The sequence below is a fragment of the Schistocerca nitens genome, chromosome 7, assembly GCF_023898315.1.
Source record: "Schistocerca nitens isolate TAMUIC-IGC-003100 chromosome 7, iqSchNite1.1, whole genome shotgun sequence".
NCBI classification, from domain to species: Eukaryota; Metazoa; Arthropoda; class Insecta; order Orthoptera; family Acrididae; genus Schistocerca; species Schistocerca nitens.
Window position 1 is genome coordinate 357,421,280 of NC_064620.1, and position 72,089 is coordinate 357,493,368.

At 39.1% G+C, this 72,089-nt stretch overlaps 1 protein-coding gene across 1 annotated transcript; it reads right to left on the reverse strand.

Annotated features, from left to right (window-relative positions):
* Positions 1 to 7,454: 7,454 nt before the first annotated feature.
* Positions 7,455 to 53,537, reverse strand: LOC126195137 (dolichyl-diphosphooligosaccharide--protein glycosyltransferase 48 kDa subunit). Its single transcript, XM_049933635.1, has 8 exons — positions 53,334 to 53,537; positions 48,375 to 48,539; positions 47,688 to 47,824; positions 29,341 to 29,532; positions 18,205 to 18,339; positions 17,871 to 18,029; positions 15,158 to 15,388; positions 7,455 to 7,981 (listed from the first exon to the last, which is right to left on the reverse strand). The coding sequence occupies exons 1-8, from the start codon at positions 53,503 to 53,505 to the stop codon at positions 7,826 to 7,828; spliced, it is 1,347 nt and encodes a 448-aa protein (XP_049789592.1). The 5' UTR covers positions 53,506 to 53,537; the 3' UTR covers positions 7,455 to 7,825.
* Between the last annotated feature and the right edge of the window lie 18,552 nt (positions 53,538 to 72,089).

Below are 72,089 nucleotides of genomic sequence, written 5' to 3' on the forward strand. Positions count from 1 at the left end.
TAGAGACCTACAGGACCTGACGGCACGGGTTCACAATGTCACTGTAGAGATTTTGAACCATACATGGAGAGAAATGGAATTTTAACTAGACATTATCCATGTCACTAAGGGTGCACATAGTGATGTGTAGGAATGAGGAAACAGAACTTAATGAGTTATCACATTTTGAAAACCACTAGTTAATTTCTCATATAGTCTTAAAGGTATTACAGTGTTAAGTTGTAAAAATAATTTATTGACACCTTGTATGTTAATAGGTCAAACGCCACCATGCCAACAGGCATGGTCATGTGAAACCCAACTCACACTTCTCACATACATCATCCTGAAAACCATGTATCAAGACAAATTGCTTGCAGTATTTCTCGACTTCCAAAATGAATCAGACTCTGGTTTCTTGAAAGTTTATAATGAGGCCTTCAGAGGATAGTACTGCTCAACATGTCAGATTTATGGAAGAAACCGAAGTAGTTAAGAAGCATTTTGCTCGATTTGTAACTGGCAGGTTTGATCAGCACACGAGTATTATGGAGATGCTTCATGAACTCATATGGGAATCCCTGCGGTAAAGAAACATTCTTTCCCTTACACACAGTTGAAAAAAATTTAGAGAATCAGAATTTGCAACTGACCACAGAGTAATTCTATGGCTACCAACATACATGTAACATAAGGACTATAAAGATAGAGAAAAGAAAAATTAGGGCTTGTACAGAGGCATATAGCCAGTCTTTTTCCCTTGTTCCATTTGTGAGTGGAACAGGAGAGGAAATGACTGGTAGTATGTACAAGGTACTCGCTGCCATACATTATATGGTGGCTTGTGGGGTATATGTGTAGGTGTAGATAATTGTTGCCTATCTTCAAGCATCTGCAAGTTCAGGTTTATAAGCATCTGTATGGTGCCTTCCCCTGCACTAAACAAACCTACAACTATTTGGTCTGTCCACCTTTATATACATTTAATACCCCTGTTAGTTCTATTTTGTATGGGTCCCACAGGTGTTTTGGAATCAGTTTTCTTTGTAGATGACTGCATTGTCCCAGTATACTACCAATGAAACAAAGTCTGCCACCTTGGTATTCATGTAAGTTGACTGATTATAATTGTGACTCATTGATATTGCAGTATAGGAAACTGTGTCTTTTTGTTAAGTGAAGTACACAATCTTAAAATTCTGAACACTGAAAGTAAGCTGCCAGTCTTTGAAACACTTAAATTTTGTTGGAATCTGACTGAACATTTTTGCAGTCTTTTTTAGACAGTGCTAAATTGTTCATAACTGCAGCATCAGCAAACATTTGTTAATATTAATAATGTCTGCAGGGTCATTAATATACAACATGAAGAGTAAGGGTCCCAAACACACTTTCCTGGGGCACATCTGTCAACGAATCTCCATCCAAGGTAACATTCTGTGATCTCCATACCAAGAAATCCTCAATGCAATAATAAATTTTCTTTGGTACACATAGGATTGTACTTTCAATAATAAGTGTCAGTGTGGTGATAAACTAAATGCCTTTTGGAAGTATAGAAATACTGCAGCTACCTGACCGCCATGATTCGTGATTTTCAGAATGTCATGTAAGGAACGTTCAAGTTGGGTTTCACGTGACTGAGGTTCCTGGAATCAATGCTGCTAACTGTCACCACATCTGCAATTCTGTGGATTTTGTAAAACAGCTTGACAACGTCTGGGTGAAAGGCTCATACATCCTGGTGAGTTTTGACGTCGTTTCGTTACTCACCAGAGTGCCTCTACAAGAGTCACTGGAGCTTGTTGGTCACAAATTGATGAGAAGACCAACCTTTACAGGCATGTCCTGACCTCCATGTATTTTCTGTTTAATGGAGAATACTATGAACAAATGGAATGAGTCACAATGAGCAGCCCAATCTCACCTGTGGCCGTGAATTTGCATGTGGTGTTCATCAAGGAGGAAACCCTTGTGTCATCCAAATGCAAACACAGGTTTTTTACGTTATGTGGACGACACGTTTGTCATCTGGCCCCATGGAAGGGGCAAATTTCTTGACTTCCTTACACATTTAAAACCCATACATCCCAACATCAAAATTACTATGAAGATCAAAGCAGAAGGAATATTTCCATTCCTGGATGTCATGGTCAAGAGAAGAGCTGATAGCACCCTGGGCCACAATGTGTATCAGAAGAAAATGCACACTATTTGCTAGCAGACATCTGCCACAATCCTACACAGGGGAATGGGGTACTAAAAACACCGGTACACAGGTTGTGCGCTATCTCAGAGGCAGAGTGTTTGCCCCAGGGTACCCAGAATGGCATTTTGGGCACGCTCTCTGCCCCATGACAACAGTGGAGATGGAAGATGTCATGGAGGAAGAGGCAACCACTACTCTTGTACCATACACTGGCACACTACCATGAAAAACTGGACACATACTGAAGCAGCAGAGAGTAAAAACTGTCTTTTACCCGCCCAATAAAACAAGTCATTATTGGAGAGCATCAAAGATGAAGACGGTTGCGGAAGGCAGGCATACGCCACATTCTGTGTCAATATGGAAATACATATATTGGACAAACAGTGCGCAACATCAATTGTGGCCAAGAAGACCGGAGGCACACTCGGCTGACACAATGGATTACAAATGTACTAGAACCTTGGCATAGACTTAAAAGTACCGAGACAGCATTATTAGAGAGGCCATTGAAATTTTAACCATGTATGATCTCACCAACTGATACTGTGTTGATGATCTAATCAACCAAGATTGCAGTTATAATCTTAGCAAGGTTAGGGAACAAGCACTGAGTTTAATTAAGAAAAGACTCTCAGCAAACAAAACAATCTGGCGGCCATGGAAGACAGTGCAACTACATCAGTACCACCACAGAAGCTAACACTAAAGCCACAGGGACAGCCGACACTCTGAGGGAACAGCTCGCGCGTGTGGGAGGGGGGGATATAAGACAGGCGTGCACCTTCAAGAGCTCAGTATGTCAGTGCATCTGACATGTCTCATCACTGAATATTGTGCCTGTTGGACACTATGAACTGGCAGTACACTCACAGTCTGTTTGCTAGACAAATATACCAGGAGAAACTGAATCACATCTTCTAGTTCATCCAACACACTGACAACCTGCTTACATCTTAACATGTAGTTGACAGGATTCTGCAATTGAAATGCTTTGAGGTTTCTCAGGTATACGAAATGTAAAAAGAAAATCCTTTGTCCACCTTCAGTATCTTTTATTTATTAATAAAAATACACTGAGGTAAAGAATTCTGCCAAAATTCCAACAGAAGTAACAATTTACTTTCCTTCAATTTCTAACTCCTTTTCTTTATTCAAAAGAACATCAGTGATTAGTTTTGAGTAATATATAACTTCTCCTGCTGCCATGTTAAAATCCACTTCTTTTGCCATAACACAGCAGAGTTTATGAATATTCATCTCACCGTTGCTCCTGGTCTCGCGGTAGCGTTCTCACTTCCCGAGCACGGGATCCCGGGTTCGATTCCCAGCGGGGTCGGGGATTTTCTCTGCCTCGTGATGACTGGGTGTTGTGTGTTCTTCATCATAATTTCATCATCACTGATGCACGCAAGTCGCCGAAGTGGCGTCACCTAAAAAGAACTTGCAATTCGGTGGCCGAACTTCCCCGCATGGGGCCTCCCGGCCAACAATGGCATACGATCATTTCACTAACGTTCTCTTGCAGTTGAAATTGCGACAGAATCCTGAAAACACTATATTATTAAACCAGCAACTGAGGGCAAGACAAGTAAATAGTTTATGAAAAAGCCCATTCTTGGCATAATAATAATGTGTAATTTCAGCAGCAATTGATGGCCCTTAAAAATCACATTATTGCACAGAAAAAAATCTGTGGTTGCTTGAATACTGTGGCAGGGATGGAAGTTTTGCATACTAATAATATGGCAAAATACTCTGTTTGTATGCTATCATTTTCCAAAATCTTTCTCCGATATCATAAACTGTTTATGAGATGCAAAGGATGTTACAAATATTCTTTCTGGCTTTTTGCCTGGTATTCGCATTTGGGAATGGAGCACTTAACACTATCCATTTTCTTGAGACTGTAAATAGGAAGCAACATCCTTGCAAGTTTAAAGAACAATTAAATATTTTAGCTACATTTCCTATGCAGTAACATATGACCTAGCACGCACCAAACAAAAATTCATAGTGACTCCTAGTTTTCAATACAAACCTTTCGAATTTCTTGTGGTATTTTACTTAAACTTATCACAAAAACTATTCGTATTAACAAAATGACAGGCAGTTCATCATGAAGTAGCTTCCAACCTGACTCATTCACCGTCTGAGAGTTTGGGTGTGCAAGATAGCCTCTGCAGTCCCTGCAAGCCAACAGTCATGTGCACCATCTAGATAACTTACAATGAAACTTACTACAGAGGGCGAGCAGAGGAATCTGAAGTGTCAACAATTATAACAAAACATTATCAGAGTTCAGTTACATATTCACAATGATTAAAAGCAATCGTTCTTTTGCACCAGCCTCAGCTGTTGCTCATTCCGCTGTGTGCTGGATTCTACCTGATGTCTGTTGAGTCAGCTTAGCGTTTGTACGCCCAGGAGATTTCAGCGAATCTGGCACAACGGTGGAGTGCCGGCGAGCAGTGTGGCCATTTCAGGCTGGCTGCTAGAGAGTACTCGGTCCCATCTGTGATGTAACTGGTGCCACTAGTTGTGTGGTTGCTTGATCTCCTCCCTAATCCTGGTAGGTTTCAGCACTGAGGGCACCTGATTGCTGAACAGGAACATGAACCCCATCAGGCCTTGCTGCTGGCTTCTGTGTTGAAGTCCGCTATTGGCAGCACTCTGCAATGTGGTGTTGTTGCTAGACAGTCTGTTTCTGGATCAGTGATAGTAAGCAGTGGGCAACATGAAGCTCATCAGATGAAGGCCATCATCTTGAGTACATCTTAGGCTGTGGTACTTTACAATGACACACTCTTTTCTTTGGAAAATTGCCACCAAAATTCAGATGTGTGTTATGCTTGAAATTAACATAAAAATGTCCAATGTTTGATTTAAAATTCCCACTAGTCTTAAAAATGGCCATATATTCGATGCCATAGGGAACCTATCTCTGTCTGGCAATTATGGATTCAACTGGCAGTAGCAGTGCACCGATGTGGTGAACGAGTTATGGGCATTCACAAGCTTGCTAACACTGTCTTCTTCGCACTCAGCCATTACAAACCATTCTACAGTGCCAGTGAATTTGAATTGAAAGTGATTTTTGTTATAGGTATCAGTACAATATTCTTGTTAGCAATGGAAAAAAATAAAAGGTATTCACATGATGTAGGTCACAAATTGAAAGTAACGGCATAGGCAAAAGAACATGGAAACAGAGCATCTGAGTGGCATTTAGGCCCTCCACCGACTGAAAAATCCATACTGATATGGATTTAAGGACACTGTCAAAATGGCAATGGAATTAACACAAAAATTATTCAAATACAATCTAGTACATTTGATCTACAGTGGTACTTAACAGACTTTAAAGGTGGAATTGGTTAGGGCTGCACTTTTATGAAGCAACATGGACTTAGCAAGTGAACCAAAACCAAAATATCTCAGAAAATGCCACAAGAGTATGAGGAGAAAACATTATCTTTCCATCGATTTATTATTCAACATTGAAAGAAAACCAGTGCGTAACTAAGCCTAATAGCAAATATGGACGAAACTCTTCTGACATTTGTTGTGCCAAGTAACAGAACTGTTGCCATGAAAGGCGCTAAAACTGTAACTACAAAAACAAGTGGATATAAAAAAAATGTCATATGCCATTGTCCTTTCATGTTGTGCTGATGATACTAAGCTTAATCCAATGATCATTTTGAAGTCCAAAACGATGCCAAAATCTTCTGAAATACATCTTCACATACATGACAAGGATTGGATGGATGAGGCTGGTATGAAATTTTGGATTAACAGAGTGTGGAAGGAAGAAAAAGTGTTTTAATGAAGAGTTCTCTTCTTGTGCTAGATCAGTTTAGTAGTCATATGAAAAATTCTGTGAAAAAGAAACTGAGACAGGGAAATAAAGAGCTTGCTGTTATTCCGGGAGGACTTACTTCACAACCGCAACCTCTTCATGTCTCAATAAATAAACCATTCGAAGTGTAGATGAGATAAGAATGAAACAAATGAATGATGGATGAAACCCAACATGAATTCACGCCAAAGTGAGCTTTAAAACAACCTACAATCAAACAAATGTGTCAGTGAATGAAACAATTGTGGTCTAGAGTGGGAGAAGTTATTATTGTTAAATCTTTCAAGAAGTGTGATATAAGTAATGTTCTCAATGGCAGTGAAAACCATGTTATACATGAAGAGGACAACGATGACGACAATGTGGAGGAGGTGGAGGAGGAGGAGGAAGATGAAGAAAGAAGAATAATGTTCAGATGATGATTCTCAGGAATTTTAAAGGTCAGTTCAAGTTAATTAACTAAGAATTTTTTTTAGTCTGGCTTTGTAATCTAAAAACAAAAATGGTAAAAATGTTATTTTTTTTTAAAGCACTGCTTAAAAATTAAGGTGCATCTAACAGGCCACAAAGTAATGTAGTTCACAGACTTTGCTGGAGCATCAGGACATAAATCCACTGCAGTATCATAATCATGGAAGCAAGTGCTCATGAAAAGTGCTGGAGCATTTAAAAAGAGCTAGCATGAGACTACGACACAAGACTTTGTTCGTAATGACCGAATGTGTCGTCGTCATTCTGTAACATTCACTTAACAGGCTGTTAACTGCTGTATCGGTCCCTCAAAATGGGCTCTTATGAAACAGACACAGTTTCTTGCAATTGTTTTACATCTAACAAATATGCTTGTCTTTCTTCCCTTGTCTTTCTATCGCAGTCTCCTTTCTGCTAAATGCATATCCTTACTTAGCAGACAGTGTCATCAACCTGATACACTTGCGGAATATGGCTTCCTTCCTGCTTCCGCCCCCTGTCTTTGGCATGACAATTTGCCTGCGGCAGAGTGAGTTTTAATAAAATTTTTCTAATTTCTGCCTCTTACTATTCTGTGCATTACATTACTCTACTCTGTGTGAGATGGGCTTAAGGAAATCTCTGACTCTTTGAGAGGGTTCTGGCAAAGTGCAGAGCATATAATATGCTGGTGCTACAAATTCTAAAATACAGCTCCAGTATTAGTAGTCTGTATCAAGCAGGCTTAACAGCACACGTGTAACAAATTCAGAGACTTGGTGCACAAATATTATAACACATCCGGACAAACAATACAGAAATGTAAAGTCTCTAAAATTGGTGTTGTGTACCATCCACGACTCGCTGGAAAGTGGCTTGCAGACTATATATAAACTTGTGGATATTAAAAATCTGTAAACGGCAGTTATGATCACATCATATATGAAAACAATCTTTTATTCCAATACAACAAGTTTATTCTCAACAATTTCAGTCATCACAGCTGTGAGTAATATTCTTACAGAATTAAATAGAAAGATACAGTCCTTCGAGGAAAGTGATTCACGCAGTAGAAACAGTCAGTAGCACATTAACAAATTTAGGGGTCATACTTCAGGCACACATTTATTAATTATGGAGTTCCAAGGAACTTTTACCATTCATGCACTGTATGAGTGTATTCAATAAAACACGTAATATGATTTCATGTTTTCGTGAGCTCAATTCGCAACAGTTTACACACTCTGACTTTCACAAACATCACTGATAAAATTATTTTACAGCTGTACTGCATTGGAATGTGCGCTTCTGCATTTTCATCTGTTTTACTCAGCCTTTGTCTTTGTGTCTTCCCGATAGTGCAGGAAAACTATACTGAAGAGAAATACCCCTCCCATCATTGAGAATGCACTGAAGTAGTAGGGGTATGCGCTTGGTATGAAACGTTCATATTCTGTGTGCTGTAATGGCCTGACAGACACCTGCAAAAGAAGAAAGTTTTTTTAATGTACTCCTCCTGTATCAGGAAAGCAGAAACCAATAGCTTACATTTCAAACTGAAAGGAAATCTGATTTAGTTTGGTGAAAGAGACTACAGATATTTATGTATAACTGTTGTTTCAGTTTTCAAATAAATTTTTTCAGTTTTGGGATTTAGCTGCATCACTGATGATAAAAGGCTGCTGCTCACAGTACAATCAGCTGCTGGCAGGTTACAATTCTGACACTTACTCGCCCTTGTCAGTTCTCATATTATATTACAATTAACAGACTATACATGCATCCATTACAGTCACCTACACTCCAAATACACACAAAATACAGCCCTCAGAAACCAGCGAAGAATTAAACCAATGCACACAAAGGATGAACACCCTTTCCAACAGACTGCTGAACGCACCCCCGCAGGATATCCCAGCCAATTATGCCACGTGACATCCGCATTTTTTAATACACTACAGTATCAACCACCCACATGCAACACAAATACATAGCAGTGACAAGAACAGTTAGTCTTTATTATACCTCATTATTGCATAAATATTCAGCACATTAATGCTGTAAAACTTTACAAATACACATTTTTCATGATTAAAATGTATTAAAGTTAACTATTGTAGTGATTCGAGAATTTCTGTGTAAATTCTAGAACCACACAGCCTTCTACTGTCTCAAATACATGATATTCTGGATATGAGTGTGGGATGGTAGAATCCTACCAACTCCGTGTCACGTGTTTGTGTGTGCAGGTGTAAAATCAGTCGTGGGAAGAAAGCAGACGCGGCGGACAAACGGCACCGACAAGTACCTGTCGAGCAATCCATAGATGTTTTAGCGAGTGTGTAAGGAAGAACCATGGAGTTCATATGCAGCTCTGTGCTTCCTGGGTCACAGACTATTGTTATTAAAACAAAGACAGTTGAAAACTCTTGATGTAACCTTGCTATAGACAAGACTTATTTTCTAATTTATGTTAAGAAAAGTTATGGTATCAAAGACTACTTTCTTTTAACTGTAATTTAATTTGTTTCTGATGTTTGCTTGTACAAGGGACTTACTGGAAGTTATATATTTATGTTGAAAGTGAAAGTTTTATTGTGTATGAAAGTCAAATATATCGTTAATTGATGAAAAGCAAAGTCTGTATGTCTACTTATTTCATAAGTAGAAAGAGTCTAAAAATTCCTGTACCTAGCATTATCTGATGGAGAAGAAGTCGAGGATTTCCAGCAGCCGGATAACCAGTAAAGAAGAGTGGCTGCAAATTCCAAGTAAGTCACCTCGTAAAGAAGTGGAAGGTGGTTTGGGGGAATAAACCAAAATAATCCAGATTCACACACACACACTTTAAGTTGGAAACGTTAGACTATGTATCGCTGCACAGGGACAAGGTGTTAAATACACTAACAGAGTTTAACAGGAAGTCTTGGAGATACGCAACAGAATTTTGTCACATTAACAAGTTGAACTTGTTACAAGATTATGATAAACAGTGTATTTTACCTACAGTAAAGTGGGGATGGAGTGGAAGATGACATAACCCTCAACAGGTAACATTCAGAAATGAATATTTATCCCAGGATTCACAAACACATACTAGTTTCTTCAAGGGCACAAAAGTGAGGTTTCCTGGCGAACACTGGAACCGTGAGGTGTGAGGCGTGAGGGGTGGGCTGAGTTGTGAGAGGTGAGAGTTGGAGAGGAGCACAGAGATGTTTAGGTTGACAGTTCTGGAAGCTACGAGTATGATTTTCTACTTCCATGTGTTTCTATCAATAATACTAAGAACTGCTCCTGAAGGTAAACACTGAAAACCTCTCTGTGTTTTTAACACATTACTCAGCTCAGTTTTCAACTTTTCCATTTGTGTACCACGTGATACAACATTAAAGTTCTATAACTGCACATGCATGCTTAAGTTTTATTACAGAATTAATCCTGATGTGACTGTTAAACATGATGTCTAAATTACTCTAGAACATTAATAAGGAATCAGGGAAAATACTTTTTCCTAATCAGGTTGTTGATTAAAAGATAATTAATGTGCTGATCCCCATTTCTTGCTGCTTTATCAGACTTTATTAACAGATGGTATGGCTCCACAAGACCCATACTGAGGCAGAATGAAATAGTTAATTTAATAATGTTGGAAAACACGGAAGACACTGATGGGCATACAAGGACAGTAAAGATACTATGAGGAAATATCTGTAACTGTCAATGGTTATTCCACTTATTGTAAAGCTATTAACATTCAGCCATAAAGTTCATAGCTTTTAACAAGATTACTTTTTGTCTCTCAGGTAGACACTGAAAAATCACTATATTATATTTAGCTGATTGTATGATGAGGTTTTTTCCCAAATTTTGTCATTCGAAAAATACAGGATTATCTCACATTCCCTGATTAAACTATTGCTGCTAAGGTTAATGTTTTTATGTTTTGTAATAGATAGATTAATTTAAGGGCCACTCTTCATATACATTTGAAGCTTTGGCAATTGAAGTCACATGCAGATGTATTTTGAACAATTAAGAACAGTTTTCAGGGAGGGAGGGGGGGAGGGACAGTGACGCCAGCTTGGCTGAGAACTAGGATGAATGTGCATATAAATGTGGTGAGAGAGCAGTGAATTTATGTGCTGCCCACCATGGGAATGTACATCGCAATATCTTGGCTTTTTATGAACATCTACCAAGCTTAAACTGCAGTTTGCCTGAATCAAATGGCTCTGAGCACTATGGGACTCAACTGCTGTGGTCATAAGTCTTGCCTGAATCCATTTGTAGTAGAAATTGAACTGATGTCAAAACTGGACAAAAACTCAACAACAGTATAATATTTTGCATAAGGTGGTAAAATCCAGATATGGGCCAGAGGTGTACTTACATGTTTCATCCAGAAATGATGTCAATGTTGACTGTGAGGTATGATGGGAACAAAAGGCAGTCTGTCAGTTGATGGTTCTACACATCAACGAGACAGCAGTGTGTAGACATGTTTGCAAGCAAGAGACAAAGGAATATTATTGGTCTCTTGCATTTATATATATGCAAAATCCGCTTTTAAACAGCTGTCTTCTCAGGCCAAACCACAAAAATAGCCTCAGTAATCACAACGTATTTGGATGAAACAACTAAATATTTCTGACAAACAAGATCATAAATTTCATTGCTGTTTGTATGTACAAATATTGTTTGTTCATAATGCCTTGAGCAAGTGCTCAATAGTTCCGGGTGTGCATATGTCGGATGACTTTGGCCTGCTCGTGGTTTGTATCTGGCCACTGCCAACATCATCAATACAATAATACAGTACAACTGGTTTAGACAGTTAGCAAAAATGAAGTAGAGATAAAAATTAATTTAAACAATTTGTTTTTGTTTATTTTATTTCTCCTTGTATTATGAAAATGCAGATAATCAATGAATAACATAAGTTTAGAAACAGGTGTGATGTTAACTTTTTGATATCAATAAAACAGTTTGTAATTTTGATTAGTCAGAGTATCTTATAAATAAGGTTTTCTCATTAAGTCTCCTGAAAGGGAGTTGCCTTATATTCAAGGCCACCTTATGCTTGGGTAAATATGGTACATGTGACACCTCTGGGTACGGAAGGGCGAGACAAAATGTGAAAGCTACAGTCACACCACCACTTCTTCCTCATACCACTTGGTACCAATCCAACTGTTTGTTAAGTTTTGCAGCAGTTTTAATTACTAGCCAGAACAAAGTAATTTATGTTAGGTGCAACTAAAAACTTACTGCCAGAAACTTCATGTGCACACATGTTTCATCAGCTGTGATAGTAGATGAAAGGATAACTAACACCAGAGGAAAAACATTTCTACAACTTCTTTAAGTATTCTTTTTTCCCCAAAAGAGGTGACTAATACAGTTAATAAAAAAAATGATATTCTCCAAGTAATATCAGTTATGGTGCATAAGACTGTTTGGGGTATGAAGGAAGGAGGGGCACTACAAGAGGAGGATATTTAAATTGAAATGGTCAATACTGAAAGCAAGGTAATACAAAATGATCTTGTGAAACTGTTTACAGAATATCTGCAGCAGAAATAATTTGCCAGAATTAGAACACTGCTGTAATTATTCTCCTCCACAAAGAGAGAGAAAGACAAGACAAAAGTAACTGTATTCCTATCAGCCTTCTCTCTATAGTGTACGAGATTCACTTATCCCCCATAGCATAGAAAAAAATATTGTATTTTAATCATCCAGAGAATTGGATCCAGCACAAAACACGATATGCAAGTTGTGAATGAACTACTGCTGCGCCTGAGAAAACTTCTGAATCAATTTTAACAAAATACATATTAACAACTGTTGAAAACCAAAGTGCTGATTCAACCTATGTTAGTATATTTACACACATAAGGGTTACAGCTTCTATTAAACTTCATTCAACAGGGGAAAATTCAGAACTGAAAGAGAATTTGGGCAAGGATTTGCTCCACCACTGATCTTCCTCGAAGATTAAAATGAAAACTGTAACAAAGTTATCAATTGTATTGGAAATGGGAATGAGACTTGGGTGAAGCATGTCAATTGTGAAACAAAAAGGCAGTCGATGGAATGGGGACACACAGATTCTCCCAAGAACCGAGTAAATGTTTGCAAATGCAAACGCTGTCAGCAAGAAAGATCATGACTACCAAGCTTTGGGACTCTAAGGGACTGATTCTCAGTGATTTCCTTGAATGCGGCACAAGAATTAACTCTGAGATGTATCGTCAAACATCACCCAAGCTAAGGCGGGTGATATAAAATAAGCATCAGGGAAAGCAGCACAAACAATGCACATCTACACACAGCCAATCGTACCTGAGAGCTCCTACAGGGTTCTGGATGGGAGGTGTTTGATCATCCATCATACAGCCCGGAATTTAGGCCGAGTGACTACCACCTATTCTCAGCAACGAAGACATAGCTTGAGACACAGTGCTTTTATACTGACGCTGGTTGCAAACAGGCAGCAAATTTCTAAAGGGATGGTAATGAAAGTTTATGCCACAGTATGATAAGTGCTTCGGTTTTGGTGGTGGTTATGTAGGAAAACAGCTTAACAGCATACCATTAAAATGTATATAATAAAATTTGGTTTTTCCATACTGTTAATTCTTAATTTCAAACAGTTTGTTACTTTATGGATATCCCTAATATTCATAACAGGTTTGGGTCATTAAAGTTTGAAGTGTATCACAGGCACATGTACACCAGTTATTAAATCTACCAAAATTATTTCATGATAAAGACAGAAAAATAAAACTGTAGTTTAATACAGTGCTCACTGCATTTTTCACTGGCCATGTATCATTGGCGACAGATTATTGATCTACAAAGTAAATACTGCCATCAGCTATCTACCATTTATCATGAGGAGATGGATAGTGACATATTAATCACTGGTTTAGAGAAGGCGGGAGGGGCTGTGTCACTGTCGTGGATGACCCCAGTTACTCTAAGGCAAAAATTGCTAATTCAAACTCAAGAAAGGAAGAAACAGCGAAGAGGTTGGAAGAGAACATTAATTCAGTTTCTGGCTGCCATACAGTCAGTTAAATGGCACAAGTACCTTAACAATCACTTTGAATTTTACAACTTATCCACAGAAACTGGTTGTAAGATGTCAGTGCAACCCCCCTTAACACTACTTTAACATAAGTAACAATTAACCATGTCACTTTGGAAGAGCAGATTAATTATGTATGACAAATTGAAATTTATGAGATGAATTCTTTCAGAAGACACATGACAATCTAGTAGACCACATTATTACTGCTGCAAACAGATGCTCATGTATGAAATACCTGTATACCCTTGGCAGCACACACTCTCTCTCTCTCTCTCTCTCTCTCTCTCTCTCTCTCTCCCTCCCCCCCCCCCCCCCCCCACTCCTACAGTTTCTCAACTCACTGATGAAGAGCCACCAAATGTACAATGCCTGGGCTGGTATGGTTCTTGATTTTATTTTGTGAGAGCAGCAACCTGTTTTTGCACTTTGTACAAAGATTAAAGCTGACGTACTTAAATAATCATTTTATCACCACTGAAATAGATTTGTTCATTGACAGGGATGTGCTTTAATGGTATATTTTGCTATGACATATCACAATTTTCACAAAAATACCAGTTTTAACACTGAAGTTGTGGTTGCTATTTAATTAAAATATTGTTTGGTTACAAAGTTTCTTGGGTTTCACTTTCTCCTCCTCCTGCTTCTTCTTCTTTCCAAGTTTTTAAATTTTCTTTCTTCACTTGCAGATAGTGTTGCAAGATTGGTACGACACACCAAAAGTGTCAGTTCATCGTGCATGGACACCAACATAAGTTTGGGAAACTCCAGAAAAAGGAAGGGGTGAGTTTCTCTCATTGAAAGTAGGCAATGAAAACCTCGTAACACCAGTTTGTTACATTTTGTAGGTAAAGCAAACATGGTGTCTTAAAAAATAACAAAGTGATACAGAAAGCTGCTACACATGGAACTGTATAGTAGAAGTCTAGTTATTGACAGATAAGATAAATCCATGCATTTACAAATCTCTGATTATGGAGTTACTGGAATTATGAGTTTTTCATAATCAGATGGGAGTTATGAGGTTCTTATTGCCTACCATCGATATCCCTTTCTAGCCCATCAGTATCATGGTTTCCTAACACAGCAAACCTTTAGGAAATCTAATGCAAGCACATGCTTAAAACCTCTATTCTTTGAATAACAGTGCATCTTACAGTTCCAAAACCTAAACAATTTGAACTGATGGGAGATTTCTCCATAATGGTCAATAGATTTAGTATCAGAACAGATGTGTTAGCTTCCAATAATAAGAGTCAGACGAGGAACACATGATATGGAAGTAACTATATCATTTAGCAGATATTGTTGTTCAGTGACAGATTTGACAAACAATAAATATAAATTGGCTTCTGTTGGGATAAAAATTATCATATAAGCTAACTCATAAATTTAATTTGGATGAAATGGTGTAGGTTGCTGGAGTTCTGCAGTATTTAACTGCATAAACTAAAAACAGATGGAGTGGACAATACACAACAACAAACTCAAGTGTTAACAGAAAACAATAATTCAAATTAAGATATCAGTTACTTTAAATTGCAATAGATGTTTTTAATACCTGTGTAGTAGAAAAGAGATGTGTCCATCCTATGCGGTTATAGTCAACCTTAAATTGGAAAACCCCATAAACATCAGGTATACGAAACCTGGCTTCATACCGACCACCAGTTCCCCTTTTCAAAGTAGTTCTTACAAATGGATCAATGCGAACAAACTCAAGCTGCACATCATCTGCATCAAATGGTACCCATCTTCCATCCTGTAATTTCTCAATTTCAATTGTATAAACCTGTAACAAGAAGACAAATATATATCTTTGTTAATGAAGTATGAAACTTTGTTTAAAATGAAGAAGTGACTAACATATAGTGCCACTGAGACAATATAGCTTCCTACCATCACAATACAACAAAAATTGCACTGCACTGAAAACTACTTGCAACCAGAAAAATAGGTATATATTGGGGAATCTTTCTACTAACAAAGGGACATTTATCTAACTTTGCTTAGATAATTGATTTAGGTCAGTAAACTATGTAGAGTGCGAAGGCTGTTGGGGTGATATTAAACAGAATTACTAACCTACAAGCAGAGACATAAAGGCCATTTTCCAAAGATACACGAAGACACTAAATATTAGCAATGAAAGTTTTATTCTCTTTTAAACTGAGGTATGCTGGTTGGTTGCTCTGAAGAAAACAGCAAAAAAGTCAACCAAAACCACAATTTCCGAATCAAGTGAATGTGAAACCTGTAATCATTATTATATGAAACAAGCAATTCAGTTAACATGTTTCCAGAATATTTCATGTGATTCTCCTCATCTACTTTTTTTCTTTTATTAACCTTATTTTTACTTAAAAATTACTGGGCCAATGTGTTCTAGCAGCTAACTTTCTATGTGCCTTATCTTTCTCTAATTACCAACTTCCATTCACAATTTTCTCTTTACGCTTTTTGTTTTTATATTCGATTTCTGAAACAGTAGCCTATGGAACAATAAAGCTGGTTGCAGACAAAAATGTTTTCAGTTGTGCAGTCATCATCAACAGCCCATTTGATAAAGTCTTTGAGTGTGGCTGTGTCATGCAAGGCTCCCACCGATGTGTCTACTGACAGAACATCACCATGTCACATGTTTGACACTTCCTGACACAGACACTGGCCAAGATTCATCAGACAGGCTGTAGGTAAGTACTGTACAATCAAAACCAATTATTATTTTGCAAGTTTCTGAATGCATTAAAATTCACTGTTCCAACTGTCATACTGTTGCCCTCATCTAAAATAGCAAACAAGACAAGCCACCAACTGTTCAGAAAACTTAAGATGCAGTATCAATTTCATCCTGATGATGTTCACTGTGTAAAATCTTACAAGTCTATTGTAAAACTGTTTTACATATTCTTATGTAATTATCATCAGCTTATTTATTTGAACCTTTCAATAACTTTCCATCCTAAGAAGCCTTTTAAGCAAGCTACAGGAAACCTTATGATACAGCGATTTGAAATCTGCTCCAAAAATTAGTTCACTTCCTTAAACATTGCATCATCTTGCTTGGCTTTGTTATCACAGGAAATGAGAAAGTTCGTAGAAGAAGGAGTGAGAAGTAAGTAAAAACCATTTTGGGCAAAGTGATTTTGCTTCTATGTCCCATAATTTTTCAGTGAATATATTTTTATAATGTCCTCAGTGAAAGAGAGATGCTCAAATGTTCGGAAAATTTTTTATGATTAGTTACTATTTTGCTGTTTACACAAAAGTTGTGAAATTCTTGTTAAGGTCAGCATGCTACAAGCATCATTGACAGAGCACATGAAGAACTCAAAACTGAAATAAGTTCTTTATTACGGAGAGTGCACAATACAATATTTTCTATTAGTACAGTTTTTTCTATTAGCCAGTTTTGAACTGCATTCTTTCTTTGCTAGTGTACTTAGGACCCTCTGCGATTCCATTTGAATCTCCTCCACTGTGTTAATTCTCGCTCTTTCAACCTTCCACTTTCATCTTGGGGAAGAGAAAGAAGTCCCTCCGAGTTAAGTCTGCCGAGCATGACGTGTGGGGAACAACCGTTATCTTGCTTTTAGCAAAAAATACCTGAATTATGTACACTGCTTGAGGTCACGCATTTGTCATGGTGGAGTATCCGGTGGTTCTGTATGTCGCTTCTGTGGCTGATTTCTGATTTCTCAAACCAAGGCATTGCAGATGCTTTGGATGGTATGCCTACAGTCTGGCAGATTTGGATGCATCATCTTCTGAACATTTTCTGGTGTGATGCCAGTTTATGGCTGACCGTAACAGTTATCATCAATGTTCAGCCTGTTCTGAAAGGCTCATACCTGTCTCACGTCTGTGTCAGTCCCAAAACACTGTATTCAAAAGCTTGCTTCAATGTTTGGTGGATTTCTGCAAAAGTGTATCGAAGTTATGTTTTAAACTTTATATAAACATGTTGCTGCTTCAGGTGAGTGACTACAAAACCGCAAATTGACAGAAACATAACAGTGGAAATATGCTTAGCAACAACTAATCGAGTCACTCAGCTTGCAGCCACTTGCCACACAAAGAAAAGAAGAATCACGCGGAGACATCTAGTGGTATTTTAAAGTACCCTTAACCATTTGGCAAAAAATTCAAATTTCAGGAACTTTTGCATACCAAACTGTAAAAATAGTATTCTGTAACTTAGCTACCACCTATTTTTCAAGAGTTTGTGTAACATGTCAATGTAGTATGTAATGTACTGTACACAATATACTTACAACATTGTCCATGATTGTGTATGCAGGCGGTGGCGAACGTTCTCCTTCACGATGATGAGAGACTGAGCGCACTCTCAGTACACCGCTCTCTCGGAACACCCATGAACTCAAAGCCAGTGCCACTTGCTTGTTTCCTGATACAGAAAACCTCTGTCCACCCTTTAAAATTAAATAACTAAGTAAGCACATGAAGCCTCCCAACAAGAGAGCAGTAACAAATAAATTAGGACAGCAAATGTTTTTATGGTTGTCAATCTAGAAATACAAAAGTAAGACACATGTAGCGGAAAACACTCAACATTATGTGGTCTAAGGGTATCAACACATTACTTACTGTAGCTTTCTGCACAGGTGACGTGAAAGCCTCATCTGAGAAGAAATACAATGAACCTGAGAAGATGACCCTTGCATTGTTCCTTGCCTGTAGGGCAGCAATCAGAAGTGTATTCCGTCCAACAGCATGAGGATACTTAAAGGGAAAAAGAAAAATTTTATTGCAAATAATTGCAAACAAGTAACAAAAAAAGTGAATATTTATGATATTCAGATTGTTAAAAAAGATGTCCTCTGAACTACGATGGATGATTTCAAACTGCTTCTGAATTAAAGACAAAACCTGGACACAGTTACAAACATTTCAATGGTGAAGTGAATTGCATGTGGAGCCAGAGCTGAAAGAGTGGGTGCTGGGGAGCGACTGCCTACATAGATTCATGTGGCAGGTGACCCTGAATGTGCATATGCAGTCATCGTGCAGTTTTACTCTGCCACTGTGCCTCTTCCTAGCGGCCACTGTTGGAGGCATTGGGTGGTGCCTATGTGGTAGTCTGTACAGTAGTGCAGCTGTTAGCTGAGATGATATTACACTTGACGGCAGTTGTCAGTTAGAACACCACCAATTTGTATGAATACTCATCCAGCAGATAACAGCTCATTGAACACCTACATAATTCTCAATAGTTTGTAGCAAATGTGGCAAACACAAATCAAATGCCACTGGTCTCTGGCTCATAAAAAATGAAAGCAATCTTGCCCCCACCCCCAGGCACCTGTTTGTGTCCTGCGTGGAATGTTTCAAAAACATGTCAGAAACAACTGCCCCAATAGCTGACCACAGTGGGAGACATGCTGGATTGTATCAGTTGGTCGTGCCACATCAGTACCATCTGGACATTAATGTAATTTTGTTAGAATCCTCCGACCGAGAATAGTTCCATCAGAAACTGTTAATTACATACACTTTTTGCGACGAACGCATTCTGCATCTCTGTTAAACTTTCAAACATACCTCCTGCTGGGAGCACTTTCCTACAATCGACACCTCTCTGTTTGGTGGTATACAACAAACAAAACATCCCATTTAAAGTCCAAATCACAACTGCAGCTTGACACAAACACGCCATATGCCACCTCACCTTCTTTGTGGTTCACAGCTTGATGCTTTTTCAGCTTCTGGATTTGTCTTCATGGACTCTACCTAGCTGGTCTCAGAATGAATGCAGTTTCAAGAACTGGTTAACCTCTGTAAGGGATACTTGGAGATCTTCTCTTAGGGTTTTGGCAAAGCGGGAAACTTCGTGGTACACATCACCTTAAAATAGCTAGCATGCTCCTGCTTCTTCTGTGCATGGTCCATGCCCATCACATTACACGACACCATCAAAAATGAGCTAGACAGGTTGAAAGCCTTAGATGTCATTGAACTCATATTTGCAACTGAGTAGGCGACACCACAGTTACGATAAAAAAGCCATTTAGAAAACTGTATTTTTTTTGTTATGGTTTTAGGGCACAAAACTGCTACGGTCATTAGTGCCCGGTCTGTGACGTAGGAAAAGGTAAAAAATGAAACTGGAAACCAGCAGCAATGGCAACAAAAAATTGGAGAAACTAAAAACAGAAGGAAAGCTTTAAAAAAGCCACTATAGAAGGGGGTTGGTTGTCCCCAAAAAGAACTTCAAATGACTGACGTCATCTCACTGGCACTAATAAACTCGAGAGCGCGATCGGCTGAGCGCATGTCATCTGCTAAAATGGAAGATACATCAGGCGACAACTGTAGACGGGCACGTAACGGAGTAAAATAGGGGCACTCAAGTAAAAGGTGTCTTACCGTCCACAGCTGAGAGCAGTGGGGACAGAGTGGGGGAGGATCGCCACTTAAAAGATGTCTATGGCTGAAAAGACAGTGCCCTATCCAGAGTCTAGTTAAAATTACCTCCTCCCGACGACATGTTCAGGAGGAAGAGGTCCAAGCACAGGGAAGAGCTTTCACATCCCACAATTTATTATTGGGAAGTGTCGACCAATGTGCGTGCCATAAAAAAGCAACACGATGACATAAAACACTCTGTAGATCGGCGAAGGGAATCATGCGAATAGCTGGCCGAAGAAGAGAGACTGCTGCCTTGGCCGCTATATCGGTCGCCTCATTTCCACAGATACCAACGTGTCCTGGGATCCAGAGGAACGCACAGAGACGCCCCCCAAGTGGAGCAAGTGGAGGTAGTCCTGAATCTGATGGACCAGAGGGTGGACAGGGTAGAGAGCTTGGAGACTGAGGAGAGAGCTGAGAGAATCTGAACAGATAACATACTGTATCCACTGATGGCGACAGATGTATTGGACAGCCTGGAGAACAGCGTAAAGCTCCGCAGTATAAACCGAACACTGGTCAGGAAGCCGAAATCGATTTGGGGTGTCGCCAACAATATAGGCACTCCCAACACCTAACGATGTTTTTGAGCCATCAGTGTAAATAAATGTGGCATCCTTAATTTGTGCGCATAGAGCAGCAAATGCCCGATGATAAACAAGTGAAGGGGTACCATCCTTGGGAAACTGACAAAGGTCACGGAGCAGGCAGGTCTGGGGATGGAACCAAGGCGGTGCTGTACCCCAAGTTGTCAAGAAAGTTTTAGGAAAGCGGAAGGAAAGAGAATGGAGCAGTTGATGGAAGCAGACTCCCGGTGGTAGTAGGGAGGAAGGGCGGCCTGCATACCCTAAATCCAAGGAGGCGTCGAAAAAAATGTCATGGACCGGATTTGCAGGCATGGAAGACTATCCAGATAGCTGTTGACAATTCTGGTCACTGGAATCAATGAAATCCAAAGCAATCTGAAGAGTCCACATCAACTAAAAAAAAAATCTGCATGTAACAGACACAATGGACAGATGACAATCACAAATTTCTCAAGTGTTATTCCCATAAAAAATTTAATTTCATTTTTGCAAGGCGTTCATAATGGCTGAAATAACAAAATATGCTTACATACAAGCAAGAAGGGAAATGTCCAGTGCCAATTGTTAATGACACAAAATGTGCGAATGAACATAAAAATGTAAACCAGAAAGATCTAATGCCATGTGGAGGAAAGGAATCGTGCAATGTCTCACGCTGGTTAAAGATTTCTTTGTGGCGAATAGCAGTCAAGACTTATGTTTAATGCACTGCTATGGTACATGTGAATCCATGGAATGTGGCAATTAAACTAATTTGTGAAGGGAAAAACAATGAGACTACAGGCCAACTGTATAAACGTCACTGACTGGAGATCAATTTTGACCTTACTTTAAATAAGGAACTCTCTTCAGGAACTTGTTCTGTTGGGTAACACTAAATTATGATCAACTGAATGAGATTCAGAGTTGATTTAAATTTGCAAGAAACAGACTTGGTAACTCTGCTAAAATCAGCATTTGATACAATTATCGCACTTCGACTACAGATATTAACTGTGCGTTGTAGATGCATGGTATTCATTACCAAAGGACCCATGTTGAAAGATGGAGGGAAATAAGTAGAAAAACATGTGCTCTTGAAAATTCTTCACAGCCAAAAACAATTAGTGCTGGAAATCATATCGGGCCAGTACAAAGACAACATAGAAGGGGGAAAAAAATATTGTTGTTACCACTGCTAACAAAGAAAAGGTGTGGAAAGGACTTGGCATTATTTTTATTTCAGAGAGCTTGGGACAAATTGTAACTGGATAAGTTTGAAAATATGTAAAGGTTAGAGACAGGAAAATTTCGTGATAACGATACCACGAAAAATAATGCAAAATTAGCAATTTTTAATGAAATATCTTGAAATCGGAGATTTTTATGAACTATTGCAAAATTGGTGATTTTTACAAAATATCAAGAAATTTGTATTCTCATATTTAAAAAAATATGAAATATGAAAGGAGCGGTGTGCTGATTTTTGTACCTGCTAATTATTGGATGTTGAAATTCCATTTGGAAATCGTATTTCAATATTATTATGAATGACTTAAAATGAATGAAAATTTTCCATGTAACTATGATGTGATATCAAACTAGGAGGGGGGGGGGGGAGAGAGAAAAAACAAAACAACTGGAATGAGACAAAAATTATACTGGAAAAGGAAGAAAATCTTAAACTAGAGGAAAACATCAAAATTGACAAAAAAAAATGAACCTGACCAAAAAATAACACCAAATTTGGCAAAAAACCACTGAATTTGCCAAAAATAGTTGGAAAAAATAATAGAATTTGGAAAAAATAACTGGCAAAAAATAAAACCTGAGATGTCAAAAAATAACTCCAGATGTGGAAAAGTGCCCTGAATTTGGTAAAAAAATAATGTCAAGTCAATAAAATGTTTCTGGGTTTGTGACCACATTGTAAATATGTAAAACTACCGATGTTTCGGTCACTGTTGCAAGTGACCTCCTTCAGAGCATTTAGTCAAACAAAAACAACCTCAAGAAGGTCACTTGCAACATTGACCAAAAAGTTGGTACTTTTACATATTGACAATGCAGTCACAAAGACAGAAAAATTTTACTGAATGTGACAATGGCTGTGGAAGCCTACATTTATAAATAACTTTGAAAAACAGCGAAACTCACTAAAATAGCACCAAATTTGGCAAAACAGCAAAATTGGCACAAAAACTCAACTTGCCAAAAATACTGGCAATAGAAATGTTACATCAGATCTGGCAAAAATTAACACCAAATTTGGGTAAAATTAACACCGATATTGGTAATAAAATAAAACAATTTTTCCTGTCCCTAATTATAACATCAAGAAATGACTCAAGGAAGCACTCGCATATGACAATACATAATTTTAAGACATACTCTACAACTGTTCTATTGCAAGTTCATGTAACTAAGTGAGTAATGTAAATTTGAGCAAAAACTGGCTCAAAACTTTTAACCGACGAAATGCATAAGATGGAGGCAGTAATTTCATGAGGTTTACAGTTAGGGAAAGTGGACAGAAACTAACTGCAGTCCTGAAGCCACTGTTTATTCCAACTTCCAACCCCTACACTGATAATGTGAATTTTCATTTGGAAGTAATATAGAGTGGCTTTTATACATTTTAGTAAGCTCAGATTAATATTTGAAATGAATTTGCTGTGTAAAAGGAAGTTTACAATGTCATCTGTTATGTTTTTGTTCATTTCTTGTTCTGACAAAGATTTAAATAACACTGGAGGTTGCAGTTAATTTGCAATGTCAGTAAAAATTGGAGACTAATAATGGCAAACGAAAATTTTTTCAAGAGAATGCTTATATTGTGCTGGTAAGAATGACAGTACAAATTAACTGTGACAGCAATACATAATGTATTTTGAACTAAAAATAATGTAACTGCAGGCAGAAGCAGAACATGCAAGTCAGGATTCTGTTATAAAAGATGTTTCATAACGAACACAACTTTTGAGTGCATAGCATCTGTGAATATGTATGAAATATGATATTACTCAAATTCCCTCCATGACTTTGTAGGCACACACTTATCCTTTCGAAGATGTTTTCAGTAACTTTTGGGTGTTCTTGGACTTTTAGTTTAGAAATTGGATGCTAAATCTTGGCCTTGAGCCCTGGAAGTGACTGGGTTCACTGTTATACATGACAATCCAAATACCGCCCACAGAAAAAAATCACAAGGTGTCACATTACAAGACCTGGTCAGTTCACATCACTGTTACGAGAAATCACCCAGCCAAGGAAAATTTCTCACGACCTGGTCAGTTCACATCACTGTTACGAGAAATCACCCAGCGACGGAAAATTTCTCACACCAAGTCCATTGTTGCATTCAATGTGCGACAGGTGAAGTAAGACATGTCATTCTAGGAATGAAATGTCCCACTTCCCTGCTCTCCATTGGCCGATGAAAGATGTTTGCTAGTTACGGTAGTAGATAGTAGGAAGCATCTCATCCTCGGGGTGAGTTTTATGATCCATGCAGATTGGAGTTGTACCAAACCTGCACTATCCGTAAGGTGGGCTACTAACGACCACTTCTACCTGCTGGATGCGGTTGACTGCTCTTTAGTGCTGCAGGTGAAGTGCATAGAGGGAATGTGGCCTCCGCGATGCCAAAAAAATGCTCACCACCGAACAAATGAAGTTGAAATATATTTATACCAACTTTTATAGTCTTGATGGTCTCCGATAGACATACATTCTAGAATAGATGCAGATGAATATTATGGGCAGTACATCGAGCTAAAACTATCTTGGTGCGTTATTCCAGTGGATACATTGAACAACAGTCTCTTTCAGCATCTTTCAATGCAGAAGGAATAGTCCCACTGAGAACAGCTGATCCATAGTTAAAGGAGCATTGATTAGCAAGACCCTTAGGATGCAAAAGATAGGGAGGAAGACGGTTGATTATTATTTTTTTTTTTTTTTTTTGTGAAATTAAGTGAGAAGATATGTGTTTGCTCAGAGCAATCCATGTTAACAACAGAACGTTTAGCAGTGTACTTGGATTAAAATCAATAAAATATTGAAGAAGAAGTGTCTGTGTCGGTTTCAGCAAGAAAAAGAAGAAACTGTATAAGTGATAGCAAGATGTGAATTGCGATTGTCCGCATCAACAGTCAACCATTACAACACTGTGCCTATTTACGGAATAGCAGACATGAGTCACATACACGTTTGGAGTTGCAACATGGAACAGCTACGTCATGTTTCGAGAAGAGTGCTGGTTTTGTGGCAGAAGCTTAACTCAGCATGCAATCTACGGTGCCACACTGTTACCTGTTGCCTGATGCACCACAGCAGTTTTAGTGTCAGTCCAGTACAGCTAATCTCTGAGATCTAGTTAAGAGGTGATACTGATAAATTGTGTCCAGAGTTATAATTGTTAATAGTAGTGATTTCAGGAGTTTGATTTTAGTAACAGTCTATGCCAGTTACCACGTGTAAAATGGCAACTGGAGCACATAGAGTCTATAATACAGTTCTATTTGTTAAATTAGGGGAGATTCACAAGGTACAAGTGAACAATAATAATAACAAAATTAGAGGAAACCCTTAACGCATAGAAGGAAACATTAAGTAATAAAATAAAGGAAACAATAAATGATGTTATGACACAAAGTACTAGGATTACTACTTTAGAAAATGTCAAATAATTCCAAAGAATTTGACAAACTGAAATGAATGTGCAATGTGACTCAGTATGTAAGGAAGTAGATGATTATCTTAAGAAATCTATTATGATTTAAAAATAATCAATAAAGAAATCTCAGATACTAAGGGAAGAGTAGATATATTTGAACAAGGCAGGGCATTTAATGAAATTCTGAGTCCACATATTACACTGCCTATAGTTTGGAAGAGCATTTGCAGAAATTCGAATAACAAAAAGTACAGGAGAGGATTGATTCCACTAGTATTACTCCCAGTTCTACAGGTGAATCTGCTATTAAACAGCAAGACTTACAGAGATTATGGATAATGTAATGTAAATGATACATAAAATATCTACTCACCAACTGGCAGCAGGGAAACACACAAACAAAATGGTTTAACTTTTACAAGCTTTCAAAGCCAGTGGCCCCTTCTTCTGAAAGAAGAGTTGAAAGGGAAGGAAGAGGGGTGAAAAAAGGACTGGAGAGGTTTCGGGAAAGGGGTACAGTTCAGAAAAGTCACCCAGAATCCTGGGAGAGTTACCGGACGGGATGGGAAGAAAAGAAAGTGTTGGGCACTGCATCAGACGAGATTTGAAAGCCTGAGAGCTTACATGTGGAAGACAGGGTAACATGCAAGACAGATTACTACTAAAACATTGTTAATCCTTCTGCTTCAGCATTTCTTCACAGTAACTACTCCTTTTTTCACTCCATTTTAGTTTTCTACATCTTTCATTTTCTGACCTATTTATTTTTCATTGCTCCCCTCCCAGCCCCCCCCCCCCTTTTACATATCGTGCATGATTTTTTAATCGCAATTTCTGTCTTGCATACTACCCTGTCTTCCACCTTTAAGCTCTCAGGTTTTCAAATCACATCCAGTGCAGTTCCCAACAATTGGTCTTTCCTTCTCATCCCGTCTGGTACGTCTCCCCTGACCCGGGGTTCAGAGTGACTTTTCTGAACTGTACCCTTTTCCCTAAACCTCTTAGTACTTTTCCTTCATCCCTCTTTCTATCCCTTCAACTCATCTGCCAGAAGAAGGAGCCACTGGCTCCAAATGCTTGTAAAGTTAAACACCTTTGTTTTTGTGTTCCCCTGCTGCCACTTGGTGGGCAGATTTTTTATTTATCCTTTTACATTATATTGTCAATGAGAGATTATGGACAGACATACAAAAGACACAACAAGATAAACAGGAAAACTGATGTAGCTAGTGAAAGTAGACCATGCGTGGTTGGAAGAACTACAGTTAGGAATTTGCCAAAAAAATTTCCGAATTTTAAGCCAGATGGGGGACAAGCATCTCATTTACTTTTTATGTGTATTTTCGATACCTTTACCTAAAAACTGGGAAGACCATACAGAATTAGATATCACACCCAAAAAACAATCAGATGAAATATGAGAGACAGTAGAGCTGAGTTCACAAAGAGATGCAGATTTAAGAGTACACAAGTTTAACAGACATGCATATACTCCAGTATTTAATATAGATGAGGTAATTCTAGTTGAAGATCATCATTACAGTTCAAATATCAAGAATGAAACCAGCAGATTTTTCCAAAGACATTGTGGACCACACAAAATAACTGATATTCCACTTCGCAAGGCAGATCCTATAACAGGGCAAGATAAAGACCTGTACAATACAGACATAAACCCCCGGGTGAGCTTGCACTCTTTGCAGGTTCGGTGGAGTGATGTTCACCAGGTACCAAGTTAACTGTTTCATTATTTCTGTGAAACTGTTTCTTCCCTCTTTTTCTACACCATCGCCTTTCTGATATTGTTTACTATCCTATCCCAAAAGCGAGTGAAAGGCTATGACTGTTGGTGCGAAGACAGTGACATACTCTATTAACATATTGCAGTTGCATTCACTGGTAATGTGTTTCTGAAACCATCTTCAAAGTAGTACTGCCCAATTACACCCGCAGCCCATATTTCACACAACACAGTCACTTGTTGTGGATGTAATGGCTTCTCCGTAATTACTTGGGAGGGGGGGGGGGGAGGGTGTCTGTGCTCCAAGTACTGTAATTTAGTTTGTTCCCAAACCCATTCGACAGGAAGTGTGCCTAGTCACTAAGTCATCAAAAACACGCAAACAAGACAGAGAACTTTGTTACCTTCCAGAAAAACTATAGAGTGCACACCATCAAACTACTTTATTCATTCCCTTTCACATATTAATTCTGTCACAAACTTTGTTATTTCTGATTCGTAACCATCAAGTTTGTAATACAACAGACTGATAATATTTTTGATAGCAGGTTTGCTATCTGCATCAACTATAATTGTGTTTTTTTAATGTCTTCCACATGATATCGTACTCTGCTTTACTATATTTAGGGTTGATAAAGAACTCTATCTCAGATCACCATAGAAAATGAACTGTTGTCAAGTTGAAATCTGTGTCGCACAGCTGCACAGGTTTTGCGTGCGTGTGGAGGGGCAGAGTCGCATGCATGCTCTTCTACTCCTTAAACTGTTTACATTCCACCAGAATTACCATAAAGATAAAATTTTGTACTTTATAACAAAATAGTGAAACCCCCAGTGTGCAATATCAACCAAGGCGTCCTCAGAGACGTAAAACAACAGTTGCACAAGGAAGAATACTTTGCACTTACTTGCTTTATGAACTGCATCATGGTTCTTCAGTTTACTTTCTAATTTTTAAATTAGCTGATGTGGATGTATAAGTCTCTGTTAATTTTTTGATCAAGTTAGATTTTTCATATTTGTATAGTGAAACAATAAGTGTGCTCTCACAATAAATTTTAACTGAATTTTTAGCTGAAATAAACACTACCACTGCATTGAAACATACCAATATATGCTCTTTAGGACAAGTGAGACATGGAGTGTTGATCTCAGGAGCAGCATGCCATGTTCACAGACTCAAATTTTGCAACAATCTGATTTCATTTATCTGATCATTTTAGAACTACATTTATTATACTGATTCAAATTCTGTCATTAATTTCATTTCAACTTTAGCAAGCATACATATACCTCCATGGTGGTTTGTTTCAATTTTAGCAAGCATACATATACCTCTGAGCTGTTCAACTGTTATTAATCGATACTTGAACATAAAACAAACAACTCTCATTTTGTAGCTGCTGGATACCTTTCAGAGGAAGTAAAACAATGTTTTCATTAGTATTTTTGGAATGAACACTGCAAATGTTAGGAACATCTTTCAACTAATAATCTTCACGATATAAGCAACTTTATAAAAAGTCTTGTTACTGAATATATTTTATGAATTTCTACGCTAAAAGCTATGTAAAACTATGTTGCAGTGAGAGAGGAGCAAACTAAGACATAATTCCATGTCGTCGTCCTGTAAATGCCAGCATGTTTTTGAAGGTAATCCACAAATTTTCTGTTTCTAATAATGGATGACTTAACCAGTATTTGTTGGCAAATCAGCCATCAGGGTCTCAGTTTTCCACAAGTTTTTGTCAGGCAGTTTGGTTACAGTTTTGTAACTATATTACACAGCAAACATGTAATTCTGAAAGAGAAATGTTGTGTCAAACTGAATTTCTTGAAATTTCTCTTGCAACTACCAAATCCTCAGCTACACTGTCAAGAACTCAGCAAGTTGCAATAAATTTTAGTGGAGCAGACAGTTGCAAATTCTTTTATACCCACTGCAGCATTGGAGATCACTGAGAAATGAAGATGAGTATTTGCTAGTAATTGTTACACCGTGTTTCATTTCAACATGTAAGAACACACAATTATCTAATGTGTTTTTACAATAAAATCACTTATTGAGAAGGCATGTAAGCTACAAATTATGACCTCACTGTAGCACCTTTCGAATGTTAGCGACAGTAACCTGAAAGTGAGCAAACATCTTTAACAGCCACACTATGATGAGTACCAGAACATTCACACTCAAGTTTTCTTTAATAGATAAGCACTTTCTCTTAGTTTTTACCTGCTGCTTATGCTTAGCATGATAAAAAGCTGATGAGATTAATTTTAGACAACTAGAGAACTGTAAAACACCTTTACTCACACTCTTGAGAACATACCTCACGTAACTGCTGATCAGGTGAATATGAATATGCAGAGGAGCTGGCGTGCAGAATTGGCAAAACCAAAGGATTCTCTCTGTCAGCCACCAGGCCAGTACCCTGGAATAATAGTGGAGGCAGGTCTTTCACAGGGCCTGTGATAGTAGGTGCTTCAATCAAGTTTGCTGGCTCTGCTACAATCAGTGTGTGCTGAAAAATGTATTACAGAATTTAAATAAGACTTATATGCTACAGTTTATTTGTTATGCTACATATACCACAAATGAAATGTATGTATTAAGAGCACTTTTAGCTATTTTTCAATAACGGTCTCAACTCTTGATCCATTTGAGGACTTTTATAGGTGATAAATTTTTCAGGCCTGATATCGAGGGACCAAGATCGTGACAACTGTACACACAATATTAGGCAGACTTATGAGTTGCTATTTCACTTTAGCTGTATCCTCCCTTCATCTTCTGTACATGAACTTAAACAGGTTGTAACATACTACACTTTTTTGTTGCTACATTGATGACAATGTAATATTGTCTCCAACTCAGAGTGTGCCAGGTTATTTAACAAGGCTACGTATACAGTATCCACATTCCTATGTAAGCAATCATATTCCCTCCTGTGTTTCAATTTAACCTCAAATGTCAAGTACAGAATGATAAGTCAGGAACTTGGCTGGCTCTGAGCACTATGGGACTTAACATCTATGGTCATCAGTCCCCTAGAACTTAGAACTACTTAAACCTAACTAACCTAAGGACATCACACAACACCCAGTTATCACGAGGCAGAGAAAATCCCTGACCCCGCCGGGAATCGAACCCGGGAACCCGGGCGTGGGAAGCGAGAACGCAACCGCACGACCACGAGCTGCGGACTCAGGAACTTGAGTTCATGTTCATAAGTTTAACCATGGGTAAATTTGGTTATCAAACTAGAGGAAGGAATGTCATCGTAATGGTTGATTTTATAACTTCCTTTTTCATTCAATTCTTACAAGAAGTGAAGAACGTGACATTTCTTACCGTGTGGAGCAATGTATGACAGTTTGGGGAGACATGGAACCACGACAAGCAGCTTCTAGAACACACTTGCTAGAAAATGTGAGTGAATAAGCGAACACCCTTCTCGGAAGAATGGACTTAACCAAAAAAGGCAAGCAAGCAAATAGTATATCCCTTTGAAGCGTATTTTAGAGCATGTTTCCACAAGAAACTTGGCTATTATAAATATGCTATTGATTCTGACATCAGCAGACACTGATAAAGAATTGGGAGGCCACCACGTAAAAAGTAAATATGAAAACGTATTTCATTACAGGCAGGACATGGCATTTCTATACACTGAAGAGCCACCCCAACTTCTGTACTTCAAGTGGGGCTGTGCCAATAGAGTGCATCTTGCTGACAGCTTACCACTTTGATGTCACTATGCAGTGGTATTGTGCCACCTATTTACGTACCGTTAAGTGTCCCTCGATAGCTGTGCAGTCTTTCATGGTTTCCATGTCGCCTCTGCCATGCTATTAGTTGAGCCTCAACTACGCTACATACAAGTCTAGCAACTTGCATCAACTGACAAAGATCATGAGGGCCAAATGGTTTCAATCAATGAATGCACTGTTTATTAAATTTGTTGAGAAAGTGTTTGAACAATAAATAGCACAACGATTTAGCACTGTATCTATTAAAGCTCTACATAGTAGTAGCAACAGTACAAAATATTATCAAGTGTAATTGAGCTTTATAATGACAAACTCACTGCTATTTAAACGGCTACAATAATAGTTAGAACATTTAAAATAAATAAGTTATGGCAATTAGTATCAACGTAACAAAGGGTGATATACCACCATTCCATTCTCAACCTCGTGCAATTATTTTGACTGTATTTTGCAAAAAGGAAGCACACCTCCATGGCATACCTGCACTGACAGCAGAAAAAGTGGGTGAAATTGACCAACAGTCAGCTCATCTTCAGACGGCACTGTAGCTCCTGATAACCGCTCACAAGTAAAAGCAAATGAGTTCCCTCAGGCTCATGTATTAATTTCTTTTGTTACATCATGATAAACTAATTTCACATTCTTGCTTCCATTAGAACACAAACTTCCCATCATGCACACCTTTAAACATTGTCAGGTCAATAGTTTTGTAAGCTGATATGCACTGAAAGCATTATAAGCCATCTGGATCAAGCTGAATGGACTTTGTAATTTTAACTTTCTGTCTGGCATCCAAGTGAAATTTTAGAAAATCTAAAACATTCTACTTCATGATAAATTTTATTATTGTTATTATTATTATTGTCATTAGTAATATTAGGGACATAGTAAGAACTTTGAATTCACAATCAATCATGATGGCTGTAGAACAGCTCATAGCCATGTGAGAGTTACGGATAGGATTGTTACCTCACTTCCAACTTCACTAACATGCCTTCTTTCGAGTTGCTAACACCCGCCAACTAACAGGGAGGAATGGTGGGGAGTCAGGGCAACTGGTTTGGTTGGAGTTCCAACCTGCCTACACACATCATAAAAATGTGACAATATGTTGGACCCAATATTGGTTAATACAAATTGTAGCATCCATAAAGCCAGTACCAAATTTTTAAAACTTTGCTTTTTGTTGCAAATTACAACTAAAGTTAATAATGTTTATACACCCATTATTTGTATCATAGGCAGTTGCTGATACCTAATATGACAGCTTTGGTTCTATTTTGTTGTTTTTTAACATGTTTTTTGCCTGCAGCTTCCCTATTCAAAGATTAATCCTTTAACTGCTCTGGACGTGTAAGCGCGTGTGCCTTTGTACCTGTCCCTGTGTGCTCTGAACGTGTTTTTGTGCACCACCAGTCCTTCTACTTGGTACTCTGAACATGTCTACGCATAGAACAACTGTTGTCAATGGACTTAAATTCTAAGAAAGAGAACAAGATCATAGATGGTTTCCATTTTCAAGAAGGGGAATAGAAAAGAGACTAACTGCTACACAAGCATTAGTATGAAATGCTCGATACTCCATTTATTTGACACAACTAGGTAACACTATGTATAAGAACCCCCCCCCCCCCCCCCCCCATGAACCATGGACCTTGCCGTTGCCATTGACGGGGAGGCTTGCCTGCCTCAGGGATACAGATAGCCATAACATAGGTGCAACCACAATGGAGAGGGATCTGTTGAGAGGCCCGATAAACGTGTTGTTCCTGAAGAGGGGCAGCAGCCTTTTCAGTAGTTGCGGGGACAACAGTCTGGATGATTGACTGATGTGGCCTTGTAATACTAACCAAAACGGCATTGCTGTGCTGGTAGTGCGAACGGCTGAAAGCAAGGGGAAACTGCAGCCATAATTTTTCCCGAGGGCATGCAGCTTTACTGTATGGATAAATGATGATGGTGTCTTCTTGGGTAAAATATTCCGGAGGTAAAATAGTCCCCCATTCAGATCTCCGGGAGGAGACTACTCAAAAGGACATCGTTATCAGGAGAAAGAAAACTGGCGTTCTACAGATCGGAGCATGGAATGTCAGATCCCTTAATTGGGAAGGTAGGGTAGAAAATTTAAGAAGGGAAATTGACAGGTTAAAGTTAGATATAGTGGGAATTAGTGAAGTTCGGTGGCAGGAGGAACAAGACTTTTGGTCAGGTGAATACAGGGTTATAAATACAAAATCAAATAGGAGTAATGCAGGAGTAGGTTTAATAATGAATTTAAAAAAATAGGAATGTGGGTAAGCTACTACAAACAGCATAGTGAATGCATTATTGTGGCCAAGAGAGACACGAAGCCCACACCTACTACAGTAGTACAAGTTTATATGCCAACTAGCTCAGCAGATGATGAAGACATTGATGAAATGTATGATGAGATAGTGAAGGGAGACGACAATTTAATAGTCTTGGGTGACTGGAATTCGATAGTAGGAAACGGGAGAGAAGAAAACGTAGTAGGTGAATATTGATTGGGGGTATGAAATGAAAGAGGAAGCCGCCTGGTAGAATTTTGCACAGAGCATAACTTAATCATAGCTGAAAATTGGTTCAAGAACCACGATAGAAGGTTGTATACATGGAAGAAGCCTGGAGGTACTAGAAGGTATCAGATAGATTATATAATGGTAAGACAGAGATTTAAGAACCAGGTTTTAAATGGTAAGACATTTCCAGGGGCAGATGTGGACTCTGACCACAATATATTGGTTATGAACTGTAGATTAAAACTGAAGAAACTGCAAAAAGTTGGGAATTTAAGGAGATGGGACCTGGATAAACTGACTAAACCAGAGATTGTACAGAGTTTCAGGGAGATCATAAAGGAACAACTGACAGGAATGGGGGAAAGAAATACAGTAGAAGAAGAATGGGTAGCTTTGAGGGATGAAGTAGTGAAGGCAGCAGAGGATCAAGTAGGTAAAAAGGTGAAGGCTAGTAGAAATCCTTGAGTAACGGAAGAAATATTGAATTTAATTGATGAAAGGAGAAAATATAAAAATGCAGTAAATGAAGCAGGCAAAAAGGAATACAAACGTCTCAAAAATGAGATCGACAGGAAGTGCAAAATGGCTATAGGACAAATGTAAGGATGTAGAGGCTTATCTCACTAGGAGTAAGATAGATACTGCCTAAAGGAAAATTAAAGAGACCTTTGGAGAGAAGAGAACCACTTGTATGAATATCAAGAGCTCAGATGGAAACTCAGTTCCAAGCAAAGAAGGGAAAGCAGAAAGGTGGAAGGAGTATATAGAGGGTCTATACGAGGGTGATGTACTTGAGGACAATATTATGGAAATGGAAGAGGATGTAGATGAAGATGAAATGGGAGATATGATACTGCATGAAGAGTTTGACAGAGCACTGAAAGAACTTAGTCGAAACAAGGCCCCGGGAGTAAACAACATTCCATTAGAACTACTGACAGCCTAGGGAGAGCCAGTCCTGACAAAACTCTACCATCTGGTGAGCAAGATGTATGAGACAGGCGAAATACCCTCAGACTTCAAGAAGAATATAATAATTCCAATCCCAAAGAAAGCAGGTGTTGACAGATGTGAAAATTACCGAACTATCAGTTTAATAAGTCATGGCTGCAAAATACTAACACAAATTCTTTACAGACAAATGGAAAAACTGGAAGATGCCGACCTTGTGGAAGATGAGTTTGGATTCCATAGAAATGTTGGAACACGTGAGGCAATACTGACCCTACGACTTACCTTAGAAGATAGGTTCAGGAAAGGCAAACCTACATTTCTAGCATTTGTAGACTTAGAGAAAGCTTTTGACAAGGGTGACTGGAATACTCTCTTTCAAATTCTGAAGGCAGCAGGGGTAAAATACAGGGAGCGAAAGGCTATTTACAATTTGTAAAGAAACCAGATGGCAGTTATAAGAGTCGAGGGGCATGAAAGGGAAGCAATGGTTGGGAAGGGAGTGAGACAGGGTTGTAGCCTCTCCCCGATGTTATTCAATCTGTATATTGATCAAGCAGTAAAGGAAACAAAAGAAAAATTTGGAGTAGGTATTAAAATTCATGGAGAAATAAAAACTTTGAGGTTCGCTGATGACATTGTAATTCTGTCAGACACATCAAAGGACCTGGAAGCACAGCTGAACGCAATGGACAGTGTCTTGAAAGGAGGATATAAGATCAACATCAACAAAAGCAAAACGAGGATAATGGAATGTAGTCGAATTAAGTCGGGTGATGCTGAGGGAATTAGATTAGGAGACACTTAACGTAGTAAAGGAGTTTTGCTATTTGGGGAGCAAAATAACTGATGATTGTTGAACTAGAGAAGATATAAAATGCAGACTGGCAATGGCAAGGAAAGCGTTTCTGAAGAAGAGAAATTTGTTAACATCGAGTATAGATTTAAGTGTCAGGAAGTCGTTTCTGAAAGTACTTGTATGGAGTGTAGCCATGTATGGAAGTGAAACATGGACAATAAATAGTTTGAACATGAAGAGAATAGAAGCTTTCGAAATGTGGTGCTACAGAAGAATGCTGAAGATTAGATGGGTAGGTGACATAACTAATGAGGAGGAATAGGATTCGGGAGAAGAGGAGTTTGTGGCACAACTTGACTAGAAGAAGGGACCGGTTGGTAGGACATGTTCTGAGGCATCAAGGGATCACAAATTTAGCATTGGAGGGCAGCATGGAGGGTAAAAATTGTAGAGGGAGACCACGAGAGGAATACACTAAACAGATTCAGAAGGATGTAAGTTGCAGTAGGTACTGGGAGATGAAGAAGCTTGCACAGTATAGAGTAGCGTGGGGAGCTGCATCAAACCGGTCTCAGGACTGAAGACCGCACCATCACCATGTATAAGAAGATAGGACAAAACAGTGGCCACCATACTGAGGAAGACAACAGTGGGTTTAAACAGAACATGATCCTATACAGATAACCTCTATTTTATAACAGGTAATGGAGGAATTTATTGCAATATGGAAGGAGTTACATATTGCTTTTGTAGATTTGGTAAAAGCTTGTGACCAGGTCCCTAGAGCAAAACTGAGGGAAGCTAAGAAATATACATCTAAAAATACTCTCAGATTAAAAGAGACCACTCGCTGAAAATCAGCACACACACACACACACACACACACACACACACACACACACACACACCTATATGGTATTGCCACCATGTAGTAAATGGGCATGTGTGTGAAGATGTGTATCTTACTCTAGCTCGTCAAAGGATAAGTAAGTTTTCTTTTTTTTTGGGTGTGCCTATCAACAACTTAACACACTTGCTTTTTGATGAGTGATCTCCTTTAATCTCAAAGTATTTACATTCTACAAGAAGTTTCCTGAAACGAATATACAGATGTAGATGACCTATGACCTTTTACATTTCATTACTGAAGGTTACAGACATTATAAGGTATATATTAAAAAAGGATCAAAGTTATCACAAAATGACTGAGAAAAGGTTGCAGTTATGGCACCCACATTGTTCATTTTATATGTATAAGCTTCTCTCTGAAGATTGAGGAATATCTGTGGAGGAAAAGGGAATCGTTAAAGATGTACCAATGTTTTCATTAAGTTTATCTGCTGACCAAGTCATTCTAACAAGATGAAAATGATCATGATACGAAATTAATATCAGGAATACGACACATGGGAACTACAAATGAGTCTTTAAAAAAAAAATATATATATATATATATATATATATATATATATATATATATATATATATATATATATATATATATATATATATCTGCGTGTGAATAGTGACACTAGATTTGAAGAACACCTGAATGATGGAGCAGTTATGAGGTAGATAGAAAAATTTAATATTAAGGGGCATACATTGACAAAAGAGTATAGGGTAATATGGTAACATTTCAATATAAATTTTGTATACAATGGAGCAAAAAAAAAAGGATGTTGGTAGATCTCCTAAATTCATATGATTCAATGCAGACTGTTTTTCCAACTAGGGGTGCAGGGGAACAGTAACACAGCCATAGACAATATTTTTATTCATTCTTCATTACTAGATGGGCACATTCTGTTAGTGGAAGGGTGAATGGCCTTTCAGACCATGATGCACAAATTTTAACGCTAAAAGGCTTTTGTACTCAAACAAGTGTCACATATAATTAATTACAAACTATGTAGGACAGTTAATCCAACAGCAATAGAGAGGTTTTTAAACCTCGTCAAGGAACAAGAGTGGCAGGATGTTTATAGTGCTGATAACATAGATGACAAATATAATGCTTTCCTTAACACATTGCTCAGGCTCTTTGAGAGTTGCTTTCCATTAGAACGTTCTAAATGGAGTACTAGCAGTAAAACGCAGCCCGGGTGGCTGACTAGTGGGATAAGGATATCATGTAGAACAAAGTGGTAATTATATCAAATTGTTAGAAGTAGTCACAACCAAGCTGCTGTAGCCCATTACGAACAGTACTGTAGGGTGCTTAAAATGTTATTAGGAATGTAAAGAGTAAGTGGTATGCAATAGAATAGCTAATTCACAGGATAAAGTTAAAACCACATGGTCAGTTGTGAAGTAAGTGTCTAGTCAGCAGCACTAGGTCGATGATATAAAGTCAGATCAGATACATGTACAGTGTTTAACAATCATTTTCTGAACATTGCTGGGGAATTAAATAAAAATTTAATTTCTACAGGGAATCATATAACTCTCTTGGCAAATGCCCTTCCAAGATTGATGTCGGAAATACTCCTCTGTGAGATAGATAAGGGGGAGATTGAGTCAATAATTAAATCACTGAAGACTAAAGACTCTCATAGATATGATGGAGTGCCTAGCAGAATTAAAGTACTGTGCTGCACATGTTAGCCCTGTACTTTGCCATATTTGTAATTTTTCCTTTAGGAATGGTCAGTTTCCTGAACAATTAAAGTTCTCAGTAGTAAAGCAGCTTTATAAAAAGAGATTAAGATACAATGTATACAATTTTAGACCTATTTCTATGCCATCAGTGTTTGCTAAAGTTACTGAAAAGGCTGTGTCTGTAAGGATAATGAATCATTTTGTATCACATAATTTGCTATTAAATGTACAGTTCGGCTTTAGAAGTTGTTTAACAACTGAAAATGCTATTTTCTCTTTTCTCTGTGAGGTACTGGATGGGTTAAAGAAAATATTTCCAATGCTAGGCATATTTTTTGATTTAACTAAGGCGTTTGATTGTGTTGATCAGAAAATATTTCTCCAGAAGTTGGACCATTACGGAATATGGGGAGCAGCTCACAATTGATTCACCTTTTACTACAGCAAGAGACAGCAAAAGGTCATTATTCACAGTGTAGAGAATAGCTGTGATATGGGGTCTGAGTGGGGTATGGTCAAGTGGGGGTGCCCAGGGATCAGTGTTGGGGCCACTCTTGTTTCTTATTTATATAAATGATTTGCCCTCTAGTATTATGGGTTAACTCTAAAATATTTCTATTTGCTGATGACATTAGCTTGATAGTAAAGGATGTTGTGTGCAACATTGGCCCAGTTTCAAATAGTGCAGTTCATGACATATGTTCATGGCTTGTAGAAAATAAACTAATGCTAAATCACAGTAAGATTCATTTTTTACAGTTTCTAACGCACAATTCAACAAAACCTGACATTTCAAAAATGGTTCAAATGGCTCTGAGCACTATGCGACTCAACGTCTGAGGTCATCAGTCGCCTAGAACTTAGAACTAATTAAAGCTAACTAACCTAAGGACAGCACACACATCCATGCCCGAGGCAGGATTCGAACCTGCGACCGTAGCAGTTGCGCGGTTCCAGACTGAAGCGCCTTTAACCGCACGGCCACACCGGCCGGCCCTGACATTTCAATTTCACAGAATGGGCATATGCTTAGTGAAAAGGAACAGTTAAAATTTCTAGGTGTTCAGATAGATAGTAAACTGTTGTGGAAAGCTCACATTCAGGATCTTGTTCAAAGACTTAATGCTGCCGTTTTTACTATTCAAACACTATCTGAAGTGAGTGAGTGTTTGACACGAAGATTAGTCTACTTTGCTTATTTTCATTCACTTATGTCATATGGTATTATATTTTGGGGTAACTCTTCCCATTCTAGAAGGATATTTTTGGCTCAGAAACGGGCAGTTCGGGCAATAAGTGGTGTAAGTTAAACATCTTATCGACCCTTGTTCATGAGTCTGGGTATTTTGACATTGGCCTCTCAATATATACATTCCTTACTGTCATTTCTTGTAAACAATATTAGCTTATTCCCAAGAATAAGCAGCTTTCACCTAGCTGCTAAAAAATCTTGTAAGTACTCCACACACTTTCAAATTGAAACTGAAGAGTTTCCTCCTGGGTCACTCCTCTTATTCTGCCGAGGAGTTCCTTGAAAAATTAAGCTGATTCTTGTTGTATTATTGATTGTGTTTATTTAAACTTATTGCTTGATTTATTTGGGTCATAAACATTTTATTTTTATTTGTTGTTACTTTTATATTGTAATTTCATGTACTGACACGTTCCATGACCTCTACGATTTGCCCCTCGATTTGGTCCTATGGCACTTGACGTGTAAATAAAATAAGAATAAAACGGAGCAGAGAAGTAATAGGGTGTATGAACTCTTGACTTCCTCATGGAACAAGAGCATTTCTAGCAACAATAAGAAAAGAGTAGGAGCTAATGGTTGAATCTGTTCTATGCTATAGATTAGAACTGACATCAAAAGAAGACAAATAGCTGCGGAAATGAGTGCCAAATTATCAAGAATTGAGATGAAAACTTATGATGAAACAACAGCTAGAATGAGGGCAAATGAAACAGTGATACACAGAATTGAAAGAAAACAGCTGAAGGAGTATGGGCATTTGATGAGAATGTCAAGTCACTGGCAGACAAAGATAATTTTTGAATGGAAACCACCAGACAGACGTAAATGAAGTAGGCCACAAAATTCTTGGCAAGACCAAACAACAAAATAATGGAGAATCATGGTGCCCTGAATAGTAGAGGCCGGCAGAAGATAATACGAATCCAGCAAAATGTTGTTGTTAATTAATCATTGTATGAATTAATCCTGTAACAACAACAACATTTTTAAATACTGATTCTATACACTTTTAGCAATAGTGTGGTACACTGGTTGATTTGAAGATTGTGTGTTTAGTGACTTAGTGTTCATTTCATTTTATGTTTGAGACAGTACTTTATTTTTGTCTGAGGCAGCTTTAAACACTTTTTGCTTACAATGCTTGCTCAAGGCACTTCCAAACGTTCTCTATTATTTTCTTTGTGTTTAGAAACACTAGTATTTGAAAATTAGAATCACTAGTATTTGAAAATTTAAAGCGGCAATACAAATTTGTTTTATTTATTATTGAATTTCATGGCTTTTAGATTGGCTTGTGTTTATAATTTCTTTCCTTATGTGACTTGAATTTAAATTTGTCTTTCTTAAATGAAGATGGCATTTTCCCACCCGGGCAGAATGTATACAGGCCTCTCCTTAATTATACATCTAATCCCTTCTTCTTACACCTATTATTGAGTGTTTAGCCTGATGAAGGTGCCATATGCATGCAAGTGGCAGGATTCCCTTAGGCTGTACCATTTTTCGCTTTGGTTCACAATCCATACCATTCTTGATTCTTTGACATATATTCAAAAATTGCTGTCTCTATTTAATAAATTTATGGCTATGGTACCCCCAAATAACATGTTGTATCTTGGTAACTGAGTTTAGGCATATTATAGGCATACCTTGTTTCTTTAGTTTTGCTGTCAAATTGGGATCTCTCATAGGGCATGATTTTAGATTCCCTTTTGCTCTAGATATATCACTTTAATATGTGCTTATTCTCATTATTTTATTACTAACAGCTTATAATCATAAGCAAGAGCACATTAGAGTCTAATTAGAGTCCTTTGAATTATTTGTTTTCGTTTCCTTTACGGTTGGTGGTTCTTCCAAATGTTGCTTTTTCAAGTTTCTTGCCTCTGTATATTTCTTCATAATATACTAAATATAGTCACAGCATCTGAATCTATACTATGTGCAATGCAGAAAGACATGTTACATGTCTGTTTTCAACCAGTAAGAGAGAAGTTTTGTGTGTGTGTGTGTGTGTGTGTGTGTGTGTGTGTGTGTGTGTGTGTCCCCTCTGTAAAAACAGTTGTTATTTACAGCTCTATGTTGCAAACAGTTTTTGGCTTCAAATTTTCATTATCCATTCAGAAATGACTTAATCTGTTACTGAAAAATGGGAGTTGTGTAACATACACTTCCTGTAGAAACTGTTAGCCTTTGTGAAGGTAGAGATCTCACTGAAAGCTATTTTATGTTCACTTTCCAATGCCGCTTCCATTATTGTCAATTTCTCGGTATCTTTTGTTCAATCCAGAGTTGTTCTACTGTGTAAATTGTCTGCTTCAAGTATTAGACAATATTTAAACAGTCCCTTGCAAACAATGGGAGTTCTGATGCCCAGATTACCTTTCACAGGCCACATGAATTCACAAATTTTTGCTGTAGGGCTGAGACTGACTTCAGGAGCTAGCTAATCTTCAACGTCACTGAACCACAGAGACGACAAATAAAGCCAGCTTTTACTCTCTTTGTCAGTGGTATTCCACATCTGGTTATCTCTGAAATTGCCTGCAATATTTATTTTTTGTTGTAGCCATTCTCACAAAAGACTTTTCATAGGTGGTTCAGTTCTTGTGGCACGTTTTAAGCATCAGAGATGGTTTCCACTGTATGAATCAACATTTTGGGCCGAGTAATAGTGCCTAAAAACATGCAGATACCTGCCTGTATGAGTACCGTATTTACTCGAATCTAAGCCGCACTTTTTTTCCGGTTTTTGTAATCAAAAAAACCGCCTGTGGCTTAGAATCGAGTGCAAAGCAAGCGGAAGTTCTGAAAAATGTTGGTGGGTGCCGCCACAACTAACTTCTGCCGTCGAATATATGTAGCGCCACACAGGCATGCTTTGTAGGCACAAAGGTAAATACTGGCACCAAAATCTCTGTGTCAGTAAATAAATTAAAAAAAAAAAAAAAAAAAAGTGGAAAACGAGCCTTTTTCCTCCGCCCAGAGTTTCGACCACTGCATTTTGGTACATCATCCAACGAAGTAAATACAAATTCTGTATTGTTGATCTTCGAATGTAGCAGCATTTCAATGTACTACGAAAATCCGACTGGCCAACTCTACGTTCTGAATTTTTTTCCTACCTGTGAGAAGAGATGGTTGCTAATAGGAGCTTTTATGAATTGTGAATCACATGTAGTATTCTCTTCACCATAAGATTAATACGAATATAAACATTTTGCCATGTATTGTTTCGTGTTTGCTACTATCTCATTTAAATCCTGTCTGCCTAATAAACTACGGAACTAGAGTGAGACAACAGCAAACGCAGAAGAATATACATATCATGTAATGTTTATATTCGTATTATTCTTATGTCTGATAGTGATACAGTCAGAAATGAAGCATGGCAACTGACTAGATTTTTAAATCTAAGATGACTAATTTCTGTGCAGAATGTAATGAACTAAAGAGGCACCTGCAAAGATTTTCGCTAAAATTTCGTTCAGAACATCATCTATCATACGCAGTCAATTATTTGGTTCTTGTTGCTCATTATCAAAGAAAGCAGTAGCGTAAGTAACAACAAATGTTTCGCTAATGAAACGATTCCTCTCTATTTTTTATTTGTAAGCGGCGGTAGCGCGCACAAAAGCAAGCCACGCCGTGAGCGGCGACAGGCCGTAAACACGCACCTATCAGAATGCGACAAACAATGCATGACACAGTACAGTAATGCATTTTCAGCTTAGAGTGACGTAAACACCTATAACAAAGAGAACGGCACTTATCAGATCAAAGAAAAATAAGCAATCAATTCAAACCACACGAAGCACGTGAAAAAGGAAGGATATCCGTATAAATACGGACGGAGCGCGTGACGCGTAGCAATGGCTACCTGGTAAACCGTAACTACTAAGCTTACGACTCGAACCAAACTACTGCAGCTGTATCGTCATTCATTCGACCTAAATTGTGTCTCATATTACAATTAGACGAACTTTGTTTCGATCTGGAGGTGCGACCTAAAACTTTTCTCTCCCCTTGAATTTTGAGTCTCAAATTTCAGGTGCGGCTTAGATTCGGGAAAATTTTTTTTCCTTGATTTCGAGTCTCATTTTTCAGGTGCGGCTTAGATTCGAGTGCGGCTTAGATTCGAGTAAATACGGGTAGTCTTCTGCATTCATTGTGTTAGAATATGCACTGGGATTTTTCCAGGTAAATATATCAAGAAAGAGCTACTCATTTTTCAACCTTCATGAACTTAATGTGGTTATGAAACAGTGGCAGCTGGTAGTCATTTTCTTTGATGGGGCCCAGATAAGAAGTCAAACTTTATAACAGAATTGTCCCACATGCTTGTTATAAAACCTTCATTTTTGTCACTTACGTCAAAAGAAAGAACTCTCTCAACAGGATTCTTCCCCTCAATATACCGCAGCAAAATGAAAAACTGACTTACACATAATATTTGTTGTTTCATCTGCCTGCACATAAACAAAAGAGCCAGTAATAATGTCTTTAATCAGTTCTTCAATGTTATCTTGCTCTATCAATATGTTTATGCACTGACATTTTACATGCTGGATCAATCTGAGCAACAATGTTAATGTTGCCAAACATTTTGTATTTACAAGCATTTTCTAAATGTATCCCACCTTCTTCACGTTTCTTAATTTGATCACTTAAATGCTTTAAATTCTTCCCTCTGACTGTTGTCCAAAATTATTTTATCAGCAAACAACAGAAAAAAAGAAACAAAATAACTTGTGCTAAGCATTAATGCACATGAGAGTGGCTGCAGGTAGGTGTGTTAAGTAATGCAGTTGAAAATTTGTGCTACAGGCCAAAGCTGGTGATCCTAAACATTGTTTAGACCTGTGTAAAGGTGGGAGAGCGGTAATGTGACAGAGACGGAAGGGTCTGCTGGGGTATGCATGAGCATGTCTGTCCACTGGGCCTGCCTGATAAGGCTCTAAGCTATGCCACAGTTTGGCGTGGTCACCTGAAGCTGGCCCTTGGTATTCACTGAACGAGATGGGGAAAGGAAAACAGGCATGTCACTGTGGAATGATGTGCCGAGAGGAAGGGTGAGGAAGAAGTAGCAGCAAGATCTGGCCCATCTACTGGGAGCTCAGAGTATGGTAAGGCCAAGTCTCTCTGGCCCTTAGGCCAACATTACACTATCAAATTTATTTTACAAAGATATCTGACAAAATACTCATCATATTTCTTTAACAAAGATCTCTGAAGTGGCACAAAAATGGGGTACTATACTATCATCAAATATCTCATCATAGTTTCTTCAGAATGGCTGGCATATAGTAACAGAAGAACTGCATGCATGCATTTTGATGGTGTTAGTTTTATAGTTCCCAGTCACTAAACGAGGCAGTTATTTTTCCAACACAAATACAAAATGTAATTAAACTAATATCCCTCTTAATGTTAACATACAATAAAATCTGAGTGCAATGTAATGTATCAGTAACTGAGTAATAACTGTGTCATCAAGAATCCTTTAACATGATAAATGAATTTAGACCTAATTATGAGTATTTTCGCATGCTTGTGACATACTTAGGCTTCAACATTTAGTCCTCTAACATGTCCACCTGCACTACATTTCATCCAACAAATTTGACAAAAGGAGACATTTGAAAAAGTTTCCTATTACACTATGTCAAATATATTTGACAAAGCAACTTTGTCAAAGAAATTTGATAGCGTAATACTGGCCTTAAGAACAAACCACCCCTGTTATGAACAATATTCAGCTGTTCCAAGAAATCTCCCATTTTTTCAAAATACTGTTGGAGTGTAGACAATATTAGGTCAGCCAGACTATGAACATGTAAAACAATGCCATATTCAACACAACAGTCATCTGCGATTACATTGCCCAAAGAAATCAGCAGTAGCTGTGCATGCACTCAAAAATGTTGATAAAATTGCAATCAACACCTCTGTAGTTATGAAAAGTAGTGATTTTTTGGGATATCATAATTTAAAAAAAAACTATAGAGAGAAATATCTCCTACCACCATCAACAGAGGTGCCAATTTTGCATACATTATAAGTTGAAGTGAGCACAGCAGATGCAGGACAAAACTATTGCCTTGTACAAGAAAGCACTGAGCACAGGCTGACATCACAGCCAGTAAAATGATGAATAATGGCCAGTTGGATGGAGTGAAAGGGAATTAACTGCAAAGTCATCAGACCCTTCATTCGTTAAGGGAAAAACCAGGAGTAGTCATCAAAGGAAGGAGGTGAAAAGCAAATCCTGGAAAGCCGAAGTGTAACTAACACAATTAAAAACAGATGAAAGCCCAGAAAAAAGACATCACGCACAAGTCATTAAAAGATCAGTTGAGACAAGGCATTAAAAAGAATAAAGAGAAAAAAGGTGGAAAGGGTAGAGGCCAGGCTGGGCCATCCAGCAAGGTCCACACGAATATTGACAGGGTCAGTAAACACAAGGCAGTTAGTTACCAGACAGTGGCAAGGAGCACTCAGCCAAAAGCTTATGGATGGACAGAAGTCACTAGACGTGGCTGGAAGGCCAATAACATTTTATTCAATTCAAGAACTCCTACCAAGAGGAGCTGCTATTTGGAGAAATACTATTAGTGGGAAGACAGGACAACCATTGACAATGCCCACATTTAGGACAAAGGCCAACCATTTGCTCCAACACTGGAGTAACTGAAAGAGTGGCTTACAACTTGTGAAATTTGGTGGCAAGTCAGAAGCCTACCAAGGTGTAACAGGTAAGCCATTGGCCTTCTGGTGCTGACTTGATGGTGTTACTGGTTTCTGAATCATAGGCGGAAGCATCATTTTTTATTTTTGAGCTTTTAACCAGTTTGAGGTAGTATCTGATGGAATACACACACTTGCTGTGGTTTTATTAACACTAATAAAACATATTTGTTACAGGGGAAACTGTATTAATTTTGCTGCAATATTTGACCTACACAGTTCCTCTGTTTTGCCTTTGTATAGTTTCATGTGGAAATTGAAAGAATTCAGTTGGAGAGGGTACAATGACCAGTCCAGAGGGCAATCTAGGAATTTTTCTGAATGCAGTTAGATTGTTAAAGGACATCAATTTGTCATCAGTGTTGGAGTAGTGAATTTTAATTCTGTCTTGTAGACAAAGCAAGGCTGGAAACCCTTATTAAGATTGTTTCAATAGTGCAGCAGAGCAGAGAATTGCTCTATGTCTGACAAAGATTTTTCTTCACTACTCAGTGGTGCCACACCTTATATAATTTGCCTTGTGCTGCACACCACTAGGAGCACATGGAGTATGATTGCCGACACATGTGGTACTGAATGATGCCGTGACCTTTTGGAGGATCAGTTGAAAGTACATTTCCCACTGCCAAAACCTTCCTCAGGACAGCAGGGAAAGGGTGGGGGAGAGAAGTGAGCACTGGCTGATGAACCATGCAAGGAACAGTGTCAGGAGTGTGTGGGTGAGGGAGGCAGGTGGAAATGGGAAGCAGAAAATGGGAAAGACCAGTGGGCGCATTGGCAGAGAGTGGCGCAGACATGAATTAGGAGGAGGGGATAGAACAGTGGCACAACATGCAGCTAAACATAACACGCTTTAATTCAATGGCTACTTCACAACCCTGGCCACCAGGATCCTCCCCTGAACAACCAGCTTTTCTGAATTTCACAGGTGGGGGTTATCCCTACAACAAATTATCTGCTCTCAAAATCGTTCCAGCTGCAACCTATGGTAACCTGCTGTCCTCAAACCCTCCATCCAGTGGTTCCCGCCCCCTCTGTCCTACCATCTCCTCTCAAGTCACATCCCCTTAACCTCATTGTGTGCTGCTCTCTGCTAACACACAACTGATCTTTTTTTTCTTTTTCTACTCCCCTTCTTTTGCACTCCCTCCCACAGAGCAGAGAGCAGCTGCAGCAGTCTAACCACACTGAAGCTAGCAGCCTTGTCTTGCCATCAACAAGTCCCTGCATGTTCCACCAAGCAGCAATCGCTTCTTTCCCTCCATCAGTATCCTGCCATCGCTGCACCTTCCCCGCCCCACTCCAGACTCCTGCTTCTGTTTGACACAATTGCATTGTGGCCAGAGATAGTGGTCAAGTGAGCATGGGGTGTGTGTTTCCTTCCTGAAGAAGGCTTTGGCTAAAAGCTTAATGTGTAACAGTATTTTCATTGCAGCTGCCTACAACTCACTGTCATCTTTAGGGTGAGTAGCAATCTATCCTTTTCATAATATTGTCAGTCACTGAATTACCCATACGACATAATGTGTGTTCAAACTTCCTTGGATGAGGTAGTCACCCATGGAGGTCCTGAACAGCTCATCAGTCTACAGCATCATACAGTGTCTAGTACGAAGAGTGCACTACTATTTTCAATGAAATAGATAATAAGTCAGTAACTCCTGGTAACTCTTGTAATTTTTTGTCTATACCATGAACATTGGATCCTAAAGGATTTGTAGTTCCTAATCCAAATTCTGTCTTACTGTTATCTGACAAATTCCTTCACTCAGTGAGAAAATCCTTTATCCCATGGTATTTGTTGCTTAGATTATATGTATAAATGCATGATGTGGTGCAGGGCTGACTTGTCATCAAACTTCCTTTTTGTGTTTGATACCTGAAGTCCCAATTACTTCAGAGCATCAAAACTATGTTCCTGAAATAATGTTTCCCATTTCAGGAATTGTGCATCAACAGCAGGGACTGCTGTGCTCATACCCACATGACTGTAGATTGTAACACAGCTCTCACCTTTCCCTGGTCATTGACATCATAGTTGAGGTGGTCGATGACAGAAGCACCCTCCTCATCCATCTCAAAGCCCACCTCTGAGGCAAGCTCTCGTAGCACATCCCCAGAACTGGAACTGCCAGCCACCAATACGTTTCCTAGAAATGAAGATCCACATTAAGTTGTTCATCACACTGACACTGAATCACTTTCATACTGCACACAAATTTAGTAAATATTGCCAGAGATTAATAACAATGGAAAATGTTAGTCATGAATAACAATCATTAACTGGTGGCCACTGACAGAAGCACAATAGATAAATATGCACAGCCGATTAAAGATGGTAATTCGCTTCTGCTTAGGTTTTAAGCATTAAATTACGAATTCAGTTGGCATGAATCACATTTCCCCTCAGGAAATGTACGATACAGAACTACTGCTGATTTGATTAGGAAACAGGCCTGGTAATACCAGATATGTAAATGATCAAAACCAGACCTCAAAATAATCTTAAAATTGGAATACAAGGCCTTCACAGCAAAAATGACTGTCTTATGACCTGATACTATCATGATCATAAGAGCTGGTTCTTGCTTATTTTTTCTACGATGATAATCACACATTGAGAACACATGAAAGTGCATTCTCTTCTTTAGGTATGTTGTAACATAAAAAAGTCAGTTTTGTAAAAAAAATAATACTTACCCCCACCATCTATGAATTCAGTTATTGATTCAACACTTAGTGATCCACCAAATTCCTCAACAGAGGGTGCAAAGATAATCAAGTGCTTATACAGAAATTCCCCATACTTTGACAAGACCAATCCAGCATCATCAGCTGACTTGAATGTTAAAGTGTACCCACGTTCTGTGGAGGAAAAAAAACAGATTAGAGAAAAATGTAAGGGAAACATCGATGTAAATTTCAACACACATTTTTACGCTCAAATATACAAATTAAAATGATTCATTTAGTTGAATTAAAATTAGAACATGGTGCATGTTTAATGCTATGTTTACCACTTTTCTAATGGCATAGGTAGAACTTATAGCAAATCAACAAAAATGAGAAAAGGCAAACACCCACCTATAGACTGATAAGTGGTGCACAGACACATTTACAGGGCAAAAACTTAACTAGTTTCCGAGCCATCCATCTCTCTGTAGTGCAAGTACATACACCCCCCACCCCCACCCCCACCCCCCCCCAGCCTGAGAGAGAGAGAGAGAGAGAGTCTAGAGCACTATGCTGGAAAGAATGTTTTCTGTACACAAGACAAAGAGAAAGAGAAGAGTTATTTATTATTATTATTATTATTATTATTATTATTACAGGTTTAAAAGGGTCATAGTCCCTTGTTCCACTGAGAATTCACATAAAATGAGAAAAACAAAAATGGTCCCCTTTATGGCCTTTTGGCCTGGTTTTTGTGGTTGAAAATTTGTGTGATAGTATCTTAAGTCAGATGGTTAAAAATGAGCTGAAACCAGGCCACTTAAAACAGTAGCTGGTCATGGGTAACGAATGTCAGTGTGGAAGAAGCCCCACCTGGAGACTCCCCCCAGCAGATATTTGTGGAGGGAAGTACACTCTTTTCAATCGTCCCACATCAACATAATCAAAGTACACACTAAGCAGCTCATCAGACTCAGTATGACTAGAGTGGAGTGACGAAATGAAGATTTGTACGGGCTAGAGAGGTAATTACCTTAAACTGTTAGATAAATAGTACATAATAATTTAAAAACACATGTCAATGCAGGGGGGGGGGGGGGGGGAAGGTAATCTGAGGCCTTTCAGGGCACAAGCCACAGTGAGAGGTGCTCCTTCTACACCCATCCCTGACATCTAACATTTAGGTGCATTAAACTGTGTTATAATACCCACTTTTCCCTCAGGAAATGTACAAAATTTTTAGCTGCTATCCCGTTGTCATCAAGTACCTGGACAGGAAGGTAGACAGGTTCATGGCTTGTGTCTGATTATTCTGCAGGGCACACACTGTGGGAAGATGTACCATCAGAGGACTACACAGGCACAATGGGTAAGTCCTCTTGCCATGAAAGGAACTTGTTGGTAAGTCTGGTATGGACAAAATGCAGGCAGCACATTACAAATACATCTTTTCGAGAGGCTTGGAAAGAAATGTTCCATGACCTGGTTGTCCTCTTGACCACCCTTGGCTTGCTGAGAGTTGCAGTAGGCTGCCATTACATTTCCCATGCTTTCAAAATTTGATATCACAGTTGCAACTGTAGTTCTGCCTGCAACCATAGCTGAATGGACAGCATGCCAAATTGTCATGCCGGGGCCCAGGTTCAATTCCCGGCTGGGTTGGAGATTGTCTCCATTCAGGGACTGGGTGTTTGTGTCATCTTCATCATCATCATTATTTCATCCTCATTGACAAGCCGCTGAAGTGGCATCACCTCAAAACACTTGCACCAGGCGATCAGGTCTACCCGCCGGGAGGCCCTCACCACAAGACATTTCATTTCAACTGTAGTTCTGTGCTTAGTACTCCAAGTTCAGGTCTTTTCTCCCGTGCAGTAAGTTTCTTTCCCAATAAACCAATGTGGCTCAGTGTCCAGATGAATTCTATGACCATTCCTGAGTTGTGAATATCAATTAATATGTCTTGAATGTTAGCAATCAAAAATTTCTGCAATAGCACTGATATAGCCCTTGTATAAAGTTCATGAAGTCACTACACTTCATGATATACTTTGTTGTGAGAGTTTTAATGAGTGTATGCCATGCTGAAGGACTGGAAGATGACCACAGGACAGATCAAATGAGCAAGTTAAATTTGAATGTGACTTGTGAATTACCAGGTCAATTAGGGAAGAGTGAACCACTTGCATCTTGTGATGGGGTCGACAGAAGCGTCCGATCCCACGCGTCGGCTTTGACCCGTGACGTAAGGGTGGTGTCGTGTGTGACGTCATGACGGCGCGGAGTTTGGTTTGAGTGTGGCTGTCTCCAGTTCTGTTTTATCTTATTTTATTTACTTTTCTGATCTGTTCGTTCTATCTCGTGAGATTTTTTTTTAAATTTAAAAACACTTATTACTTATTTTAATTATCTGTTTCCTCCAATTTCTGTTTTAGTTTATTATATTTATCTTTCTGATCTGTTCGTTCATTCCTGTGAGGTTTTTTTTTTTAAAAAAAAAGACAAAAAACACTAATCAGCTACTGAAGCATCTTTATCTTCTATGGGTTGCAGGGGTTACGACCCCTGGGGAGGTGCGTGGGTATTCATGCATGGCTGTCTTCACTTACACGTTGTAGCTACACAAGGCGTCTAAATTTGTTTATATTTAGTTTGCCCCCCACCCAAAACACCCCATTTCCCGCACTTGTCCCGTTAGTGTCATTAGGCTTCTTGTGGAAAGTGTGTGTGTTTGTTTTTGTTTCCGTCATATTTGTGACGTCATGGGTCAAAGCAGACGGGAGGGATCGGACGCTTCCGTATTTCCCTTGTGATGTTCCTGATACAGTAAGAGCCTGAGAGATGAGAGAAAGCCCATTGCATCTAACATCTGTAGAATCTTAAATGATATTTCTCGCACATAATTATGCAAAACAAAGCTTGCTTTGATAATGGCAATTGCAAACTGTTCTCGAATATCCACCAGGTGAACAAAATTTCTCCACTTATCCGGTAGAATGCCAAACAAGCACTCTATGGACCTAAACTGCCTAGCCTGAGACAGTTGATACAGATTCTTCTTTTATTTGTTGTACTCATTCCTCCATAAGGACATATTAAATTTTCAGAAATACCAAATGCCTCATTTCCAACAATGATGTATGGCATCAGTACTCCATTGTTTGGCATGGGGCTTCTCTCAGGTATCCATAAATTTTCATTGAGACTTTTTCATGCAAAACTGATTGCTTAAAAACAGGCGATGCACAACATTCTCTGTATACAACACCTATGTAAGTGAACTTATAATCATGAAACAATAATTTTTATAGCAAAATCAGCCCATATACTGTGGCTTTGCATTTCTAGAATACAAAGGGTAAACAATCATTATATCTTCCACATCCTCCTCATTGAGCTGATCTGTCACTACTGATTGTCAGCTGGCTGCTCAACATTTTGGCTGCCCCAACCAGGCTACCGCAACAGTGTTCTCCAGTGCATGATAGACCTTACTCCTTCCAAATGTGTCCATTTTATCACTGCTGAACAGCAGTGATGTCACCCCATTACATGCAGCACAAATTTAAACCACAGATTGTGAATGATTACAGTATAATTGTTTTTGCAGTTTACATTCACAATGCAAAAAAAAAACTAATAATGCTAATAATGACAACTCATGTGACGAGTACACTGGTGCAAAAACTGGTTTTTGAATTGTTTTTATAGTATCATTCTATACAATAATAATAATAATAATACAAAAGAAAACAGGAGAAAAAATTGAAAAATACATCCAACTGGCTGAGGAAGTCAAGGACATGTGGCATCAGGGTAAAGTTGACATTATAGCAATTATACTATCAACTACAGGAGTCATACCACACAATATCCACCAGTACATCAATGCAATACAGCTACATCCAAACTTATATATACAACTACAGAAATCCGTAATTATTGATACGTGTTCAATTACCCGAAAGTTCCTAAATGCAATATAACATATACCATACTGTTAAAAGGAAGTCACGCTTGATCAAGGTCCGCGTCACTTTCCATTTTTCATCAGACATAACGTCTGAGAAAAGAAAGAAATAATAATAATAATAATAATAAAGATACAGAAGTGCAACTTTTCGTGAGAATCAGTCCCAGAGAATGCCACTAGGCCTAGACAATATGCATAATATTGTTAAGTAATCTGTAGGGTAGCTGGACACAAAAAACTAAATGCTTAAAAGCTTTCAAACTATCGATTCAGGATTAGGGAGCCAAGATATCAAGTTTGATAAATGCAAGCATTGATCACAAGTTTTGAGCAGTCACCAGAACAACCACAGTGGTCTCACAAAGGCACAGTTTTAAAAAAAAAAACTGATATTATCTCCCATCCGAATTTTCAAAATACAGAACTAATATCATTTAGTAAATGATCAAGAAACACATTTCACCACAATAAAAGTGATGGAATGGTTGCATGTCGGTATGCACAACAAAAAAGCACAAAATGGCTTTGTTTCCACAGTTCGTTGTATGAGGGCATGTAAAGAAGAGTTGTCATCCCATTCATGAACTGATCCACAGACCCACATACTTTAAATGAACCGTGTGTATATCTGGTTTCACAAGTGTCAATAATAAGTTTAATGTTGCTGCAACATTTCCTGCAATTTGTGACAGCTATGGCTACGGTACGTGTCCCACGTAAGGTGAGTGAATATGACTAGGCAGGAATAATGGATCCTAAGATCCAAGAACTAAGAACCTCCCGAAAACATCTTACATATAGGCTCTGTATCGCATCGGCTTCTTTATATACACTGCATTTACAGCGCGTTTCATATTGAAACTAAAATGTGTCCTGTTTCCTCATGCAACTAAAGTTTATAAATTTCCAGACTCCTGAAGTACCTGTACGTAATATTTCTCCCAATCTCATGCATTTTCCCCTTTTCAGGCGTGATCAGACAGATATAATACTGACGATGCCGGTTAACTCACCCTGTAATGATTTAAAGAACATTGAATGTGTTTCCTTTATTGCAAGATTATCCAACAAAACTAGAGTTTCCCCGCCAGCATTTGCGTAGGCAAATAAAGCCGACGCGCCAATAATTAACAGGTTCAAAAGTCTTCCACCCATCCTTGTGGAATTGCTACACAACCACAACATACACGTCTACTGCATTTAACAAAGATAATACTACTTCAGCGTGTTTGCGACACGTGGTTCTATCATCCAACGCCAAATAGGTGGCGTAGTCTCATCACGGCTATCCGCAACGATGTCTACATAAATGTCTGTGCATCTAACAGATACCTGCAAATGTGTTGTATTCACACGACACAAGTTTGGCCCACTATTTATCAGATTAGAAAAGAAATCACAGAGCCAAGCAACTAAGTTCTCGTAGTCTCAAAGTTTATTTCATTTCTTTATAGAGGAAATTCTGTTATGGTCTTTGTTCGCACTTCGCAACTTGCGTTGTAAAACCACTGCAAGCAAAATGCAAGAAACAGAAAGACCAATCAAAATAGTCTACACATGGCTGCTTAAGCGAAGGCAGTTTCGGCATATAAATTTACTTTACGTGCTGCAGGGAGAATCCGACGAGTGGTTTAATTATTTGCGGATGGGTTTGGAAACGTATAACTATTTATGACGCTCGTAACTCCTCGTATAATACCGCAAAATACTTGCGTGTTGATATCATTTTCTCCACATGAGCGGCTGATGGCGACGTTCCGATACAAGTCAACACGAAAGAGCTAAAAGAACCTACAATTTGCAACTTCGAAACAAGCACTGAATGAAATCATACCCAACACATGGGAAATTATTTACCCTGTCGTGAAGGATGATTTCACAAAAGCACTAAAGTACTGTACCTCATTTCTGACAAAGTTACAGATAATATTTTTTACAGTTTTAGATGTTTTCGTAATGAGCTACAGTTTAATCTGTTTCTGAGTCAGGATTTTTAATTCCCTGCCTGAGGTCTTACAGCAACCTATTGAAGACTTTTACACCAGAATATAAAACTTCATTCTTAATTGTAGACAGGGATTCAAAGTTTCTCTGAAAAGTTTTACTTCTAATACTGTGGTAGTGAATTCTACAGTTCACCTCAAAATCACTCTTGTTATGAAGGCACTGTTTCTTCTATTATCAGCTGAACAAAATATTCATACTGTACTCTTCTTTAGAGCAAAAATGGTCTACTTTTTTTTTGCTACAGTGTTACATAAGATTATGGTATACGACAGAACTAAGTGAAAGTATGCTAGCAATTCCCCAACACACAGTTAGCTCTTTGCGATAAGCAGTCAGCAACGACTTTTTTAAAATTATAACTTCCTTCTTTACTGTTGGGTCAACCGCTCGTAATTGGTCTATTAAAGAATTATAAGTAGCTGCCTTCTTGTTTCTATCTCTGTATTCCCTCTGTTCGGCAATGAACTCTGTGGACGACTGGTATATATCTGCTATTCTAAAATTCATTATGCACACACAGAGAAACACTAGAGGGAACAAACAGCTAACTCAGACACATTTAGTGAGCCAGATTTGCAGCGACCACCTGACCACACGCTCCAATGAGCAAGTTTTCTCAAAAGTCCTACTTCACCTTCCAAGTTTGCGCACATCTACACAAGTCTGATGTTCACACGCAACGACCTGTCTGTGCAGACAGATCGTTGCTTGTGGATGGGCCTTAGCATGCCGGTGTTTGAGCACACCTTCTGTACTGATAAGGGGCGACCGTGATCGGAGCCCATATGGAAACAACATACATAATTGTCATTAACAATAACGAAGCGCTTAAAGGGACAACAATGAAAAGAATACAGTATCCCATCGCTTATGTCGACTAGTAGAGCTCATCAAGAAGGAAAGCCTACGTGGATGGGGAATGGAAAAGACAAGCATTTCGTACAAAATTAACCTTCACACGGTATTAACCATAAATGATCATTACACTGGTTAGTGCTGTTATAGCTATAAAAGCAGTGTTTGGAATACAGAAGGATTTCCTGCTGTATTAAGTAAAACATGACACAACACTTAAAGAAACGAACTCTCTATTTTGTATGCAGATGAGTACAGCAAGATTTCCACAAGAAATATGTTGGTAACGCTTAAATAGGGTAAGAGCATTTTTCCAGGTACTTATAAACTGTTCTCCCTTATTATATACATCTCTTCTGCTACAGCATCTTGCCTGAAGCGTATAGAAACATACTTGACGAATGCAGTTTCGGAAGAGAGACTTTATTATTTAGTGAATATTTCAATACAGAAAATAGTTCCAATGCAGTTAATAAAAACGCAGCTGTTCTATGAAGACATTACCTACAAGTCCACAGCCTTAAAGTACCAAAGCATTTATCTGGTGCACAAGGGATAGGTAAGTTCAATCACTAAGATTAGCATGTGTAAAACTAGGTGTATTCCTTTCCTGGTATCTCTACACCTAAATTTCCAACCACGAACGCCACACCTAGCTAATGTCAACCATCAAAACAGTTCTATTGATGCCAGTCAACTGCAGACGATTATAGTCGACGTGTGGGACAGAGCTCATTCCAGTACCCTGAACGAGGTCGCTCCCCAACGCGCCATAACCATTTCTCATCGGTTTACAGAAGTACCAGTAATTTAAATAGCGATGTAGTTCAGGAAAACTAAGTAAGGCGACTATCTACAGAGATGGAACCTCCACAGATGCAAATCCTGCACAGACAACATACACCAATATGTCAGGAAATTTTATTGATGTCATAACTGGTGACCAACATTTCAGGGTGCTATTCGACTCTTCTGCTTCCTTTTCTGTAATATTTAATGCTAATCTTCGTCAGCTTGATGCGAAAACAATTGTGCTGATAGTCGCAAATGGGAACTATGTCGAACCGACATGTACATGTATTGGAAGGATAACTCTCAATGACACAATGCAGATCTTCAAAGTTGTCATTTTAGCAGAATGTAGTCATTGTGTTATTCTTGAATGGAAATTTGACAGGCATCACAAGCAATCATGGACAGTGGCAGATCGAAGCCCAAGATTGATGAACCTATTAAAAAGAGAAACACCTAACAAATATTGCTCTGGGAAGCTGCATGACATTGATAATGTTGTTATCCCAATATCATGAATGAGATGTGTTCCAGACATCAGTCGATATGCTCAGTTAAAATTTGAAGCTTTTGTCACTTGCAAAATACTTTTCATTCTCTCAGAGGAAATATAGATGCCAATGCCGATCATAAGCATTGTAGCTGATCATGGAGAACTTTGGATCAGTAATAATCGTCATGAGCAGCCACAAGTAATGTAATGTGTGTAGGGACAGCTGAAACAATTTGGGAGAGCTGTTTATTGTCATCGACGAAAAATCAAGCTCTATTACCACTACAGACAACACAGGAGAAGAAGCTACTATCAAACTGCCAATAAGATCTGGCATAACTGAGGAACAATGTCGTTGTGTGACAGCTCTTCTGTGTCAGTTGTAAGATGCTTTCAGATCTGAGGTAGAGAAAAGATAGACAAGTGGCCCATTGTAAAACACCATATCAACATTGGGGATCATCCAGAAGTTTGCCAGCAATCATATAGAGTGTTTCCAGCTCAACGGTAGATAATCTGGGAGGAAATGGAAAGTTACTTCAAGGTGCCATCATTGAACCTTCAGAGAGACTTTGGTCCATTCCTGTAGTCCTTGTGATGAAGAAGAATGGCACATGGCGTTTCTGTGACGACTGCTGACGACTGAACGAAACCATGAAGATAGATGCCTATCCATTGCCACACGTTGATGACACCCAAAACTGATTCAAAGAAGCGAACTATTTTCAGCTATGGATGTGAAGTCAGAGTACTGGCAAATCGAGGTTAATAAGGCTGACAGGGAAAAGTTTGTGTCTGTAACTCCTGATGGTTTCTATGAGTTAAGTTATGCCATTTGGTCTATATAATATACTGGCCACCTTCAAATGTGTGATGGGATGACTACTTCGGCACCTTTAATGGTCAATGTGTCTTTGCTATCTACACTCCTGGAAATTGAAATAAGAACACCGTGAATTCATTGTCCCAGGAAGGGGAAACTTTATTGACACATTCCTGGGGTCAGATACATCACATGATCACACTGACAGAACCACAGGCACATAGACACAGGCAACAGAGCATGCACAATGTTGGCACTAGTACAGTGTATATCCACCTTTCGCAGCAATGCAGGCTGCTATTCTCCCATGGAGATGATCGTAGAGATGCTGGATGTAGTCCTGTGGAACGGCTTGCCATGCCATTTCCACCTGGCGCCTCAGTTGGACCAGCGTTCGTGCTGGACGTGCAGACCGCGTGAGACGACGCTTCATCCAGTCCCAAACATGCTCAATGGGGGACAGATCCGGAGATCTTGCTGGCCAGGGTAGTTGACTTACACCTTCTAGAGCACGTTGGGTGGCACGGGATACATGCGGACGTGCATTGTCCTGTTGGAACAGCAAGTTCCCTTGCCGGTCTAGGAATGGTAGAATGATGGGTTCGATGACGGTTTGGATGTACCGTGCACTATTCAGTGTCCCCTCGACGATCACCAGTGGTGTACGGCCAGTGTAGGAGATCGCTCCCCACACCATGATGCCGGGTGTTGGCCCTGTGTGTCTCGGTCGTATGCAGTCCTGATTGTGGCGCTCACCTGCACGGCGCCAAACACGCATACGACCATCATTGGCACCAAGGCAGAAGCGACTCTCATCGCTGAAGACGACACGTCTCCATTCGTCCCTCCATTCACGCCTGTCGCGACACCACTGGAGGCAGGATGCACGATGTTGGGGCGTGAGCGGAAGACGGCCTAACGGTGTGCGGGACCGTAGCCCAGCTTCATGGAGACGGTTGCGAATGGTCCTCGCCGATACCCCAGGTGCAACAGTGTCCCTAATTTGCTGGGAAGTGGCGGTGCAGTCCCCTACGGCACTGCGTAGGATCCTACGGTCTTGGCGTGCATCCGTGCGTCGCTGCGGTCCGGTGCCAGGTCGACGGGCACGTGCACCTTCCGCCGACCACTGGCGACAACATCGATGTACTGTGGAGACCTCACGCCCCACGTGTTGAGCAATTCGGCGGTACGTCCACCCGGCCTCCCGCATGCCCACTATACGCCCTCGCTCCAAGTCCGTCAACTGCACATACGGTTCACGTCCACGCTGTCGCGGCATGCTACCAGTGTTAAAGACTGCGATGGAGCTCCGTATGCCACGGCAAACTGGCTGACACTGACGGCGGCGGTGCACAAATGCTGCGCAGCTAGCGCCATTCGACGGCCAACACCGCGGTTCCTGGTGTGTCCGCTATGCCGTGCGTGTGATCATTGCTTGTACAGCCCTCTCGCAGTGTCCGGAGCAAGTATGGTGGGTCTGACACACCGGTGTCAATGTGTTCTTTTTTCCATTTCCAGGAGTGTAGATGACACTGTTGTTTTTTCGAATACATTTGAGGAACATTTAAGCAGGTGGCCACCGTGCTGAAGTGTCTTCAGACTGCAGGCCTCAACCTGATTCCGAAATTGTGCTTCTTCTCCACCTAAGAAATAAAGATATGCAGCATGCAGCAAGTTGCAATGGAGTCAATCCTGATCCAGAGAAAATAAGAGCAGTCACAGCTCTCCCAACTTCTGAGCACATGTAACGCCGGAAATGCATATCCTCCTATTTCCATCTATTGTCGAACAGTGGGAAACGCGCACCGCGGAACCCATTGTTCAGGGGCAGCCGCTATCATAAAAGACGCGACCGCCGAAACGCAACAAAGAACAGAAATGGAATTCCAAACTTCAGAAAATGTTTCGGAATCGGAAGTGAAAATCAAATCTGTACCCCTTGATGACGAATACGGGGGAACAATTAAAGAGGAAGCCGCTACGGAAGTAAAACCGGTAGTTTCCGGGAATTTAACTGATTTATTGAATGTTTTGATTAACGAAATCAAGAGTCAGTCGGCAGAAATTAAAGCTCAGTCTGAAAAAATTGACAGGAACCTAGACAATCAGAACAAAACTATTAATGTTGTTAACAATAATGTTGGAGTTGTTAACACAAAAGTTGATAAAATCAAAGAAGATATTGTTGTAATTAATACCGAAATCGGTAATCTTAAACAGGAAATGATAGGCGTTCAGGCGGAAATTGCGAGCATAAATACTCGTTTTGATTCCGAAATTAGCAGAATCGAGAAAAGTGTAGGAGAAGCAGTTGCTCCGATCATCGAGAATAAGCTGACGGAACAAATTCAATTAGTGAAAAATGAGGATCAACAGAAGGTGGAAACTTTAAAAGCTTTAGTATCTGAAGTAGATACTAAAGTGACGAAGCAGGCTACTACCTGCGAAGAAACAAAAAGGGAAGTAGACACGCTTGCGACAACCACTTGCCAAGTAATTACGAGAGTGTCGGAATTAGAAAAGAAACTTGACGAAAAACAGAGCTGTGTGTCAATCTGTGCACATAGTTCGGAATTGTTGACGAAAGAGGAGCGGTTCGACCCCTTGAAAAAAGGCGGTATACACGCGACGGATTCATTAAAAATTGTGAAAGAGTTTTACCCAGATCATGGACTAATGAGAGAAAAATTAATGCGGTTATTGACGTGTTGGCTGGTGATGCCAAGCGTTGGGGCTTAAACCTCAACATTAAGAACCTGACTTTTGACGAGTTTAAAAATTTGTTTCTGGCTGAATACTGGTCAGAGTAAAAACAACAAAGTGTCTGGCGCGAATTTGTCGTATCGAGGCCTTTCGATGCGAATTCGCGCGGCTCGATGAAGGAGTTTTGTGAGGGATGGATCCGCAAGTTGGAATATTTGCGTGATCGCCGCACGGATCCGAAATAGTCTGGGAACTCTACAAGAAGCTTCCAGATGATACAAAACGCTACACAGGAAGCAATTACAGGACAATCAATGATTTCCTGGAAAGAGTTGAGGACGAGGACAATTGGCGCAATAGTCGCGACAGTGGTAGAGGCCGTGGTAACAACAACGGGTACCACAGCAACCACAACAATGATAACTATGGGAATAATGCATACCGCAATCTTGGCAGCAATAACAATAGTGGTTCGGGCCGTAATGACAATCGGTACAATGCAAATAATATCAGGAATGACGGAAACCAGTATCATACTAGCGTGATACGGGCTTCGCAGAATAGTAATAACGCCAGAGGGTGTTACCAGCCGCCTCAGCAGTATCCGGTGAGCGTATCTGCTGGGACGAGACAGGGAAACCATTAGCCGCGCCGCTGAGGGGCCGACCGGGCGTGGAGAAATTTTGGCGGCCCAATAACAGTAGAAAACCGAGGTGTCGTCGTTATGAAAATTCCGTATGAAATAATCAACGGCGGGAGAGTGTGCCAGTGTTAGGAGAAAGGAGTGCGCCCACAAGTAGTAGATCAGCTGTAGACACAGCAGCAGAAAATACATTCACTGTCAGTGAGATCAATTTAAGCAGTGTTCCGGAAATCGATTATAAAGTGGCAGCTGTAACACCCACAGCGGAACTGGAGATTGAGTTTAAGAATGATTCGCAAGTGTTGAGAGAAGATCAGATGTCGGATAAAACGTCCGTCATCGAGCGAGGGGATGCAGAGAGGGATGAGGTCTGGTTAAGGCAGTTCGGTCGCTTATACGACGAACTAAGAGATTATAGGGGCATGTATGGGAGAAGTGTTTATGGGGAGCGCGTGCAGGATTTTCCGCGTCTCGTCCCGCAGGAAGATAGTGTTTGTGAAATTATAGAAAGTTCTGGTCCTAACCGGCAGACTTTACCAGAAATGGTTGATGTTAATGGGGAGCACGAGCAAGATTCGTCGTGTTTCATACCGCAAGAGTTGGATGTTGAAGTAGTAACGGAAAGTTCTGGCCCTGACCGGCAGACTTTACCGAAAGTTATAGTGTTAGAAGTGGCAGACCCATCCGACGCAAAACTCCAGTTTAAACGTTGCAAAAGTATTGAGGAGAAAGATAACGAGAATTTTAGTGATAGCCGGACACGATTGGTAGAAAAGCACGTAGATTACAGCGTGTATGAGGTTAGAGCTGACGTTATACGGTCAGACGGTAGCAGTGTGGGTTGCGCAGATCCAGAGGAAGTAATTGCAGATACTATTGGGCACATTCCTCCAGGTAGATTGGCAGATGAGATCAATCTGACCGAAGAGGAATCAACGAAGGTGACAATTAGTGAATTGATAGCAAAGCAACACTCACTAGTTGACGAGTTACAGGAAAAGGTTTCGGTATTGAAGGCGAAGCTGCAGACTAAGCCACAGTACAAACGTGTTGAAATTAAAACTGTATGTGAACAGAGTCTGAAAAAGCCGCCAGATAAACCGGATTTAGGATCAAAGCCAGATGGTTGTTTCTGGAATGACATGGATATAGACGAGGATTTAGTATGGGAAAATAAAGAAACAGTCAGGGACAAGTGTAGACAGATAGTAGTGTCTGTTAATATGCACGACCTACGACTAAACGTGTTGATTGACACCGGTGCAGAACTGAGTGCTGTATCTGGGAAAATATTTGAGTTACTGAAAGACAGACCTGGTATCGTAGTTATGCCAGTAACAGGAGTCAAAATTATCGGTGCTACTGGGAAGGCCAGTAAACCGGTCACAAAACAGATTTTTGTCAACTTCGAGATATGTGGGGCACGATTTGAACAAGAGTTTGTCGTCGTGCCAGACTTAACTACGGAAGTAATTATCGGTGATTAATTGCGAAAGCAAAACTTGTGTGTCACAAGATAAAACAATAGTACTTATTTTTGACGAGGCAGGAGACGGTGTGCATAGGCAATACCAGCCTATACAGATTGTTAAGTGGCCAGATGCCATTGACTTAGGTATGAATTTGAACTACTATAATGTGAGGAATCTCGGCATTGACAATAGTGTAGAAAGTGAATTGGAAACTATTGTAAACGGTGTGTCAAACGTAACACACGAACAAAGACGAGGCCTGTATGAAGCAATAATGAGGAATAAGAGTGTGTTTTCAGACAAACCGGGACTTGTGGAAGAGATAATCAAATTCCCTCCACGGATTGACATTAGTATTGGTGTGAAAAAAGATCGTTTGCGAGAAGTAATGAAGCTTTTAGCCGATGCTCGCATACGTCGTCATGACGCTAAAGCGCGTTTTGCTAAGTTTGCAGTCGGAGACTTAGTACTTAGTACATGAGAAATCGAGCGAGAGAGAGAATGTGATCTCTAAATTTAAGTTTGTTTATAATGGACCATATAAAGTCATTGGTATACCTCACACAAATGCTTATTGCTTAGAGTATTCAAGCTCTAGAAAACTATTAGGTATACCGGACATTGTAGACTTGAAATTGTACCAACCTAGGATTGATTAATACCACAGAAAGGGTAATTTGTACAGTATGTAAATATAGAGTGTAAGATTTAAGGATGTGCCATGTTGCGATGCTTTTGCCTGACCTAGAGGTCGTTAAAGAAGTTGCCATTAATAAGTAATTAATTTTGATTAAATGATTTAAGAGTAACTGATTAGTAACCAATTGAAAAATCCAAGCTGGTAGTTTAAGTTTACAGCTGAGTCACAGTAGATTACGGAATGTAGATATGATTTTGTAACTAGCTGTAAGATTTCATAAACATGTGATTTACTAGTCATTGCCGATGTACTTAGACGCTGTTTTAAGTTTCAGGCTAGTACATGCGTGTGATGATGGACAGTGTCAAGTTATCCACTGTGATAGTGTTAATGGACTCCTTGAGATTACTCGAGAGTGAGTTTTTCCGAAAGAATTCAGTGAAACGGACGTTCTGGAAATGCAGTTACAAGGGCGAGTGAGATCAAGCATGCCCCACAGGCGGGCGCAACAATACTGGCGAGGCGGAGCCGCTGTCGGCTCTTGTGCCGCTGTCAACTCTTGTGCCGCTGTCGGCATTCAGGCTATGTGAAAGAATTCTGTTGTCAATATTTATGTTTTTGTGGATTTGCTGTTTAGCGTTAAGTGGACTCTCATGACTAGAATATTAATTATGAAAAGGTTATATAAAATGTGTATTCTATTAATTATTTATTTGCGTATTTTGATATACCTGTTTTTATGACCATGTACTCTGGTTAATTTTGTAAATAAAATTCCATTTCTTGATACTGTTAGGAATTTTGATGATTGTAGAATAGCTAAACCATTTTCTATGTTTTCCTTGAATTTTAATATGTTGTCAACCTGTTTTCTTTTATGTAAGATGACAGAGTGGAATAAGATTAGGAGTGTCTCCACTCAATTATTATGGTCTAAAAATTGGTTTATGGTTAATCAGCCTAATGCTAAAATTTCTTGATGTTTTGAGCATATGCATTTCCGCTGTTTTTTTTTTCTTTTGGGAACATTTTCTGAGTCCGTTTAGGTTACACGAACATCCTCAGACGACGTGTGGCACTCCGGAAATGCACATCCTCCTATTTCCATCTATTGTACTATAATTTTTTTTCCTTATTTTGCTACCTGAAGATATGGCGTTTCTGTGTCTTTGTATACTATTTGTATATACATGCATTTATGTCGATGTATAATTGGTTTGTTTTGTAAATACTATTTGTATTTTGACGCTGGGTCTTGCCTAGGGAAAACTATGCTATCGAACGAATACATCGATAGGTCGTGTGGAGAACCAAAGTGTTTAGGATCTTTGGTAGTGTGAACTCGGCCGCGTGGAGCGCGGGCAGAGCAGAGTCTGGCTGGAGTAGTGCGGTTGAGCAGGTGTGTTGTGTGACGCTCCCGCGAGTTGCCGCGCTTTCGGGGTTTGGCAGCATGTAATTGCGCTCGACTTGCTATGTTAGTTTCTGACATGGTGTCGCGGACGGGAAGCGTTAGCTGGCACACATCAAGAGCCCGTTTCGGCTGGAGACCGTGTCGAGAAGAAGGCGTGCCAACATCCAGCTTCTGCAACAGCGACGGCCGACAATGAGTGACTGTCGCCACCTCCTCGATCGACGACTTCAAACCTTCAATCAACCAACAAGGAAGACTGGTAGCACGTAAAGTTTTAGAACTGTATGGCAGACCTCAGCTTTTCAAACTGTTAAATTTTTCTCACTAAATTACAGCAACGTAGCATGAACCTTTGTTGCTCATTGTCCCAATTGCATTACCAAGCAGGGTCCCTTCCTTTTCCGGAATGAACCCCAGTGTCGTTGAAATTCAAACGCTAGCATTAAAGTAATATCCTTCGATTTCACTGCTTTAATTTCAAAGTTCAGTGAAGGTATTCATAGCTGGCTACAATATTTAGATTACACAAGCACAAATTAAGAGTGCAAGTTTTGTTACCGTATTTTAGCTTACCTGTGACTGCAGCTCAGCTTGGTACGTACTAAATTTTACTATTGTTAATTGTTCAGAATCATTTAATTCAAGTTCAAAGTTAAATCTCTTATTTCTAAATTGCGTAGATTCAAGTAGCTTTTGAAATGATTGTTGAGGTAGCCCAAGACTAACCATATTTTACTGAATTTCGATGTGCTTCAGAAATAAAGCTCACTAATAATTTCAGTCACAAAATTAACTTTCAGTTTTCCGGTTTTATTAATTCTTTTGCTAAATTAAGTCATAGTGTAGCGAAATGTATTGCTTCTGACAAACTTTCAGTTTTCACACTACACGTGTCAACCTTCAGTTGCCACGCTTCTAGTGCTAATTATATGTGTAATAACCTTCCTTTTTCAGTTACTATAGTAATTGTCCATAGGACTGGCGACCGTAATTTCCCCCAAATCTTAAATATCTAATTACCGCTAGTTAATTGTTAACATAACAGCCGCACATTCACTTTCTTTATTAACTTTACCCCTTTTCAAAATTAATTTCCATCAGTTTCATTTGCATTTTTCCTTTCATTTAGATGTAACCCTTTCCTCCCTCTTTACCGACAGATTAACTTCGGTGACGATTGCTTTTCCCAAATTTCCATTAGGTACACGTGGTTTAATTATTCACTGTTATTAAGGTCGATAAGTGAGGGGGAGGTTACACACATTTCTAATGTGAGAAGATTTTTCAGAATGCGCCTTTTGAATTGATACGTTTCTTTCCAAGAACTACAGAGGCATATGCCAAAGTTACACTGATGTTAGTGGTTATGGGATAGATGCAGTTCTAGTGCAAATTCAGGAAGGTGCTGAAAAGGTGATATGTTTCCAGAGTACTCTACAACTGTGAAAGATATTCTTGCAGTTATTTGGGCCAGCAAGAAGTTTGGGGAGAGTTTATATGGTGAACTATTCACCATTTTGATAGACCACCATTCTCTATGCTGGCTGACTAGTCCAAAGGATCCATGCATAATTATCTGCACTGACTATCTCACCAGCTAGGCTGTCACCAAAGCTGTGCCAACAGTTGAGGTTTGGAGAATTACAGGGTTCCTTGAAGAGACATAAATTTGAAGCATGGATGAGCTCTGAACATGAAAAAGTTTTCCAATTGTGGCATCACCCACAGGATGACAGCTGCTACCATCAACAGTAGAATAGCCTCACAGAAAACTTTAATAAAACATTGACTGATGTGCTCCTGAAGCATGTTGATGTGAAACAGAGTGACTGGGATACAATACTGCCCATCGTAACATTCACATACAGCACAACAAAGTGAGAGGCTTCACACAATTCCTTCTGCTCAATGGTCGTGAGGCTGATACTACAATGGATAAACTGTCCCTGTTACATGTGGACGATATTCAGGATGACTACGTGAGACACCTCATAACCAGGAGTGGAGCAGAGGCAGCTGGCACTCATATAGAACCTGGACGCCCAGGAGAAAGAATGAGAGCTTTATAATGGCAAGCAGCAACCAGTGAAAAGCAGTCCCAGTGACATGATATTGATTTTTATGGTTGTACAAGAGTTGGGACTATCAGAGAAGTTACTTTTGGCCTTACAGTATCCGTCATTGCCTGTGGAGGTCAAATATGAAGTCTAGACAGCACTTAAACAACTTCCATTTCCTCCATATGAAGCCTTACTACAGTTACATAAACAACATATGAACAGTGAATGTATGTGTGGCTACGCAGTTTTGTTATTTTGCTGTTGATATTTCATTACAGTGTAGACAGTTTTATATTTTGCATTATTATGTGACTTTCTAAATTACATATTTTATGCAATTTTGATTCTTTCGATATTTAATACAGTACAACTTTTTTTAAGAAAAAAAACAAAGAATTTTGTTCATCGGGGGCACCCTTGTCACTGTTGGCAGCAATTTACATCTGCTTAAAGCTTAGTATTGACTTTTAGTTTTTTTATGCACTTACTTGTGAAGCGAACAGGACATCTGAGTACCAGGGGTAAGGGCCTGCCTACTTATTTCAGGCTTCCGCTCTACACAAAAGTGTTTTTTTTTATAGAGAAAAAGTAGTTTGTAAATAATTCTAATAATTCTTACATAATTATAACTATGTATTGTAATTGTTTAATCGTGGGATGGCCTGAGAGTGTGTACCAAAACCTATAGCCAGTAGGAAAAATAAAAAACTGCAGCTGTAGACTAAAAATATAATTTTTTCTAGTTCATACTTCTCTGGTTCCCATAAATTTCCATTCAGAGGCTGCAGCGACTGTTCCATTATATTGTGGAGTGTTCTTTTCACAACATGTTTTTTTTACCAATACATTTTCTCACATCGGCCATCTGTCACTGCAATGATCGCATTCCAGTGTTTAACTGCTAATAATTGAGTCAGCAATATCAGCAGCTTCGTCTAAATATGTCTTTAAATAACACACTCCGTTACTATGAAGATGATGTACCCAATGCAAAGATCTTTAATAGCCATATTTACATGGGCGGTTTTTACTATACTTTTAGAATGTATATGCAATTGCAATCAGTACTGTGCTTGTAAATGCAAGACACAACAAATGGAAAGAGTGCGCTTTTGACTCAATACACACGCAACAAACAAAAATCTGAAAAGTCAAGTTACCAGGAATTAACTTATTTCTGTAAGACTGTTACCTATGCAGATACATCAAAGGACTTTGTGATGAAACAGATTCAGAGTTTAAAGCTAATACACACCAGCCACCGTGTCAGGCAGTCTTTTGGCAGGGTGTATCCATTGAGTCTGTCACATCACATCACATGAATTTGGTTAGCCTAGAACAGGATTGTGAGAGTGAGGTTATGATTTATCATCCATGATATAGAAAGTCAGAGGGCAGTATCAAAATTAAGGAACTAACAGTGGTAAAATTTATTAATGGCCAAAGAAAACTTCAGAACATATGTTCTGGATCAGTTTTTTGTGGTTAAGGGCTGAGAAGTGGAATGACATTTCAAAACATCGATATTTATTTGCTAGCTGAAATGTACATACACAAACACACCAAATAATATTTATACAGTAATAAAGGAAACCTATTTACCTTATCCACTGTATTTCTTTTTTGTTACATAACTAAAGTGCACATTTTTGCTTAAAATTTTGTTTAATAAAACTGCTTCATCAATTTACGTTTTTATCTGCAGACAGCATGGGTGCCATCTCTGTATCTTTTAAAGAGTCACCAATGGCTAGTGAAAAGAGAATTTGGTAGTATGAAAAACATGAATTTTTTTTCTCTTTAAATTGACACAATGCAACTTGCCAAAGGATTTTCTTTCTACTCTTCAGTTATCTTTGACATATGAAAAATCACGATAAATAGCATACCATCTTTCTGTTCCTATCCCTGTACAGAGTGAGGGGGTGAATCTTCTTACTACAAATATCTCTTAATTCATCATTGAAATTGATTTTGACGAATAATTGTCAAAATTCTGCTAATTGTTAGTTTCTTCACAGCCTCAGAGTTATGTATAGTTTTACTGTGTCAGTTCTAGTTTGCAGGAAGAAAGCAGTTATAGTTCTGTTAGAAATAACAAATTTGATGCCTGTTTATCTGTGGTTAACAAGGTTACAAAAACACGATAGTCATTACTTTATGAACCTCTTGAGACAGTTACTTGGAGTTAAAATAGGTTTTATTTGTTCTTTAATACACCAAGGGATAATTAGGATGAAGGAAACCATCACCCTGAATGGGGACAGGAGCGAAGTAATAGTGCTATCATAATAGAAAACAGAACATTGTTAGTAGAAAATTAATTGCAGTTTAATCCATGTGATTCTTGAGCTTACATGTTCTGTACAAGTAAGTAATTCTGTGGCTAATATTATTGCTCAGAGCTTCTCAACTGCTCTAAGAAGAACTTCTTGTACCTGAATATGATGGCTGCAAAGACAGAAATATTACAACATGCATATCATTACTTACTTGCAACCGATTCCTGGACTTGTTTCTCACTACCAGCAAAGCAGAAAACCGTTATTCACGTAAATAAGTTGAGGAGAAAAGCATAGAATAGCGCAAGATGATTTCTCTAATTTTAGTGAATTAATTTTTTTTATGCCAAACCTGTTCAGGAGAATCCAATTTAAATGTGTCATTACAATTTCTATCATATCGGATGTAAGTGAGTTCATCATGTATTTCTTCTGAAACTTCTCTATCATCAGTGCTAAAATGGTCACAGATCATGTTTTTATCAACTTTAACTTTTTTTGGTTGTATTCTGGGAAGTAAAGTTTGAATTTATTGGTCAATGTTTGCAGATGACCCTTGATGTTTTCTTGTATGTTCTCAGTAATCATGTCATACTTTTTATCTTCAAGTGCTTTAAATGTCGTCAGTGCAAGATAATTGTTTTCACCAGTTTTTGTCACATATAGATGAAGTCTGCAATTGAAGGCAAGAAGTTAATCTTCAAAGATAAATGTATTTGCGACACCTCCTAAATGTCTGTTTCTGGAGCCTTGCAGATGCAATTTCAACTTACTCAAGTGTGTGAAATTATCTGTTAGATAAGCCAAATCCATGTGAGATACTGGATCAGAACAAAACACTACTGTGTAAAATTAAATTACAATACACTGATAATGTTACTGCTGCAAAAGTGTTTTAATTTGAAAGTAATCATATGCATAATGGTTAAGTTATCTGACTAAATTATTTTCTCTAAATATTTTTATTGAAGGGAAAAATCTGTTGTAAATACAGCTCAAATTTCTGAGCAGTTCATAAATATAGCAAAATGCAATTTAGGTGTAGCAAATTATGAGCAGAAAGTAAATACTTTTGGGTTAAAGGCAATATCAGTGATGTCTTAAAAAATTCAACAACGTCTCAACAAAATTTGTTGAAAATGTCATACTCTCCTAATAAAAACAGACTCTTCAGGTTGGGATGGGACACCCACCAACGTAATTAAAAAGTTTACAATGTATTAGCTCATCCACTCTGTCTTGTAATAAACAAATCATTTGAGGAAACTTACTTACCTGATCTCTTGAAATATGCAGATGTAAAATCGTTGTTTAAATAAGGTTATGGGAAACTATCACCCCATTCCTACACTTTCAGCCATATCTGAAATGTTTCAAAAAACTGCTGCTTTACAGATACAAAGCTTCATCACACAGTATGATATCATTTCAAATTTGGATTCCAGCAAGGGAAAAACACAGTAGTTGCGATAATGATTTTATTGAAAAAAATTGCTTCATCGTTAGGTAGCAAAGCTAAAGTTGCAGGAATATTCCTAGATCTTAAAAAAGCATTCGACTCTGTAAACCATACCCTGCTGCTTTTCAAAGTCAAAGGGTACAGATTGAGGGATATTGATTTGAAATGGTTTAAACCATATTGCATGGAAGGGAATCAAAGGGTAATAATAACATCGAACGTAGTAGATTACGTCTCAGAGTAGAAAACTGTGTCACAAGTTTTCCTCAAGGCACAATCCTTGGACCAATTTTATTCCTGTTCTACATAAATGACTTACCTCTCAATATAAATACTCATCTAACCTTCTTTGCAGATGGTATTTCTGTCCTAACTGAAAATTAACACTCTGGCAATATGCCACAGAGTGTCGTGAATATGTTAAGTAACTTAGAAACATGGTTCAATGTAAATGGCTTAAAACTAAACATTTCAGAAACCCATACGATGAGTTTTAAAACCAAGCAGTCAAAAACTGAAGAAATCTGTATTACTCACAATAATCAAAGAATGGAAGAACCAGACTCAGTCAGATTCCTATGAATAAACTTAGACAGGAATCTGAGGTGAAATTCACGTATTGAAGTCTAGCAAGTACACACATAAAAAAGTTTTGCATCACCTCGGTTCTGAGAGATACGAAACCTGTACAGAAAATTGGAATAGAAATCAACATAAACATCATTTCCGCCATTTTATTTCTCATGAAAACCACTCATTGCCTGTTGTACCAACATACAGCAGGGCCTTCAGAGGTGGTGGTCTAGATTGTTGTACACATTGGTATCTCTAGCATCCAGTAGAACGTCCTCTTGCATTGATGTATTCCTGTATTCGCTGAAGCATACTATCCATAATTTCATGAAGGCACTGTTGGTCCAGATTGTCCCACTACTCAATGGCGATTCGGCGTAGATCCCTTAGAGTGGTTGGGGGGTCTCATCGTCCATAAACAGCCCTTTTCAATCTATCTCAGGCATGTTCGATAGGGTTCATGTCTGAAGAACATGCTGGCCACTCTAGTCGAGCGATGTCGTTATCCTGAAGGAAGTCACTCACAATATGTGCACGATGGGGGCGCGAATTGTCGTCCATGAAGACGAATGCCTCACCAATATGCTGCCAATATGGTTGCACTATCGGTCGGACGATCGCATTCACGTATCGCACAGCTGTTACAGTCCATGCCATGACCACCAATGGCGTATGTCGGCCCCACATAATGCCACCCCTAAACAGCAGGGAACCTCTACCTTGCTGCACTAGCTGCACAGTATGTCTAAGGCGTTAAGCCTGACTGAGTTGCCTCCATGCACGTCTTCGACGATTGTCTGGTTGAAGGCATATGCGACACTCATCTGTGAAGATAACGTAATGCCGATCCTGAATGGTCCATTCGGCATGTTTTTGGGCCCATCTGTACCGCGCTGCTTGATGTTGTGGTTGCAAAGATGGACCTCGCCATGGATAACGGAAGTGAAGTTGCACACCATGCAGCGTATTGTGCACAGTCTGAGTCGTAACACGACGTCCTGTGGCTGCACGAAAAGCACTATTCAACATGGTGGCGTTGCTGTCAGGGTTTCTCCGACCCATAATCCGTAGGTAGCAGTCATCCACTGCAGTAGTAGCCCTTGGGCGGCCTGAGCGAGGCATGTCATCGACAGTTCTTGTCTCTGTATCTGCTCCATGTCTGACCAACATCGCTTTGGTTCACTTTGAGACACCTGGACTCTTCCCTTGTTTCTGGCACAAAGTAACAATGCAGACTTGATCGAACCACGGTATTGACCATCTAGGTATGGTTGAACTACAGACAACACAAGCCACGTATCTCCTTCCTGGTGGGATTACTGGAGCTGATCAGCTGTCAAACCTCCTCCCTCTAATAGGCACTGCTCATGCAGGGTTGTTTACATCATTGGGTGGGTTTAGTGACATCTCTGAACAGCCTAAGGGAATGTGTCTGTGATGCAGCATCCACAGCCAACGACAATGTTCAGGAGTTCTGGGAATTGGGATCATGTAAATCTTTTTTTCATTTGTGTAAATGAAGCAGCCTTGCATGTGCAGTGGAAATTTTAGCCAGT

Excerpts from the sequence above, each read along its gene's own strand:
- LOC126195137 (XM_049933635.1), bottom strand. The coding sequence starts at position 53,505 with ATGTTGTGGTTGTGTAGCAATTCCACAAGGATGGGTGGAAGACTTTTG. Across the intron at positions 18,340-29,340 it reads CTGATCAGCAGTTACGTGAG|TATCCTCATGCTGTTGGACG; the intron begins GTATGTTCTCAA and ends TTTCCCTTTAAG. Across the intron at positions 15,389-17,870 it reads ACACAATCATGGACAATGTT|GTTTATACAATTGAAATTGA; the intron begins GTAAGTATATTG and ends TTCTTGTTACAG.